This window comes from Protomyctophum bolini (assembly GCF_963924005.1).
Source record: "Protomyctophum bolini genome assembly, chromosome: 3".
NCBI lineage: Eukaryota > Metazoa > Chordata > Actinopteri > Myctophiformes > Myctophidae > Protomyctophum > Protomyctophum bolini.
The window spans coordinates 2,103,701-2,175,789 of NC_137864.1; the positions used below are offsets into that span (position 1 = coordinate 2,103,701).

The 72,089-nt window shown below is 41.8% G+C and overlaps 1 protein-coding gene across 4 annotated transcripts; it reads right to left on the reverse strand.

The window, feature by feature from the left end:
• Nucleotides 1-10,295: 10,295 nt before the first annotated feature.
• arfip1 (ADP-ribosylation factor interacting protein 1 (arfaptin 1)) lies at nucleotides 10,296-40,138 on the reverse strand. 4 transcript variants are annotated; one of them, XM_080759206.1, is made up of 9 exons: nucleotides 39,932-40,138; nucleotides 28,350-28,451; nucleotides 26,949-27,039; nucleotides 24,086-24,187; nucleotides 20,469-20,581; nucleotides 18,548-18,769; nucleotides 16,942-17,099; nucleotides 14,755-14,929; nucleotides 10,296-14,095 (listed from the first exon to the last, which is right to left on the reverse strand). In XM_080759206.1, exons 2-9 carry the CDS (start codon nucleotides 28,440-28,442, stop codon nucleotides 13,940-13,942), a joined length of 1,110 nt encoding a protein of 369 aa, XP_080615332.1. In that variant the 5' UTR covers nucleotides 28,443-28,451; nucleotides 39,932-40,138; the 3' UTR covers nucleotides 10,296-13,939. The 4 variants fall into 4 exon arrangements, with proteins under 4 accessions (XP_080615332.1, XP_080615330.1, XP_080615331.1 ...); XM_080759204.1 differs by having other exon boundaries at nucleotides 24,077-24,187; XM_080759205.1 differs by lacking the exon at nucleotides 39,932-40,138 and adding an exon at nucleotides 38,193-38,364 and having other exon boundaries at nucleotides 24,077-24,187.
• Nucleotides 40,139-72,089: the final 31,951 nt, after the last annotated feature.

Consider the following 72,089-nt stretch of genomic DNA (forward strand, 5'->3'; position numbering starts at 1 on the left):
ACGGTAGCCACGCCCCTCAGAACATACGCGACTTTATGGTATTTTTTTTAATTAATGGGAGCATAATTTTCCAAAAAGAATATTATGACATTAGAAATTAGACTTTAAACTAGTGACTGGAAGAAGAAAGTATTCATGACCATGTTTATTACGGTAATACAGTCTAGGTGAAGTTGGGCCCAAATACATTTCTTCTACTTCTATGGGGCTATGGGTTTTTCTGGGTCCAATGACAGCGCCACAACAGGCCATTATATGAACTTTCATTTCCTCAGTGGCTTCACAAAATATCTGTCTGGCTGCCCCCCTGCTGTGTACGCAAATGTAGACAGGAGGCTACAGGAGATCAAGGTATATATATAGTAACACACCTACCACAATATTTCAAGTAGTAATCACCAATGGTTACAAATTACAATGTAGGCATTCATTTAGCAGACGCTCTTATTACAGAGCAACTTACAGTGAGCAAGGTAAATGTAAGTACATACATCAAATGCATAGAGACAGTGCATAATGATTTAGTCCAGAAACTCCCTGTTAGTACAGGTGAATATGGAGAAACCCAAGTAGCCTAAATCATTATTATGAGGCCAAAGGTATAGGGAAAGAGCAGTTCTCTTTCTCACAAATACCAAAGGAAACAGTTGCAAAGATTTTAAGAGGATTAGATGCTGCCAAAGCAACAGGCCTAGTCGCCTAGATGCCATCCCTGCCACTTTTTTGCGGTATGTATAGCTGAGGCGATATAGCTCCATTATGTAACACACATTATAATGTATAAATCTTTCAATCTCCCAAGCAAAGGTGCCTCATGAATTAAAAAAGGCCAGAGTTACTGCCCTACATAAAAAAGGCAGGAGGGATGATGTAAGTAACTACCGGCCAGTATCTATTTCAAGCATTCTCAGCAAAATATTTGAAAGAGTTATGACAAGTTATCCCTGCATTTGGGTAAATGTGAATGTATAGTTTTTGCTTCAAGACACAACTTAAGAGAGATATCCAACTTTTCAGTTGAATGTAACAGAGTTAAACTCCAGGTGAAAACATCTGTTACATAGCTACTGTAGGTTGCACACTAGACCAGAACATGACCAGTGAATCGGTGGCTCACTCAGTTATTGGCAAGATCCACGCAAGGACAGAACCACTATGAGGCCTCAGCATTTGTCCAATGTCACTTTGATTACGCCTGCCTAACCTGGCAGGCATCAGACATCACAAAATAAAATAATGCGGGTAGTTCTATGTCTCTCCCCAAGAACCCACATTGGTGCTAATCACTTTAGAGAATTAAATTGGCTTCCAGTCGAAGGCAGAATACAACAACTGAGACTCATCATGGTCTATAAAATCTTAAAGGAAAAATGCCCAACATATTTTAACCCATTCTGACCGGGCACCCATTTTGGTGTTAGCATCATGTTATGCTTTACCTATTGAAAAATAGCAGATCTACAAGCTCATATCGCGCCACCGAGTGGCGCGATACGAGCTTGTAGGTCTGCTATTTTTGAAAAATTCGAAGAACGACTGACATTTTTAGAATCTGATCTCAGGTCAGAATGGGTTCATCAGACCAGTGTGTGTCCAGTGGAAACCTCGTATGAATCTGATCTCAGGTCAGAATGGGTTAAAGGTTACTTCCCGTATGTCAACGAGTCCCATAGCTTGAATACAAGGGCGATCGGTGTAGCTGATCTTAAACTACCAAACCTAAAAAAAAATAAGGTAGGCAGAAGCTCATTTAAATATACAGGGGTGGAGGATTGGAACAAAATCCCAAGGGAAATTAAATTTGCCCAGTCCTTATTTTTTTTTAAAAATATGTTGAAAAACTGGCTGATGGGCAAGCTAGAATAGTGCCGTATTTATCTATTTATTGTGCATTTATGGTTTTGTTTATTGATCTATGATGGTGTCATTATTGTGATTTTAGTCAACGCCATATACCATGCTGTATTTATTTATTTATTTGGACCACAATGGAATTAAGTCTTTGACTTTTTGTGCAATCCGCATGCTTACGCATGTTTCATGATGAATGCTTTTATGTGATGTATTCCCTGCATGCTTTTGTTCTTGCTTAATGTAAGTCGCTCTGGATTAAGAGCGTCTGCTAAATGCCTAAATTGTAAATTGTAAATTGTAATTCTGTACTGCTCTTTTTGAACTGTATCTCGACTATATCAAATAAATAAGTCTGATGCTGCTGTCCTCTGTGTTCTAGCTGCAGGACTGAGAACCACAGACATGGCCCTGCGATGTGAGGTCAAATGTCAAGTTTGTGCGCTTACAACAGAACACTGAGACCAACGATATTGAGGGGGCAGAAACCGAGCGCTCGAGCGCTGTTCGTGCAGCCATGGAGAGGGACAAGCTGGAGTTTGAAATACATTGTTTTCAACGAGGGCGGCGCAAATAAGAGCAATTTTATGGGTGTGTGCAACATGTTTTAAAGTTTTGTACAGTAACAACTGAAGTCTCTGTAATGTTTATGTTGTATACGATTACTTCAAGGTCCAATGCAAATCTGCCTACATCCGGTCCAGGCCTTGTCCCTATTTGTTGTCTCCATTCACAATAGAAGTCTAGGAGAGCCACCATTGGACTAGCCTGGAACTCACCTATGCTTTTTATGGCATAGGCAGCTCCCGGCAGGATCCGCCGGGAGAATATATGTGCAGCTGCGCGACATGAGACTAATTACTTAGAGCGACAGAGAGAGAGAGGAGCGTGTGTGTGTACATGTGCGCGTGTGTATGTCAATTTTACAAAGGTGCAGACAATCAGAAATCAGCCGAGAGTGAGCAATGTTTGCGCTACTCTATGCCGAATTGAAGTGGACTCAGACCCAGACTTTTTTTTCCTCCCTGGAAATAAAAACGTCTGGGTTTCCGAGGCTACCATTGGACTGGCCCCATGAAGTGAACAGAGTTTTCGTAACTCTGTCTTACTCTATGGCTCTGAATGAGACATAGCCTAATGAGATGTAAAAACTAAACCTGTTCAGAGACACTGAGTTTTCTTCTTCTTAAAGCTCCTTTTTCCACACAGATGCACGACCTCGTTCGTTATGAACATAGTGGTTATCGTAATGTTGCTCCTTTGAAGATAATTCAGGCCTTGAGCAACTACAGACCAACTACGACAACCTGATCCTGGAGAAAGAACAGCTAGTAAACCAGCTGAAGAGAAAGACAGCAGGTGAGAGAGTTACCTTTTTGAATGTATATACAATCTGTGTATTATTATGGATATTTGTCAAATTTCAATTCTTATTATTTTTATTTAATTTTATTTATTTATAGCTTCACCATTTGTGTTATCGGTGTTTCAGAAAGAGAAAATGGAAAGAAAGGCTGGTGGGGGGGGGGAGCAAGGAGACTGGAGAGAAAGGAAATTCTAAACAAAATACATCTATACTGTATTGTATTGTATTCACATTCCACACATCCAGCATGTATCACATATGGTTAGACATAAGGTGATGAACACATAGCAGAATAGACTACGTAGTCTACTCTAGACTGTGTCTTTTCTAGCAGTTTCAGTGCTGCCTGGAAATGCAATGTTCTTGGATTTTTCTTTTGTTACTCCTGCTATGTCGTATTGAGAAACAAGGGGGCAGTGTTTAACCTTTCTGTCAGAAATCTCAGCAAAGTTCTGGGTGCAAAATATATGTCAGATCACATGTGCAAGAGGACTGTCTGAGTGTCATTTAGAGTTGATGGAATAATAGGCCTACTTCCATACACAGATCTTCTAAAAGAGGTACAGGAACATATGTCAGGATTAAGATGTTGATATTGATTTTGTATTCATCCTTAGAGCCCCACCTTAGAAAGCGCAAGTGTCTATTTCAAACACGTGGTTTTTGATGGCAGTAACTGCCTGTCATATTTTCACCCCCTCCCTATCGAAGTAGGCCTACTGGACAGTATTAAGATGTTGATATTGATTTTGTATTCATCTTTAGGGCCCCAAATTACACTTTTTAAAGCACAAGTGTCTATTTCAAATGCAAAGTGTTTTTTACCTGGGAGTCATATTTTGACGGCAGTATAGCCTGTCATAATTTCATCCCCTCCATATCGAAGTATTGGACAGTATTAAGATGTTGATATTGATTTTGTATTCATCTTTAGGGCCCCAAAAGTGTTTTTTCATAATTTCACCCCCCTCTGTTTTTAAGTATTAAATAAATATGGTTATTCTCCACTACATATGCTTTTAGAATGATCAGTGCATTTAAAATCCATATTAATTTATTATTTTTGTGTGTGTTTAGCTAGTCTAGTGGATGGCAGCCGTTTGAATGCAGCTGTTATATCAAATCTACTGAAAAGAAAACCTGGCAGGACAGTAGACATTGGGGAAACTTTGACAGGACAGTATAGACAGGTCAGGAATGTCTGAAGATGGCGGCAGATCTGGTCATGATAAACAGTGAGGAAGAACAGGTTAGTGTGTGTGTGTGTGTGTGTGTGTGTGTGTGTGTGTGTGTGTGTGTGTGTGTGTGTGTGTGTGTGTGTGTGTGTGTGTGTGTGTGTGTGTGTGTGTGTGTGTCCATCATATCCACATACTGTATAGATGCGCTTGTGATGTGATTCCACGGTTATTGGAGACTTAAATGTATTAAAGAAAATGAACGAAGCATTATGGGAATCATGGATTGGTCTGAGCAGGACTGGTGGTCAATGGACCTGGGTGGATGGAACACCACTGACAACACAGTGAGACATTTTACATGTTTTAGTGGTGGGGAAAAGTACTTTTTTACTTAAGTTAAAAGTATCAATAGTGCAATATAGAAAAGGTAAATGTGCAAAATTAAAAATGTACTTGAGTAAAACTACAGAAGTGCTGCCATTAATATACTTGAAGTAGGCCTACCGAAAGGCTACTTACCGAAAGGCTATACTTACCTAGGCTATACTCATTGGGCAGAATGTCCCATTTCACAACTTTTCAAATGTATGAAAATCATTTGAAATAGCAGATCTACAAGCTCACAATGTGAGCGCATCCCAACGCATTGTGAGCTTGTCGATCGGCAAATTCAAATGACCAAATGTATATATATAGGGCTGACGTGGTTAGGTTTTGTGATAAAACTAAAGTTTTCAAATAAACGTAGTGGAGTAAAGTATACAATATTTGGATTCAAGATCCAAGTGGAGTAGAAGTAAAACCATAGGGAAATTTGAAATACTCAAGTAAAGTAGAAATACCTCAAAACTTCTATCAAAGTCCCAGAGTGGATGTGGTTGAAATGCATGATGTTGTTTATTGTGCAGGGACTGGAACAGTGCCAGTGGACATCCTCCTAACATTTTAGGCTGGGGCTGCGCAGGAGAGCTGGCAGGCGCTATAGAGGATAATAATAATAATAATAATATAATACGATTTATATAGCGCTTTTCTGGGTACCCAAAGTCGCTTTACAGTACAGACATATTTATTAGAAAACAAATTAAAAGGATGGAGAAATGCAGACTGTTCATCCTACACATTATCCTGGATCTGTGAGAAGTGATGTTTCTTCTCTGTTCTCTGCTATTTTAAAACAGCAGCAGTTCTGCTTTGTCAAGTTAAATACAGTAGTAAATTAGCAGCTAAACTGATAAAACCTCAACAATGTTACATTAGTACTAACTGTATATCCATAAATGGATCTGCATCCTGCTAGAGGGACCTATATACTGTATGAACCCTCCTATACATGTACCCCTGACTGCAGCCCGCATATCGGGGCGGGGCTTCTCCTAGGAGCAGTGGGCGGGTTACCCCCTATGGTTACACCCAACCCCTTGAGTGAAGGGTACAATACTTCAATGTTTATAAGTTAAATACCGAAATTAAACTAAAAGTAATTATGTATAAATTAGCCTATATTTTATTTAAGACAATTCTTAGTAATAATGAATGTTTATAGTTTAATATAATATAATAATACCGAAATTCTTTATAGGCCTAAATGGTAAATGGTGCATTTATATAGCGCCTTTATCTAAATAAATCTAAATATATCTAATCTAAATCCTGGTATAAAAAGCTTGTTTCATGGTAGGCCTACAATGTCTTATAACAATGGAATCAGCATGATATAACGTAATAATGGAAAATACCATACAGATTATGACATCAATAGTCCAATAATAATAATACTAATACTACTACTAATAATAATAATAATAATAATAAAGTTGTGCAATTACTATAGTCTGGCAACCAGATTATTGCCCACTTAAGCACTCACAATATGTTGCGTATTGAGATAAACACGCACGCACGCACGCACGCACGCACGCACGCACGCACGCACGCACGCACGCACGCACGCACACACACACACACACACACACACACACACACACACACACACACACACACACACACACACACACACACACACACACACACAAGCTGTGCCTATTGTAGAGCAGCTGTAATCAAGGTGAGTTACTGTATACCAGTGCCAGTGTCTGTTTACTATGACAAATGAAACACTAGTCTGTCTGTATACACTATGTACACTAATGTTTTTAATGCGACTGTTTTATTGTGTTGTGTTATGAATACAAGGGACCTCAGACATCTTGGCACCTTTTTTGGGATGACTGGATCCTTGATGAGTACCTTCTAATTCTAATCTTCAATATGATTTAATTTATAGCACTCTGAGAGTCCCTGTGAGTGACAATATAATGCAATACAAATAAAATATGAACAACAAATTACCTCTTAGTGACTTATGTACTCACTGTATAATGGATTTTAATGCATTTTAAGAGTGACTATGAAGCATTATAAAATGATTGCAATGTCTTACAACTATGATATTTAACATAGATAGAAACTGTCATTATACAATGGTTTGTGTTATGAGATGCGTAGAACTGTGTTATATGCATTTCATGATGCATTTATACTTGGCCTTATAATGATTTATAACACATTGGCTGGATGGCAACCACAAGGTTCCCAGTTCAAACCCGGGCTAGAGTTAGTGTCGAAGTGTCCTTGAGCAAGACACTGAAACGTTGGTGCCTTGCAGTTTAATTCCTCATGTGTAAATGGGTGAATGTAATGCACAATCTATGTAAAGAGCCTTGGATAAAGGCGTTCTATAATTGCACCATTTTACCTCCTCATAGATGATTCAGGACAGTGATTTTTCATATAGAAATCACATGTATTATTGAGGGTTAAATGCCTTGCTCAAGGGAACCTATTTGGTAATTGCTGAGGGAGTGTACGGCATTTCTCATTTACCTTCCTAACCAGGACTTTCCCAGCCAGGACTTTCCCAGCCAGTATGGGTTTTGAACCACAGACCTTCCCCAACTTGGTGTCACTTATGGTATATCATCATGTCACTAGATCTCCAAGCCCACAGCACATTTTTCACATATTCTTAGATTTAACAAATACAGTATAGGCCCTTTATACATTGTAATGAAATGTATCAGGCCCGTCTGCCTGATAAAGTAAAACTCATAATCCATTATATTACATTCCATTGAAGTAATTCAGATCAGTTAACAGTAACACTAGGGTAACATTAGGGTCATTGCAAACGAAGGTTGCTGTTAGGAATCTGTTAGGAACCTGATGTCATAGTAAATGCGACAGGAGGCCACTGATGTCATCCCTTAGATCTCCATATATGGATATATGTCAGAACATGTTCTGACATTTATCCATATGTTGATCCTTCCCCATCCATCCCTTCCTCTTTGATGTCTCCCTTTTGACTTATACCTGTCCATTCAAATTATAAACTCTATAGACGGGCCTGCCCCAAAGTTAGTAGTGCAGCCGCACCCGGCAGCCGGTGAAAACGAAGGTTCTAAACAGGCCCGTAAATGAAGGCCCGGCCCTACCTGGGCCCTCATTAAACCCTGTACACTCAAGAGAATGTCCCCGCTACCGATCTCCATATACTGTATGGAGCTCACTTGTTCTGACATCCCGCATATGTTGATCTGACCACATCAAACCCTTTACACTCAAAGCTATAGACATACAAAGCTATTGGATATACTGTGATATCCCACTAATGGATGCTAACAGAAGTAAGCAAACAGAGAAGTGGACCCTCTTAACTCTCAACAGTGTTTGTTTTCACAAGCTCTTTACACCTGGGTGTACTTTCATAAGCTTTTGTCAAATACATGTACAGTAATTAACAACTGGCAAGCACAGCAGAACAGAAAGTAGGCTGATGTCGACTTAAATGTTATTATTTTCGCGACTGTGGCTCAGGAGGTAGAGCAGGTCGTCCAATGATCCATGGGTCGGCGGTTCGAATCCCGGCTCCTGCTGTCTACATGTCGAAGTGTTCTTGGGCAAGACACTGAACCCCAAATTGCTCCCGATGTGCTGGTTGGTACCTTGCATGGTCCTGGTTAGGAAGGTAAATGAGAAATGCCGTACACTCCCTCAGCAATTACCAAATAGGTTCCCTTGAGCAAGGCATTTAACCCTCAATAATACATGATGAGTAAAATGGTGCAATTATAGAACGCCTTTATCCAAGGCTCTTTACATAGATTGTGCATTACATTCACCCATTTACACATGAGGAATTAAACTGCAAGGCACCAACGTTTCAGTGTCTTGCTCAAGGACACTTCGACACTAACTCTAGCCCGGGTTTGAACTGGGAACCTTGTGGTTGCCATCCAGCCAATGTGTTATCATTATAAGGCCAAGTATAAATGCATCATGAAATGCATATAACACAGTTCTACGCATCTCAAACACAAACCATTGTATAATGACAGTTTCTATCTATGTTAAATATCATAGTTGTAAGACATTGCAATCATTTTATAATGCTTCATAGTCACTCTTAAAATGCATTAAAATCCATTATACAGTGAGTACATAATAAGTAGGCCTGTCAAAAAAAATCGATTCGAGTTAGAATCGCGATTCTAATGCCGTCCGATTCAGAATCGATTCTCATTTTCCAAAAATCATTAGAAAGAAGAAAAGAAATTCAAAAGACAACACTATTTGTTTTGTTTTTCGTCTTATAAATTATTTGATCGGCCCAAAACATTGTGTTCTTTGTCATGATTCGTCACGATACGAGTTGGCTTTGTCCGCGGCGTAACCGTCTTTAAATAAATTATATTAGAAGTGCCGATGTATGAATGCATTGGGGTTTCATTTCCTGGGCCACTCGCTTTTCTGAAAGGGGGCGGGCCTGCGGCGCTCTATACGCAACATATTGTGAGTGCTTAAGTGGGCAATAATCTGGTCGCCAGACTATAGTAATTGCACAACTTTATTAATATTATTATTAGTAGTAGTATTAGTATTATTATTATTGGACTATTGATGTCATAATCTGTATGGTATTTTCCATTATTACGTTATATCATGCTGATTCCATTGTTATAAGACATTGTAGGCCTACCATGAAACAAGCTAGATATATTTAGATTTATTTAGATAAAGGCGCTATATAAATGCACCATTTACCAATTAGGCCGATAAAGAATTTCGGTATTATTATATTATATTAAACTATAAACATTCATTATTACTAAGAATTTTAATCAGTAGTAGCCTATGATTTTTTGATTAGCGATTTTTACTATGTCTTAAATAAAATAAAGGCTAATTTATACATAATTATTTTTAGTTTAATTTCGGTATTTAACTTATAAACATTGATAATTAATAAGTATTGTACCCTTCACTCAAGGGGCTGGGTGTAACCCCACCCACTCCTCAAAACCCCGCCCACTCCTCCTAGGAGAAGCCCCGATCTGCGGGCTGCAGTCAGGGGCTTCTCGATTTATAGGCTACTAAGTTGCTCTGAAAATAGCAGATCTACAAGCAGCAATGCGTTGTGAGCTATTGTCTGAGCTCAACGCGATGCACATCCATGTATAAATCAAGCTGTAAAGGGTGAAAATCATAATTCTGTTCTTCAGTGAACACAACATAAATTGACCCATCGGTCAAATTGGGTATAGGATATCGTTGTCGAGTTGAGCAGACGAAACCATAGCTAGCTTGTAGATCTATTTTTTTTAATTTGAGTCCTGAAAAGTTTCCACCGATATAAAAGTTAAAGATTGCAGCTTTAAGCCCTCTACAGTACAATACTTAAGTCTTAGATATCGAACATATCCACAGGTTTACCACACATCGCAACACAGCACGTTGTGAGCTTATACATATTTGAGTTATCTTCCCAAATTAAAACTAGAATATAAAAGCAAACAAACATGCAAAGAGAGAGACACATGAAGTAGACCACAAGAGACTTCAGCCGAGGAGAAGGGGTTTATTTTTGTTCAAAAGATGTTCTACAATGTTCAGAGGGACCCTTTTTAAAACTCAACATCCATCTATTAACGTTTCATTATTACAAAAAGGTAGATACAGTTTCCGCCAACACATACATACTGTAGCAAGTCTTCAGGAAGAAAAGAAAAAAACACACGCAAAAAGAAACACCAAGTAGATGCCGAATAACAGCATCCATCTAATGCTGCATAGCCCCAAGGTAAAATAGAATTACAAATATATCATCTATGCGTAATTATGGGGAACATTTTGATGTACATATTACACACACACACACACACTCTCACACTGCTATACTGGGCTATGAACAAAATGGGATGACACACCCAGTTAGAAACAGACAAATATGTAGGCCATCAGCTACTGGGGTCTTACATCAATGTTGCCGCCATAATTAAGAGGGCCAGCTTACACCCACTGCAAGAAATATGCTTTGAGTTGTATATAAAGTATACCTGAGACAAACTATTTTATAACCTATACTGTTATTATCCACATAAGATAAGGGTTGTTTTGGTATGTAAACGCACATTAACCAAGTATCCTATACAGCATATGGAAACAGTGACAGACCAAATCTGCTTGAAAATCAGAGGAGAGACCTCCTGCTTCCATATAGACATACCGGTACATGGATTAGGCTTGCTCTCACCAACATGGCGACCCCATTGATCCTTATTAGCTCCAAGCAGCAGTAGCTAATGCAGTATTTACGTATGTATACAGTATAAATATCTATGGTTAGAAATACCAGCATGGGTTCTTCCTCAGAAAAAAAACCAAAACAAACAAAAAAACATCTCAGCCCAAAAAGTAAAAGGTAAAGGTTAGCAGCTCTGCAGGCAAGGGCATGCAGGTCTCTTCTCTCTTATTTACAAACTAACAAACTCTCGTTTCTCTAAATCCGACCACGTTTTGGTATACATCTTATATATATCATATTATACAGTTCTTACACTTTTTCTTCCTGTAATTATTAGTCTCGAATGCATACACACGTGCATATGTGCAATATGCAAAAAGAAAAAAAAAATACATCTTTGAGAGGACTACAGATACACAAGGTCTTCAAATTGGTTTCAACTTCAGAAGTTGGTGGGAGTGGTTGTGCACGTGTATGCGTGGAGTGCTCCACTGGAGAATAGTGCACAGGGTTTGTACTCACTTTGTTTTGTGGTGTGTGTGTGTGTGTGTGTGTGTGTGTGTGTGTGTGGTCAGTTCTCCCAGTTTGAATAAACAGTCGGGGGGGGTCCTGGAAGCTGGTAGTTGAGTGTGTCTAAATAAAAGCAGGACCCGACTGGGAGAGAGAGAGAGGAGAGATTACACGCAGTTAGAAATCAAGGCACGTACAGTACAGTACAGTGAAGTCACATAATAAATACGGCTGGTCCTTCGATTTCAAAGGAATTACAAGAGCGTCAAATTCAATGTTTTGTTTTTGTGTGTGTGTGTTCAGTCCTACCTCATAACGTAGCCTCTGTGGACAAACTGGACATAAGGTACAGCAGGTTGTCTCGATCTCAGCATAAACCAAGGGGTCTGCAACAGTCAGGGGGTCGGTCCTCTGAGTCACTACAGGGGCCCCCGCCAAATAAGACCGTTGTTAACCCATTCTGACCCGAGATCAGATTCTAAAAATGTCTTCTACATCCTGACAGCTTTCCATTCAGACCTGAGATCAGATTCTTAAAAATGTCTTCTATGTCAGTCGCTCTTCGATAATAAAAAAAAAAAGCAGACCTACAAGCTCGTGGCGCGCTATGAGCTTGTAGATCTGCTATTTTTCAATAGCTAAAGCAAAATGGGTTCCCGTGCAAAATGGGTTAAAAAGAGCATACCAGGTACAGTGGTTAAATGTCTAATTTTATGAAGCGTTGTTGCTTCACCGCTCTCTCAGCTGGGGGGAGGGGGGGGGTCCGTTGGCCGTTGCAGACCCTTGGATGCGACACCACAGACAGGCTGTTGTGAATGCCCAGGAGTAACGTTCCTAACGCAGAGGCAGTTTGTTTTACACGACACACAAGAAAGCGTAGATTACGCATCGATAAAACAACTGACTTTCTATTTTTTTAAAATCTGGAACGGGGTTCATTTTCCACCGAGCAAAAACACATTTCTTTGTCACAGCCCCGGTGTGTATGTAAAGACCTGAAGTCTATAGCACCAGCTTGTTGGTGTATCTTCAGCACTAGTTATGTCTCCGTCTAACTGTCAGTCAAGAGACGTTTAATTGCACTTTTTTTTTAAAGCCCACAAAGAAGAATATGCAAATTGGGAATGTTTTCATCAACTGGCCTAATCTTAGTTAAAATACATAAATAGGATTACTAGTGGCTGAGGTGACGGTAGGAAAGTTGCTGTTCATCACGTCTTTCTGAAGAAGGATCTTCACCACAAGCAGAGTACAGTACAGAGTCTGTGGCGTTAAGGCAGTTTGCCACCATCTAGTACGATACGCGATGACGAGTCACAACTAAACATTGTGCGAAGAAGCGTAGACCTACAGGCAGTTGTGTGGACTCCATATTGTCCTGCGTTTCAGACAGCAATCGGAAAAGGTTTTTTTTTTTTTTAATGTCGGCTGGCAAAGACTTTCCTAAAGCATGTATAGACCTCCGTCTCACAAAAGTTGAGAAAAGGTAACGAAAGCTTAACCCATTCTGACCCGAGATCAGATTCTAAAAAATGTCTTCTACACCCTGACAGTTTTCTGAAAAAGCTATGTTTCTATGTCAGTCGTTCTTCGATAAAATAAAAAAAAAAGCAGACCTACAAGCTCGTAGCGCGCCACTCGGTAGCGTGCTATGAGCTTGTAGATCTGCTATTTGTCCAATAGCTAAAGCATAGCATAATGCCAACACCAAAAGGGTTTAAGTGCCACGTTAGGAACACGCCGGCAGCCATTTTATCCCACGGGACGCACTTTAAAAAAAAACAGCCGTCGGGATACAACATTCATATGCTGGAATAAAAAAAAAGGCCGTTTACAGTTCTCTCTCTCTATATATATATAGTCTCCTGTTCAGCCCCATTTGTCAACTTGTACAAAAGTGCATTTCCCATTCATTGAAGATAAGACAGATTTGCAAATAACGCCATACAATCCTTATACGAGTGAATGAAGAATGAGTAAATGTGATCATCAGAGATAACTAAAAAAATGTAGTTTTTCTATTGTCGTTTTGCCTTTTTTTTCTCCTTTTTTTTTTAACGTAAAACAATCCTGATTTACATGACAAGAACACGAGGAGAGAAAGACGGAGAGAGAGAGAGAGAGAGAGAGAGAGAGAGAGAAACAAGAGCGAGGGGGTTTCCTGTAGTATCGGTGTGGAGGCCGTTTCATTTGGGAAGCAGGCTGCGAGTTGCGCGCGTGTGTGTGTGTGTGTGCGTGTGTGTGCGTGTGTGTGTGTGTGTGTGTATGCGTTTGTGTGGGTGGGTAAATATCAGGTGGGAAAGAGGAATGCTTAATGCCTGATTTATATTTATGTCGCACGACACGGCGCTCAACAGAAAACACCCGAAACACAGGCTTGTAGATCTGTCATTGTCGGTGCGTGACCCTCGGGGGGGGGGGGGGGAGAATAAGCATCAATGGAGCCTTTTAGTGCTCCTCAAGCCAAGACGGAGTGTCGGCGCCCGGCACTTTCAACTTGATGTGGAACTGCTTGAGCGTCTGTTCCAGCTGCTGTTGGTTCCCAGCGTAGTACGCAGCGATGGCGTTGTGGAACAGGATCAGCTGGTTGTGCAGAACCTTCACCTGATTGGATAACAGACAGACGCAGAGAGAGAGAGAGAGAGAGAGAGAGAGAGAGAGACACTTTTCTTTAACCCATTCTGACCTTATAGATCAGATTAAAAAAATGTCTTCTACGTCAGTCGTTCTTCGATTTTTCAAAAATAGCAGACCTACGAGTTCATAGCGCGCCACTCGGTGGCGCGCTATGAGCTTGTAGATCTGCCATTTTTCAATAGCTAAAGCATGACGTAATGCTAACACCAAAAGGGGTGCCCGCCCAGAATGGGTTAACGCTTTCCGTGCCGCGTAGCATGCGCACAACATAGTTGCGTGGTCCAAAAATCGCATAATTGCCGAACCTCCTGGCACAGATGGAGAAAAGATTCAGAGGAAAAAACGTCGCTAAAGATGGTGGTTATAATCGTGGCGTACCAAACCATGCAATTCTCAGCCTTCTACTGCCTTTTTATATCCAGGTCTATTACCGTGTACATGTTTTATGTCCCGTCTTGATATGTTTAAATTGGGGTTAAATGACGCCATTTGTTTTATTGATGTTTATTTCATCCGTTGATTTTTTACAATATTTTACCTAAGGCCGTATTCTTTACTCGCTATAGCAAAGCACTTTGTAACCCGTTTTTCAAAAAGTGCCTCAAGAGCAAGTTCATTATCGTCACCTTGTTCTCTTCCAGAAACTTGAGCTTAATGGAGACGTCGTTGCGCATCCTCTCGTACTTGTCCCGGTGGATCTGGAACTGCTGCTGTGACAGTTCGATCTTGGGCATGGTGGCGGCGTCCCGCGGTCCCAAGTTCAACTCCTCCAGGTCTGTACGGTACGCGTCGTACTCCACTCTGCAATGAGAAAGACAGAGAGATGTCGTTTTAAGACCATATATTGTGATCAATTCAGTCTGGTGGCCAGGCTGTTGGTGCTGATCTGTGTAATCAACACTAGAGGGCGATGCAAGCCAAGGCATCTCATTCTGAGTGATGTCAAACCTGACACGCAACAAAGCACTTTGCACCGGTTCTGCACTTTGCACCGGTTCTGCACTTTGCACCGGTTCTGCACTTTGCACTGGTTCTGCACTTTGCACCGGTTCTGCACTTTGCACTGGTTCTGCACAGCCGGTGCCTTTCGTTTGCTCAAGTCTCTCCTTCATTCGGCATGCCTTCGAAGGCGTCCGATGAAAAGGAAACGCTGGTAGGCCCCCGGCCTAGAGCCCAAGGCTCTACGTCTACGATATCCAGAACTGAGATAGACAGTATGCTTGTCTGTCTTCAACCCATTCTGACCTGAGATCAGATTCTAAAAATGTCTTCTATGTCAGTCGCTCTTTGATTTTTCTAAAATAGCAGACCTACAAGCTCGTAGCGCGCCACTCGGTGGCGAGCTATGAGCTTGTAGATCTGCTATTTTTAAATAGCTAAAGCATAACGTAATGCTAACACCAAAAGGGGTTCCCGGCCAAAATGGGTTAATCTCTATACTGTATAAACCCCCACCAGCAGTCCAGTTTTTTGGGACAAATATTTTTTTTTTTACATAAAATTAACGATTATACCTTTGCCATAGTAGTACTATAAATACTTCCTCACAAAACCAATCAGGTGAAGACTATTATTCTAAACATCGGTGTGTCAAATAAAATCGACATTACCTTCCTACGAGAGAACAACTTTTAAACTATTCATATAATTTGGTCCATGCGAATGTTCATTAGGGCACCATTTCCGTGTGACATCATCGATAGGAAATCCAAGCCAATACAAACTTCAGGCTTTCGATTCCAGGTATAAGTTAGGAATTAGCATGCTATAATATAAGCCATTGTTCCATTTTGGGGCGGGAACCCCTTTTGGTGTTTTAAACATTGTTATAATAAAGATCTACAAGCTCATAGGGCGCCACCAAGTGGCGCGCTACTAGCGTGTAGGTCTGCTATTTTTGAAAAATGGCTCAAATGTGGCGCAAATCATTGTATATATATTTCAGAGCGAACATTTTTAACTAAAATATTTGCTCTGGCTGGGGGGGTCCCTGGAACTACATATTTTGAGATGGCCGTGGCCCAATAGAAATAATTCTGGAGTCCTTGACATGAAAAAGGTTGAGCACCACTGACATAGAAAAAGCTTTGTTTTATTTATTTAGAAGCCTTTTTCAGATTTTTCTTTGGTTTTAGAAGCCTTTTTTTTTTTTTTTTAATCGACCTCAGTTCAAAATGGGTTAATGCTCTATTTTTCCGCGTGTCCACGGGGGTTGTGCAGCCCTTCGCCTCACCTTCAGATGAGAAAACAATAAAAAACAGTAAATACAGAACTCCCCGTGGCTACAGTAGCTGCTTCCGTTTCCGTGCCCATTGTAGCCCGGCCGTACGGGTCCAATTGGAACCCCCTATACTAGGAATCGATAAAGGGAACCGCTACGGAATCAGACCGTTTAGCAGGGAATAATTAACCCATTTTGGACCGAGTTTGATTTTTAAAAAAGGCTTCTAAATCCTAACATCTTTCTGAAAAACCCATGTTTTCTATGTCAGTGGTGCTCAACCTTTTTCATGTCAAGGACCCCCAGAGTTATCTCAATTGGGCCACGGACCCCCCATCTCAAAATGTGTAGTTCCAGGGAGCAAATATTTTAGTTAAAAATTGTTCGCTCTGAACTATATATTCAATGATTTGTGCCACATTTTAACTATTTTTCAATAATCGGTGGCGCGCTATGAGCTTGTAGATCTGCTATTTTCCAATAGCTGAAGTACAACATAATGCTTAAAACACCAACAGGGGTTAAGGAACCGGCATCGTTACAATCGCTAAAGGATCCTAAACCCTAGGACGTGGGATGGTTTCTTTATTACCTGGCCGACTCATACTGCTTGATGTTCAGCATGGTGTCCTCGATGGTCTTGTCCACCAGCGTGGTCACACTGGCGATGAAGAAGGTGATGGCGCTCAGCAGCGTCTCTCCGTTTTTGGACAGCAGCCTTTGGGTCTCAGCGTTGTAGCCAAACTCCTCCTGGAAGGAGATTCAAGGTCAAGGTCAAGGTAAACTTTATTGTCCACAAGGGAAATTTGTCTTGGGCTTGGGATTTGTTTGCATTTGTCTCGTTGCTGTAGCGCAGCAGCGCCACACGTCATCAGGACATTGTTTTGAAATATATCTGTTCGCTCAACAAATACAGGTTATAGATGCTTCTCCAGCCTGACAAAAGGGTTGTGAAAAAAAGTACAAAATATATAACCGTATAGAAGTTTACACTAAATCACTTCGTTATGAACCATTGACCACTTAAATGCTTTATCTCTGCTGTCAGACAGAAACCAGCTGTGTCAAAAAATATACACTTTTCAGGAAATAAAAAAAAACACCACAATATTGTCTCATCAAAGTAGGTACGGTGACTTTCATCGTCACATACTTGAACGTGTCCTTATGTTGTCATGACGTTACCCAAATACAGCTCAAGTGGAGTCTGGAGGTTTTTGACCATTAATGTGGAGAATAGCGTTTTTTCCGCCCCTCGTCTGACTTCGTCATTCTATAAATCAATGATGGACACCTAACTCCAAAAGTTGGAGTTAGATGGTTTGAACGACAGTTTGAGGATCCAATGGAGTCAGGGGGTTTAAACGTATGTTGCTTCGCTATATCAATGGTTCTAAAAGCATTTCATGTCAAGGACCCCCAAAATGACATGTATTTGGCCACAGACCCCAATCTTTTTTTTTTGTTACAGGGACCCCCAATTAAAAAAAATAATTAAAAAAAGAACTGAGGTCTACCAGGGATCTGTGCTTAGTTGGCTGACAGCCCTGTACACCAAATATCTTCACTGAAAATAGACGAAATACAAGCTGAGCTACGAGCTGACAATGTGTCCCATTGCAACACGTTGTGAGCGTGTAGATCTGCTATTTTCTGCGAACAAATCTTTCGCCTATTATGACAAGCCCAGAGTAGGGACGCTACCAACAGATTAGATCTTTACAAGTTTGAATTCAAGTGTTGACTTGTGATATTATCAAACACATCTACATTTGCCAATAGGAAATGCCTGCGTTTAAATCAGTCTGACCAGAAGCAGGGATACAACATTTCCCCTTTTGGTGTTAGCATTATGTTATGCTTTAGATCTACAAGCTCATAGCGCTACGAGCTTGTAGGTCTGCTATTTTAGAAAAATCGAAGAACGACTGGCATAGAAACATAGCTTTTTCAGAAAACTGTCATTTTCAAACAGACATTTTTTAGAATCTGATCTCAGGTCAAAATGAGTTAACCCATTTAGCCCCGGAAAGCCTCTATATGTTCTTCTGAGCATCTGTGTCACCCTCAAATCTTTGGCTGTGGATGGACACACATCTGAGAAGGAAAAGGCGTCGTCGGAACACGAAGGATCAGGGTGTCCCGGGATAACACAAAGCAGAGGGCCTGGTTGTTGAACCCCCGACGATCAGACTCACGTGGAGCTCCGGTGACTTCAGGCTGAGGTCGGCGAAGGCGTCTCCCAGTTGCCTCTGCGTCTGCATGATCTGAGTCAGCTGGTTGGCCAGCGTCTGGGCCAGCTTGATCACGTGCTCGTACTTCCGCTTGTTGTCTCGCAGAACCTCGATCTGAGCCTCCAGCTCCAGGTCCACCGTCCTGGAGCCGCGGCCCATCTTCTCCGACAGGATCTGCCTCGTACACTGAGTGGAACGTTAGATTTAAGCAATAAGCCACGAGAGGTCTCAGGTTACCGGGTAGGGTCTTCTACCCCGCAGCCAGTGTAAAATACCCGGTAAGCTGGGGCCTCGAGTGGCTTATTGCTTTTCTAAAACGGTTACAAACGTATAGCAATATTAACCTAATAAAACGATTTAATTCACAAAAGTAGCTAGGCTTTGCGCCACCAGAGCGAGCCACATCACTTCCTTGTTTTGCTCGGCAAGTAGCCCCAGTGATTGAAGGAGTGGGTTACACCGGTCACGTGACGGTAACCAGCCAATCAGAATCAAGTATTGGGACTACCGGTTTTAGAAACATCATTACATGTCATAGTATTACTACTACTGCTAATATTAATTGTAAGTTATTTTCAAGTCAAGCATCCCCACATTTATAGTATGTACTTGGCCGTGGGAGCTCCATCTGAAAATATGTTGTGCCAGCCGGGACCCCCAGAATGGAAGATTGGGGTTGAGACTTTACAAAAATGTTAAAAAAAAATAAGTACAAGCTTGTTGATCGGCTCATTTTGAATAGCCAACATATAAATGGATAAAGTGGTTAAAATGATTGTGATGCTGTATTAACTACTTTTGTGGGGACCCCCTGGAACCCCCCCCGCCAAGAATGGACCCCACTTTGAAAGCCACTGGGCTAGTACACTTAGATAAAAACTAAGGGAGACTGAATTTATTTCATATTAAAAGGACAGTTAAATATTTGTTTTCAATTCCCACTATGACTATTACCATAAGAACATTTGGTATATCAAACCTAAATATAAAAAAACAAAGTTAGAATAAGACAGTTAACACTCTAACCGCTAGCATTTATTGAAAAATTGGGATATAATTCACGGCAGCATTTTTTCCAGCTGAGCTCTTATTTTGAAAAGCCACATTTCCGGTCCACTGGAAGTCAACATAACCTAGGAAGCTGAACGGAGCCTGGACAGGCCTTGTTTACAAGATTGAATCCAGACCGGGCCACTGGAGAGCTCCACATTGCCGGCGCTGTGCCGTCAAAGAGACCAAAAAGGCCATCTGGGACAAGGAATAGGCGATACAGGCGATTGAAAGATATTATGGCGAGGTCGATCTAAGATGGGCGATCCATTGTCATGACAACAACAGCTAGCTACCCGTAAGTAGCATTATGGCTTGATCCATCGAATGCACTATAAAAGGGCAATTGCCATTGATCTACGCCAATGGCGTTAAGGCAAGCGTAGTATAAAAAAAATAGGCTTCGATTGACGCCAATGGCGCGGACTTCTCAATTTATTTTGTTGACTAGATCGATTAGTCTGATTAACTACTTAAGCCCAACGTTGTCATACAAAAATAGCAAAAATTAGATTGGCTATTTTAGCCATTTTAGAAAATGTTATTAACACATTTTGGGGCGGGAAACCCCTTTGTGTTTTAACCGTTATACTTTAGCTATTGAAAAATAGCAGATGTACAAGCTCATAGCGCGCCACCGAGTGGCGCACTATGAGCTTGTAGGTCTACTATTTTTGAAAAATTGTGAAAATGCGGCACAAATCTTTGAACATTTACTTTTTTATTTTAAATAAGTGTAGTTCCATTAATCCTTTGCACCCCTACCTAATGACACGCACTGAGAGACAGAGAAGGAAAGGACCGGACAGTCAAAAGAGAGGAGGAGGGCATTTACTTTATAAGTGTTGATGCTCCATTTCCTCACTAACTCCAGTTTCTCCATGGCTGGGTTCTTCAGGTCATCAGCCAGGACCACTGCTCCACTAGTTGGCTGTCCTTGCATCTTGCCTGAACAATAAACACACATTTATGAGCGAAGGAAGGGTGATTTATAGTATAGTTCATCGCGTTTCGACGTGTCGATCAACCAATTCCCCCCCCCCGAATTTGTTGATTGACAAAGCATAAATGATACTTTACTTTATTGGTTGATTGGTTGATCAGAGAATAGGGGTATGCATGTATAAACAATGTGTATACACTATATATATATATATATATATATATATATATATATATATATATATATATTAGGGATGCACCGAAAGGGAAATTATTGGCCGAAACCGAATACCGAATTAAGGAACAGTTAGCCGAAAACCAAATACCGAATATGATTATTATATTATTTTTTTCCTACCATTGCTGTCATGGCCGTACCTTAAAGCTACCTGATTTACTTAAATAATAAATCACTATTATGGGTCCATAAAACATTTATTCAGCTCTTTTGAATGCATTCATTGCATAAACTATTCAGTGATACATTTTCTGCCTATTCGGGGCCGAAACCGAATAGGCCGAAAATGCATTTTTAGCCATTTTCTGCCGAATATTCGATGCATCACTAATATATATATATATATAATATAATATACACCTATCAGGAGCACGGGCGGGGGAGCAGTTAGGCCTGGGGTTAAAGGACCACTTCACCACTTTTCAACCTTCATATAATAGATCCTCACTAATAATCTTGAAAAAACGCCTGCCCTCATAGGAGGGCTGTGGGCAGTTCAGAAACCGTCTTCCAGTGACATCATCGATGGGGAATAGAAGCTAATAAAAACAGCAGGCTTTCTAGTCCTGAAAAGCTGCAATGCGACAATGGAAGCCATCGTTCTCACAATAATGAAAATCTAAACATTTTTGTAAAAATAATCTTGTTTAAAAAATATGCCTAATGATGATGTAACTGGAAGACTGTTTCTAAACTGCCCACAGCCCTCCTATGAGACACAGACTGAGTAGCAAAAGATCGTGCCATTTTATCATGATTATTAGTGAGGACCTATTATAATGAAGATGGGTTGAAAAGTGGTGAAGTGGTCCTTTAAGTGTCTTGCTCAGGGACACTTACATTTCAAGGAACCCCCGGTCTGATATTAGGCCACGGACCCACATTCCAAGGGTCCACGGAAAACACATCGACTTAACCATTCCTTATCTTCACGATTACAAAATAACCACCGACATTTATATACATTTTTGTCAATTTTTTAAAAATACCAATCAATCAAGAACAGCCCTGTGAATGTGGAAGCCCCTTTGCTAAGAGTTTCAGCGGAGCAGGAAACCGAAACACTGAAACTACAGGTAAGGTGTCAAGCTGTGGTTTGCGGTGTGTAGCAGCAAGCGGGAATCATAAGAATACTTGGAAGATTTGAGCAAAAGCAGGTCCTTGTTCATTTCCCACAGCGTTCATGGAGTGCTTGTGTGAGTAGCTCCTCGGGAACTAAGGAGCAGGTTAATGCCGTTACAAAGCAGACAATCCTCTCGACCACGAAGTCGTGTCTAACTTTATGTCACCAGTTTAGTTTCTGTATAATACTGGAATTTACCCCATCAGCAATGCTCAAATATTTAAGAGCTTCTTGAAAAAAATATGTTGAATAGCTCTATGTTCCTGTATATCAGTGTTTGTTCAGTAACAGGGGTCTCCATGTCTCTCTAGTCATGTGTAAACGGAAAATCCATATTGAGGTCGGGACACAAATTTGATTCAATCAGGGAAGAGAATTAAGACAAACAACTGATATTGGAAGTGATGAAACAAAAACAATCGGAACTGGAACACTGGAACTGGAACTTCCCACCTGAAAACGTATTTTCTTTACTAAAGCTGCGAATGGTCTGGCTATGCAAGACTGCCTAAAGATCTAGAGGGATGGGGAAGACGGCCGTTACTGGAAAAACTATAGCCAATATTTATATATCAGAATATAGAGCTTTAACTTTCAGCACCGTTAAAATCAACAGTTTGATGTACAAAATGAATCGGTCCGGTTCTCCAAATCAGAATGCAATAGAATATTATGATTCTCTTTAACTGTAAATCAGGCCAGATTAACAGGAGGGAACGTGGTTCTACTTCACCATGAGGAGTAAATCTGGCAGCATTCTTCAAACGAAGTCCAACTTTTTTCAGCGTGCCCAAACTGAACAAGTTCTCCGAGGACCAAATTTGTTTTATACTCAATGCTGAACGTTAAACTTTGTCCACTAGTATACATACGTACACTATACACTGCTGAAATGGTGATTTTTGTCACCTGGATCTCGGCTATTTGTTTTCATCACACTCGGGATGTGCTTTGACATCATTTGTTTAAGAGATTTTGCCATCTCTGGCAATACACTGTGGAAGTGTATGCTGTGTGTGTGTGTGTGTGTGTGTGTGCCAGCTCTCTCCATGAACTGCCATCTCCCAACCTCCTCAGTCAGCTTTTCTTCACAGCTGACCATGTTTCCCGGCAGATTGAGGAAATAAAACAATATCAATCATGCTCGCATCGAGTTTCTGACCAATCAACGCACAATGTTTGCTTTGGCGTCTCTGCAACGATGTTCAGCTAGTTTGAAAATATTAAGGAGGCGCGAGAACTGCCAAAACGAACTTTGGCAAGATAACGTGTTAAGTTTGTTTGCTATAAAATTATACCATTTTTTAAATTATTGCCTTAACGAACTTCATTTGCGCAAGGAGTATGTTGCAGCCTTACAGCGCTGTGCCCACAGAAAGCATTTTTTTGGCTGGCTGCATCTGTCTCTGTCATGCGTTTCTACTTTCTATGGTATAGTAAAGACCTGTTTTTTTTACTTAAATAATTTCTTCTGGGGGTCCCTGTATCAAGATATTTTGAGATAGGCGGTCTGCGGCCAAATACATATCATTTTGGGGTCCTTGACATGAAAAGGATATAGCAAAGCAACATATACGTTTTTTCTGAAAACTGCTGTCTGTGTGAACGCTATAGACATGTCTAACCCATTTTGGGGCGGGAACCCCCTTTTGGTATTAGCATTATGTTATGCTTTAGCTATTGAAAAATAGCAGATCTACAAGCTCATAGTGCGCCGCCGAGTGGCTCGCTACGAGCTTGTAGGTCTGCTATTTTTGAAAAATCAAAGGACAACTGACACGGAAACATAGCTTTTTCAGAAAACTGTCAGGATGTAGAAGACATTTTTTTTTAGAATCTGAACCTCAGGTCAAAATGGGATAGACATGTCGAAAGCAGCACCCTTGCTCATGAAACGCATTCTGTGGACACGGCCCCTAAATAGAGAGGGGAGAGTGAGAGAGTGAGAGGGAGAGTGAGAGAGTGAGAGAGAGAGAGAGAGGTGTGATTGTGATAGCAGCAGCCAGTAGAGAGAGGGACTGAGGCCCGTGGTAAAGAGGTGGTAAAGGGGGGCTGATTGCGGTTAGTCTGTGTGCACGGCGGGTAAATCAAAGTGGAAGGAGGTAAATATCATCTCTGTCTTTAAAAAGGTCCTCGTCACCATGGATACCTGTGCCGGCCTGACTATCGCTGTTAGAGCGCGCCAGGCGGCTGGCCGCCACCGCGCTGGGGGCCACCGGGGCCACGGGCGACGTGGGCAGGCTGACCGACCCTGTGAGATATTCAAGAGCGACCAACATTGTTAGTGTACTACTGTATAGCAACCATTTCTATTTAAACAGCTTTTCAACCTGGTGCTCCTCCCCGTTTCGGAGCTTGTCGTGTCGAGGTTTGGGACGTCACACACTTATACAGGTGGAGTTGGAACATCTATGTCGCATTGCCCCCCCTGGGCCCTTTCATTATGTGGATGGCGCTGACCCATTTGTTTTCGCCCAATGCCATGAGGACACATTGAGGTTAGACGACAACAACACGCTCCATATTTGGGCGTAGCAGCATTGGGAACTCCTTATTTGGTTATGTCCGAGTCATAGTGATATGAGCCTGATGACACATTAGCCCATTTTAATATAATGTTCAGAAGCAGCTAAAATAGCCCATATAAAATCTCAAAACGCATTGCCCTAGAGCTTAGCTTGTAGAAGGGGTATTTTTTTGGTGTGACACCATTGTACAATATACATAGATATGCACTTTATCCGCTAAATGTTTGAACGCCTAGTCCACAGCGTGCTTCTGTTTGCCTGTCGTTTTGGCTTGCGTGTGGCAGTGGCAAAGCATTTCTCAACTTTGCGGTGTGAATTTAGCATACATGATTAAAAGTCTCCTTTCCGCATACAAGGTCTTGCGTGCTCAGGCACATTTGTATACAAGGCATGTGTCTTAGACTCACTGTGAGGTCTGATACCGAACAATGTAGGCCCCCAAATATCCGAAATCTGGACATTTCTAGGGTTAGGCTAAGGGTAGTACACAATGATTCCTCCAGAGGGAGCTCCACAGACCTTGTATAATTTTTTATACTCTGCAGCAGTTATATGGAACGGATTACCTGCAGACCTCCATTATAGAGCTGGCTGACTTAACCATTAGTTGAGTTTGTTCCATTTACAGTACCCATGTTATTCTATTTTACCCATGTAGTGCATTGGAACTTTACCACACCTGGAAATAAGCTCCACAGCTTCTTTGCCATTATATTTTGTACTGTGAAAAGTATAAAATACAATCTGTATGTATTTTTGGCAATAAAAACATCAATTTATCAATCATTGGAACTACAGTGCATTGTTCTAAAGCTACTGCTGCCTGGACGTGGCAACCACAGCAGATGGCTGTCTGTACAACAATACACTCACTTTAAAAAGCTACCAAACCATTTACTGCCTCAAGGACGAGAACGGTAGTTTTTGTTTTTAAACTGCCAATGTCAGCTGACTGCTCAGCGAGACGAGTGCTTTCATTTGCATTTGTAATTGAAAACATGGAAAATTAAAAGGGTAAGAGGGCATGGCAAAATGCAGATCAGAGCTAATTCATTAAATCTTTACTAAATTGAAATCAGTCTGTCACGACGCGATAGTGGCTTGCAGAGTGAATGCAAAATCCATCAAATGCCACAAATTGATTAATAAGCCTATGAAGGATAACACATTACACAACAATGTAACAGAACAATTTGATACTTTCAGGAAAGACCTCTCTCACTTTCTGGACATCAGCTTCACGCATTGTGAAGCGTTGTGAGCGTTGTAGAGCTGCTACTTTTGGTGAGGAGAGTTGGTGTTGTAGACCGAGAGGGAGTGGATGGACTCTCATCAGCTCCAACATGCAGAGTGCTACAAGCCCATTTCATGAAAGTATCAATCGATCCTTCATCAATATGAGAATCCCGTCGGCAAATTACAGGAAAGCAGTGACCCCTGTTTTTTTCCCCGATGGTCTGTCGTGAGAGACTAATCCTTCATTGATTGCTACATCATTAACCCATTTTGGACTGAGGTCGATAAAAAAAAAAGGTTTCTAAAATCCTAATTTTTTTCTGAAAAACCTGTGTCAGTTGTGCTCAACCTTTTTCATGTTAAGGACCCCCAGAATTATCTCTATTGGGCCACAGGGGCCCCCATCTCAAAATATGTAGTTCCAGGGACCCCCCCCAGAAGCAAATATTCTAGTTAAAAATGTTCGCTCTGAAAAATATATTCAAAGATTTGCGGCCACATTTTGAAAATAAATAAATAATAATAGCAGACCTACAAGCTCGTGAGCTATGAGCTTGTAGATCTGCTATTTTTCAATAGCTAAATTATAACATAATGTTTAAAACACCAAAAGGGGTTCCTGCCCAAAATGGGTTAAATCTACATCAATTGCTACCAGTTACATTCACTTCCTTCCTCGTTTAGGTTTCATGGCGACACCGACGGCAAGTTGTCACAGTATGGAAAGCTCAGAACGTTGAGACACGCAGAGCGCTGTCCGACAGCATAAATGGGCCTCAATAATAACAATAATAATACGCTAAAATCTTCCTTAAAACGGTTTAGTAGCCTTTTTTTTTTTTCATCCATATTTTGAAAATTCCTCTAATCTGGTGTACAGGTGATGACATGCACATTACATGCATAATAGAATTACAAATTATCTCTTTCTTTATAATGGGAGAATTGGCACTCAAAGCCTAAACTGGTGACCACCAGGTGGCGCTGAAAGAGTTTTAACAACAGAAGACTGGAGTTTTAAGAGTCGGACCAACCAACCAACATCTCCAGCCAAAAACAAAAAGCCTGATTTATACTGTTGTTGTGTGCCAGTGTCGAGTGTGAAAATCGGATGCATTGTGAGCTTGTAGATCTGCTATTGTCCGTGCAGTCACACCACCAGCTTGCAACAAAGTGAACAAAAATCAGGCCTTTAGAAAAACAAACCAAAAAAAGAACAGTGGTGAAACTTCTTTTTTCTTTTATTACCTTTGTATGGTCCCGATTCAATGATGCCTTCTGTGGCAGACAGGCTGCTGGGTGAGACGGATGCTTCTGAGAGGTCCAGGGCTCCAGGGGACTATGGAGAGAGTACAGTGGATTTATTTCTAAAGTTTATCATTATTATTAGTTAATAATAGTACATTTCATTATAAACCAATTACTGTACATGTTTTCGGTTGAAAAGTGGTAAATAAAATGGTGAATGGTGCATTGCTCCAAAGCGCTTATCAATGTACGCTACAATGAATCGCCCATTCACACACCGATGGCGGAGTCAACCATGCATGGTTGGTCACTGGGACCAATGTCTTGCTCAAGGGCACATCGACACCGCAACTAGGACAGGAGCCAAGGATCGAACCGGGAACTTTCGGTTTCCAAGACGGCCGCTCCACCTCCTGAGCCACAGCCTGGAACGTAGCCTGGAAAGTGGGAACCAGACGGATCTGCCACAGGAAAAAGTAGCCTGGCATATTACATTTCGCTCACCCCAGTTGAGTTGTGGGTGACCAATCAGAGCCCACTATTCAAAAGTCAAGACTTTTTTTGCTGCGACGTTGGAATCTGTTCCGCCTCTTGGAAAGAAATCGTCCCACACCGAAGTTCCAGACTAATTAATATCTATGCAGTGATATTAGTCTGGCCATGACAGGCTACAGCCACTCTTGTTCTTGCTGCAATTCCACAACATAAGAAATAACCACCCAACACTGTTACTAACCATTGCTAACCATTAACTTACAGACAGTATCATGCAAAAATAACAGATTTACATGATTGGTCCATGACTGCATGACTAACCAGCAGGCTCTTTCTACCTTGTTCCACCCTGGTTTCGCCTTGTTTATGTTGAATTTGCTAAAACACCATTTTTGGAAAGAACTCAAAAACACGATATGCCCAGTCACCATGCTGCACCTGTGATGTTCCTCTTTACCGACACCAAGTTATAGAATTGAATGCACAGAATATCAATACGGAGTTATTTCAATGGTAGTGGATGGAGAGAAAGGATTTTTGTCCAACCACGGGCGGAACTTGACAAATGGTTAATTGCACTGCAGTTGCTTTCGTTTTTGTCGCCGGCGGTGGCTCAGGGGTAGAGTGGCCCGGGCTCCTCCAGAGTTAGTGTCCAAAGTGTCCTTGAGCAAGACACTGAACCTCCTGGTGTGCTGGTTGGTGCCTTGCATGGTGCCCGCTGCCATCGGTGTATGAATATAATGCACAATCTATATAAAAGCGCCTTGGATAAGAGGCGCTATATAAATGCACCATTTACCATTTCTCAAAATGCCCCAACCTTTAACAAGTAATGCTCAACAACTCAATGTAAAAATCTATGAAAATAAAACATTTATAGAAACAAAAAGGTGGCCTGCGGGTTACCCTCCCGAAGACATCCTCGGGGTTCTCCTCCAGATCACCATTGCTGGTCACTGAGATCTCAGCCGCTGAGCTTCTGTGGACCTCCTCAGCCATAACGCCACCCTGGAAGACAGGCGGGCAAAACGACATCACACATACGGTAGCGGCAGGTCCTTTCACTGGCAATTACATGAAGCATTCCAAACCAGTTACCTCACAGAAGCATCTGGCATGCCGTTGCTGTCGGGGTATGAACCTTGTGTGTACAGTATATGTACTCAACTGTTCCTTTTATATTTTGTAATTATATGAATTAAAATACAAATTGTGAGGTGCAACATGCAAGGCACTGACCTGCACATCGGGAGCATTTAGGCCTCTTGCTCACTGTCCCCCAATTGCTCCCGCTGTGCAGGTCGGTGCCTTGCATGGTTTGTATGAATGAGTGTGTGAATGGGTGAACGTATACTGTAATGCACAATCTATGTAAAGCGCTTTGGATAAAGCGCTATATAAATGCACCATTTATCATTATAACTTCACAACATTCAATTAGGCAGTTTATACAGAAGATGAACGAGGACAGATGTGACAAAGGAAGTAGACTAGTGTGTCAGGGGAGTGTCATTTACTCTTTGCTCTGCCAAGTCACCGTAGCACTTGCCAGACCAGAGAGGAATAAAATCACTGACCAGCAGCACACTCCCTTATTTAAAGTTACAGGCTCCACAAAATGTTGTGCGGACATATTTCTCAGTGAAGAAAGACTAATCTATGATGTCATGAGGGATTGTTAAATAAAACTGTAGAAAGCCGATGCAGTGTGTGTGTGTGTGTGTGTGTGTGTGTGTGTGTGTTACTGTCACATACTGTGACACGTTGGCTTAACAGCGGGCCACAAACTTTCTGACAAAGCATTGCCAGATTTTGCAAGAGAAACAAGTGGCCAGTCTACGATAACAAGCCCAAAGGTCCCTGGCACGAAATATTTTTGAAATGCAGCCGAACTAAATACATATCATTTTGGGTCCGCCTTGACGCGTTTGAGAAGTTTGAGAACCAATCGGCTTATTCTGACGAGAAGACTTGGCAACACACAGGTCTGAAACGCAGTCAGTGGATTTTAGTAGGCCACAGTTTGGGGGTGACTGTATAACAAATACCAAAAAAGGTTTATTTGTATTATGTCCTCCTGTCTAAACGTTACAGCCACTGCTGGCTGGGTCAGTTTCCTCTACCTCTCCGGGCAAGCAGAAATGCTGTGGTTTAGTTACACTAGACCAGGGAACTTGGGACAATGACATAATCAGTATAGAGCTCTTGACAAGCAAGACCGGTCGGGCCTATATAAGCAAGCACAACTCCAGTCTCAACCTTGAGCTGGCACGGCAGTAAACTTGGCACCACAGTATATTGCTATTGTAAAGGTTATTACGAGTAGGAAATTCCAGCAGGAGACTTTAAACAAAACGTCCTGCTCCTACAGACAGTATATTATAGACCTGGACTAAATAATGCACAACACAGTGACCACAGATGTAAGACGATACAGACGTACTGCTCTAAACTGCTTTAAATGCCACGCGCCAAAGAGTGACTTAAAGGGATAGTTCACCCCCAAAAGGACAATGGATGGATCAGCGCTCACGTCGCGTCCTCCGTCAGTACCCGGGCCCCCGCCCGGGGAAACTAATGATCCTACCAGCAGACTAAATTCTAAGGGACGAGTCGACGCCTGAGAGCCAAGTCAAAGAATCCTAGTCACAGTCCGAAAGCCGACAAACAGCCCCAACAGGTCCCTGGCACCACCTTCCCAAGGAGACAGTGGTCGACGCTCAATAGGTTCAGGACTGGACACGGCCCCTGCTTGGCCAGCCTTCACAAATGGGGCAGTAGCCCAAGCCCACTGTGTGCGTCGCCGTGTGGTGAGGAGCAAACTATGGAGCACATCATTGAGGTTTGCCCTCTCCGAAGACTGGAAGGTGGATTAGGCACCCTCCATACAGCAAACCAGGAAAGGACTTTGTTTGCATTCGCTAAATAAAACCCACCAAAATGAGTTATTTTGCTCTTATTGATTACACAAGTCACACCGCATGGAGACTTGAATTCATGGATATTTTTTTGATTGTTACAAATCCTAAACCAAGAATTTGATGAGCAGCTCCCTGTGAGAGTGAGGCACAAAGGAGACTCTTGCTGCTTGGTTTCGATTTCTCATGTCTTACAGACAAACTAGCACAAATTCCCTCCAGGCCAATATTCTAAAGGGGTGAATCTGATTCCGTTCAAGATGTGCGGTCAGATGTGCATGTTCTCCCCGTGTCCCCTAGGGTAGGTATACCCTCACAAAAAACATGCAGTAATCCTGGTCACTAAACTGCCTCCCCCTGGCTAGCCGGGGCGCCTGATGGAGGGGAAAGGAACTGGTTGGAATAACGTGTTCCGTCCACGCGCTACGTCCAACCAGGGAAACTCCCCGTCTCCCCCTGTCAGGTGTAAAGGAGCAACTTGGACACTCAGGCATGAAGGAAGCATGAGTTCAAGTCCGTTGCTCTCCCCTTGTCCCTCATATATGGGGACTAGGTTGGCGGAGGGTGTGTAGAGCCCAGGATCACATTAGATGATTGACACAGGGGTGAAAAATGAGTTACAAAATCGTGGGATAAAAAAAAAAAAACGAAAAAAAAAAAAGATGTGCGGTCAAGCTTGGTCAATGGTCATACAAGGAATCGCGGAAATACCTGGGCCTCTATTTTTGTCCATGCTAAAAACCCCTTATCCATAAACTACTTTTTATTACTATTTTGAAAAGGATTTCGAATACCGGTAGTTAAAATAGCCAAGCTACAAGCTCACGTGTTGATGTAGATCGACTAGATGAATTATTAACGTGAACATTATTTTCAAAATACGGTAGTAAAAAAGGCAAAGTAGTTTAGGGATAAGGGCGGTTTAGCATGGACGGAAATTGAGCTCCTGATCTACAAGCTCCTGCACAACATGAGCTTACAATATTTTTAATGCTATTGGGGCAATATTCATCCTGTAATCACATGCCCAAAATACGGATGCCAGATGCCAGTATCAAAGTGTACTAAAGAGACGAGACTTGCCTTGCATCAAGCTTCATTGCATCATGCATTGCAAACCACTGCAGTTCTTTTAGTTGGCTACAAGCATGTCTCAATATTGTTGAGAACTTTTTTCCAGACCTCTTCACGCAGCACAGCAGCAGTCTGTGTGAATGAAACTGTGAATCGTGGCTTTTTCCTTCAATGTTGATTACAGCTTTCAAAATTCCTCAGTTATTTTCTCACTCACAACCACCAGTAAAAACGGATTGCATACAACAGCCAGTCAGCCACATTTAGCAAAAGTCAGGTATACATTGCACAAGTATATTTTTTAATTACCTTGTCACAAAACACAACACATGGTTAAATAATTTGATTACGGACACATACGATACAGTACGTCGTACAGTAGCCTTTAGAGCCATTTGATTTTGAGACATTCATGTTAGATTAGGTTTTGGGACATTTATGCGGTATTTTGCTAGAAGAACCGTTTCATTTTGAGAGACATGTCTACAGCATTTTGGGGTGTGAAACTATCCATTGTGCTGTGCCAAGATCGATACATGTCGATACAGAGAACTGCGCAAAGAGTTACGAATAAGTACATTCAGCATTGAGAAATGTGAAGTAAAATATTACAAAAGAAAACTGGACTAGGATATAGCCTATTATTCTCAATTTCAAACATACAGCGTTCTCCAGCTCCTTTGTTCAATTCTGCAGAACATCAGAAGATACATTAGGCGGGCCACTGGCAATATAGTCTGCAAACGGCACACAGCCACATGTACAGAGCTTTGCTTTGTTTGTGTTATGTGTCGTCTGATATGGGGTCTTACTAAAGAGAAGCCAAGACAAGACGACTGTGTGTTTGGGTTACGGATACAACACCACCACCACCACCAGCCCCCTGGAACCGTTATAGGTTCATGATTTCAACCCATGTTGTTGTGTGATGTCAGTCATCAAATCATGCTACGGTACATTCAGTGGTCTCAAACTGCGTTTTTTGAGTGGTGCAACCACTCCTACAACCAGCAATGTCCATGTACCTGTGTACGTGTGTACGTCAATGAGCACGAGTATGTTACTTATTTATACCAGTAGGGGGCGCCAGAAACAGAGAGAGGGGTAGTGCTGTGTCTCTAATGAGAGAGAGAGAGAGAGAGAGAGGGGGGGGGGGGGGGGGAATTGCACCACTCAGTTCACACGTGTGTGATTTTTTTTTTTTTAAAGACCACTTATCTTTATATAATTGGTCCTGTCCTCACTAATGTTCATTGTAAAATACCGCCATTTTTTCTACTTGGTCTGTGTCTCGCAGTTGGTCTGTGGGCAGTTCAGTAACCCGTCCACAAGTGACATAATCATTAGGCAGATTTTTTTTCAAACAAGATTACGAAAAAAAGGTTTTTGATTTTTATTATTATCGAATTGCAACTTTTCAGGAATAGAAAGTCTGCAGTTTCTATTAGCTTGGATTCCCTGTTGACGATGTCACTGGTGGACAGGGTTTTCAACTGCCCACAGGCCTCCTGAGTAGAAAGACATTGTGGCATTTTACCATGAATATTAATGAGGACCAATTAGACGAAGGTAGGTAAGTTAAGTGGTGAAGTGACTGTCTGACCCATAACTCTGAGAGTGTACAAATGGAACCACATGGACCTTGGTTCCATTTGTACACTCTCAGAGTCACAGACCTGTACGGGAGGATTTGGACGGACCACCCCAAGGAACCCAAGATGGTCCCCTGGACCCCACTTTTGAGAACCGAATGGGCTACAGTCATCTGACCGATGCAGAGCTTTCTCTGTGAAATGTTTTCACCGTAAACGTTAACGTCTCAAACCTGCAGATAAGACCGGTTGTGGGTACATTTGGTGTCACGTAACACACAGCATAAATACTTCAAAGGTTATGTGACGCTCCAGCCTGCAGACAGGCTGACAGCGGGCATTCTCAGGAGGGCGTGTCTAACTGTCGGGTAGATAAAGCCTGCCTGCCTGCCTGTCGTCTGGGAAATTACGTCTAAACAAACAATCGACAAGGAGGAGGGACATCTCTCTCCACATATTGATGTTTTGTTACAAATGTATTATTTCAACTTGTTCCCCATGTTTTTTATATATATATATAATATAAACAAACTTTTCAGTATTTTTCCCGTATTGCCTCTGAGATTATCAGGCTTCCGACACCATCACTTTCTGATATGACCAATGAAGCCATCACACATGTTAACACTCAAAATAACAAATGACACTGATTATTGTCACTTCAGACTCATGCCATCTGGATGAAGATACAGAACATTGAAATGAAAAGTTCATTTCAGTGGGAGTTTGTCCCTCAACAAACTGCCTGAAAAAAATCGCCTCTCGCCCATTGATTCGCACGTTATGACAGATTCTCCCATGTAAATAATCGATCAATTCAGGAGCAAAAGCTTAAAAATCTCTAAATCTAGTCAACAAGGCCTGCAGTAGGCGATGCACTGGAAACATGTGCATAACACTATTTCAATAGACTAAAAACACAGGGGAAATGTTAAGCCATGGTGATGCTGGTTCTTCACGAGCGTCATGGCAGACCTTCCCCCTGTTTGGAGCGCCTTGCTAGCTACATTTACAAAGCTAACATATACAGGCATTAGCACCCCGCGCATCCCGTATTCTTCAATAATCTTTACTGGACTGATATGTAGCATTGAATCATGCGGGAGCTATGCCAGTAGACTAGCTTAGCAACAGTTGCTAAATTGGATTTGGACAATATATTTTGGGGTGGGATTTACCGAAAGGTCTATTCAAGCTGTTGCATCCCGTTCACCGTGGTATAGTATTCCCAGTATCACATTACACAAACTTAACCTTTAAAAACTCATTCTGAAAATGGCTATAATAAGAGACAACTTGTGATTTTGCCACTAACTGGACTGAATTGAATGCAGTCGGAGAGGAGAGGATGTTACATTTCACTTGGGAATCGAGTCCCAAGACAGACACTACAGTTTGTGGTCAACTGCCTGGTAATCTAAACTGGCAAGAAGAGCGGTTCTTTAACCACTTTCAACCTGGCTTCCCTATGTTGTGCAAGTCATTAAAGGACAACTTTAGTTTTTTTCAACCAAGGTTCATGTTTTAGGTTAGTAAGGAAGTAAAAGATGAGTGTTATTTTTAAGTGGTGCAACCACTTCTACATCCAGCAATGTCCGTGTACCTGTTTGTGTCGTACGTCAATGAGCACGAGTGGTGTGCGCATGCGTGCGCGTGCACCACTGGTGTGCGCACACACCCGCACCCGTGTGTGTAGTGCCGTGCATGTGTGCGTGCACCACTGGTGTGCGCACGCACCCGCACCCGTGTGTGGATGTTGTTGCTACATAAATAGCGTCAATGCTAGCGAGCTAAAATATAGCCATCCTTGCTCTAGAAAGCACCAATGTTTCCATCTAGACCACCGGATTATCAGCAAAAACCTCAGAAAATCGCGCTAATTGACCAAACCATGGAGAGCTCCGTAGATTAGGAGTTATTCAGCTTTTAGTCTGCCTGTATAATGGGAGGTGGACGGCAGCGCGATCCATAATAAAGCTAATCTAACGGAGCAGAGAGAGAGAGAGAGAGAGAGAGAGAGAGAGAGAGAGAGAGAGGGGAGTTGCACCACTTGGTTCACACAGGTGTGATTTTTTTTTAATTTGTTGCTTCCTTTCGTTATAGGGATTTTAGCTCTTTTTGGCAGGGGGGCGGGGGCATTCGAGCATGGGGCTAAATATGTATTTTTTTACAACATTTTATGGTGATTTATTTTTGTATTATTTACTATAGTCCTAATAAACCCCAGGAAATTACATCTGACCACAGAAGATCACAGGATCTATTGAATGTGAAGGTAGCCTACTGGAGGAAGGCTTATACTGTGTGTATAGGCTCAATATGTCAGTTTGTCACATTCAATAGATCCTGTGATCTTTTGTGGTCAGATGTAATTTCCTGGGGTTTATTAGGACTATAGTAAATAAAATAAAATAAACGGCATATTTTGTAAAAATAATACATATTTAGCCCCATGCTCGAATGCCCCTGCCCCCCTGTCAAAAACTGCTAAAATCCCCAAAAGAAAGCAGCAAATGAAAGAAAAGTAACATTCACCTTTTAGTTTCTCTAATAACAACCTAAAACATGAACCTTAGTTGAAAAAAGCTAAAGTTGTCCTTTAAAGTCGAATTAATATTATTCAAATAAATCCATATTTCTTTTTTTTCCCCCAAAATGGCAGAGAATAGTGGAAAAAGCAGATCTACAAGAACTCATATTTTGTGATGCGATGTTTCATTTCAAAAGGTCTAAAGCATTATGTGGGAAAAAAGTATTAACCCATTTTGGGAGGGAACCCCTTTTGGTGTTAGCATTATGCTATGCTTTAGCTATTGAAAAATCGAAGAACCTGACATAAAAACATAGCTTTTTCAGGAAACCTGTCGGGATTTAGAAGACATTTATAGAATCGTTCCCAGGTCAAAAAGTATTAAGTTACTCCTGATGGGAAAGAGTTGTCTCTGGTGTGTCAGCAGGGTGGTGTCCTCTCCCACTAGAGCTCAGTAGCCTAGAAACTGGCTTGTGTGGGACTAGGGGAGGAAAAGGATAAATAACAGCCACGTAATCATCCAATCAGCAACCTCAGCAAAAGAGGAGGCCGTTGGTTTGGCCTCTCAAAACAGTCCACTGTGTGAGGACGACGCGAGAGGAGACAACCACGTTGCCGTTAGTGACGACAACCGTCACTTCAACACGTGCCATGAACAAGAAAAAATCTAATCCTGATCATTTGAATGATGACATTGTAAGACTTAAGCTATAGTTGGGGTCCAGTTAATAAATGGTGCCTCAAAACCATGTAGAACTGACTTTGTCATTCCTTTTTTTGGCATAAACATCCACAAATTCGCAAAATTTGCGCTGTGCACAGTAAATCAGGGATCCAATGTAACTTTTGTACCTGGTAGCTACAACAGTTCCAACACGCAAACGCACACACACACACACACACACACACAGGTACACACACACAAGCCGTGTCACGGACCCATATTGCGCGTGCTCACACAAGACGTCTTTGTGCTAATAAACACAACCTGGACACAACGTTCTCCCCATAATAGGGATGCTGGGGGTTCAAGTGGTTAACACCGTTAAGCATATATTGAATACAACCATCGCAACATGTCATTTTCACATTGTCCCATCCTTAGTGTGAGAAACTGTGAGAATCCTCCCAACGTGAACGTGACTCAACAGCTTGAGTCGTGAGTCATTCCAACAGACCTCAGCAGATCTCAGCGTGCCTGGCTGGAACGCGAAGGCAAGAGCCCAAATCCCTTCTGCCTGCCAGCCACGTGACTGACTGCTGCTCTATTGACCTCCACACGCTCTCTACACTCACACACATATATCCACACAGCAAAAAACGGTGTGAGGGATTGTTATCATTGCAGCAACACACACGTGCACAGTTGCACACACGTTTGAATTACCAGAGATTAGAATAGGGTGCATTTTGCATCCCACAACGCAGTTTATAGTTAAGGGACGCGATAAAACAACGGCCTCTGCATACACGGGATGCACTACTGTACTGTTTTTTTTATTCTAGTTTATTTTGCTAGTATTAGTTATAACGTTTTCAACATGAATATAACTACATTATTATAACCATATAAAATGAAATGGGAGTTAAATGCTGCAAATTGTAAAAATATGACTCCTAACGTCGTTGAAGTGGGACTCATAAAATGTCCCTGGGATTCATCTAAAAGACGATCCCTGCATTCCAGGACTCATTACATTGAAAACCTATTTACATACTATACTTGTGATTTTAGGATGGCAATTTTATGAATGCCATTTTTGACATGGTGTTTAAATTTCTAATCCAAACCCCAACAATAATAAACCATAAACAACTTCAATACTTAAGGAGGCATTTGTAATACACGTGCGCGTGCACACACACACACACACACACACACACACACACACACACAGAAGGGACAATGGCTGTTTCTGAGTCAACAGCAGGAATTGTGACCGCTGCTGCCTGCTAATTGATAATCAACAAAATTGGCAAGCGATTCTTTTTTCCTCCCATTACGTAGTACTTCACAGTAAAAAAAAAGATAATATTAGTTTGTTACATTTTCATTTAAGTCACATTTGACACAGAACAACTTTAACCACATCATGGTTTGAGATCATCAGTACACATCTGGGTAAATCTAAATTCTATCTAGGGGCTAGAACAGCAGCTAAAAAAACTATGGCCAATGCTTTGAAAACAAATCATATCAATCACCGTGCCAAATCTGCCAATATGAAGGAACCGAACGCCATGAAATATTTTGTTTCCACAGTTATAGCCCCTACATTGAATAAATTACACCTGATGTATTAGTAGGCATTTCCTCAAAGGAAAAGAAAAACTCAACCAAAAAGCGACAACCTTTGAAGCATCAAATCTAAAAAGAAAGAGGTGCTAAACCAACAACAATCACATTCATTAATTCAATTCAAATGTAGGCTATTTCGATGGCTATTCAAAAGCAGAAAAAAGCACCAACTTCCTCAAAAAGAGAAAAGCAGCCTCCACCAACACCAGCAGCACCACCGCAAAAATCAAAATCCAACATTTAAGATAAAGCAACAGGGAGACAAGGAGAGCGCTCCAGAAGGACAGAAAGGAGTTTGATTGAATCTCCCAAATAAAAAACAACAATGAATATCACCTCTGTTTGAGCGCGAGAACCTCCGTTTTCCTCAGGCGCCTCATCATCATCATCTGTCTCAGTATGTGGGTCTTTCCTGTGCTCCTCCTCATCTTCTACACTGTCAGACGTGTGCTGAGCCAGACCATTCACTCCACTGAGCTCAGGGTTTTCAACTCCGTCTGCAACCACCTCACCTGTCCTCCCGACGCCCCCCTCCCCTTCCCCCTCCTCCTCCTCCTCCGCCTCCTCCTCCTCCTCCCCCCCTCCTTTAAGCTCCCCATCCTCACTCTTTCCTACGGTCTCCGCCTCAACAACATCGCTGTCGGAAAGCACCGTGTCTCCGACACGTCCTCCTCCTGCACTCTCATGATCCTGCACATCGTCACTCAGAGACGCCTCCGCTTTTGGAGCCTCCTGCTCGCAATCCACTTGTTGCGGCCGGTGCTGCTCGGGTGAGGTCCTCCCCGACTCGGCCTCAAGACTAACTTCAGACATACCTGAAAACAGAACAAGATATACACACACAACGGCATGAACAGGTCCATGGGTCCAACTTGACGTCGTGAGCTGAATTGATCGCACCGCAGCTATTCTGATGTTCTTGTGTGTGGGGAGTACAGATGCTTTTTTTACATGATTTGTTTTTGGATTTTGTTTGTGCCTCTATTGATAGTTACAGTGAAGACAGACAGGAAAGAGGGAGAGAGAGAGAAGGGGAGAGACATGCAGCAAAGGTCGTCATGAACGGGACTTGAACAGGTCAGAGCCTATTATGTGGCATGCGTCTGGACCACCACTAGTACAGGAGTACAGTTGCTTTAACGTGAAAACAATAGTAGCCAGGGTCCAGGCCAGGGACCTTCAGTGTTCCTTGAAGGAGTCACACTTCCAAATGGACCCCTTACCTTACAGCCAGGTCCGTAACTCTGAGAGTGCACAAATGTAACCAAAACGACCCATACGGTTACGGTGTCCATTAGTTCAATCTCAGTTTGAGAGGCAATGCTATATAAAAAGGCCCTAAAAGATGCAGCTATTTCACAAATATAAATGCAGTTAATGTGTACATGTAGTGTACACTGGCCATGTTGTGGTTTTACCAGGGAGTCTGCAAGGTTCTGGAAACTGCAGAAACCCTTATTACACATTTGATGCCCAACAACCATCACCACTACTAAGACAAGTTCAGAGGACTTCCTGTCTGAGCTGTGTATGAGCAGTACATTTATGGTATGCTGGTTTTATGTCCTGTTGTACGACTATTTTGACATTACGGAGTCTACATCTTCCTGTTGCATACACACTTCCATCTCACGCACGCGCGCGCGCGCGCGCGCACACACACACACACACACACACACACACGGTTGGTGAAGGAACAATAACTGCGGTTAACTATTAGATAATTGCCTGTTATTAATGTATTGTGTAGGTTGGACTTGGAAACTAGTAGACTGTGACAACTGGCAGACAGTGTCAATTAATTCATGGAAACGAATTGACATTAACCAGCCAGGTACGGAACTGAACTATAGTGGAAACTAATCTGACTACTGGAAACTATAGTTAACTGTAAAGTTAGCTAGCTGACAGTTAACCAGTTGAAACTATTGAGTTGGCTGTCACATTAACTAGCAGCCAGTGAACAACTATATTGTAAACTAAAGTAAACTGACTGACTGTAACGTTAGCAGGCTAACTAGCTGGCTAGCTATAGCATCAAGTGGTTGAGTTGGTGATGGAAACTTTAACTTTACCTGTGCGCGCGGCCCGTGGCTAACTAGTCAGTGTTTGGAATCCGTGCACGTCGGGGGTTTGTTTGTTCACGAGACTGTAAAACAGTAAACACTGGCGTTGATCTAGCTAGCTAAATAGCAATCAACTCCGCTTCCTTCCAACAACACAGCAGCATCCACAGAGAGACTTGACGTTTAATAGACAGAGGTGTTGCAACGAAATCGGTGTCCTACGTGATTCCGGGTACTGGTCTGGTTTCTTTTTACAGCTCGTTGGCTATGGTTGGCATCCATCGTCATGGTGCATTGGCGCCGCCTGCTGTTACGGAGTGTGGCTCAGAAATGATTGTGTTCCCTTTTCCTTGTCTCGGCGGATGGCAACCAACGTAAAGAAGGTGCTGTTTATGTAAATCTAATGCTATGCTGTACTGTATTCAGGGCTGCCAACACTCCTGGATCCTGCAGGACTCCTGCATTGTCATTTATCCTGGATTCTTTGGTATCAAACTACCCAAATGTAGCCGGCTGGAATTGAGCCTTTGGGGCCACCGTCGCAGCAGCCTCACACGCTGCGTCAATCGTCATCACGTATTTAAATGCCCAGCCGGCAACCAAACGTTAGCTTGTTGTGGTGGTGTCGGCTGCGGGTTTTGCGACCCAGGTTGTTTGGTTGTTTTTCTCTTCCCTGACCGGCTGACATGATGCATTGTGTGCTCATGTGTGTGTGTGTGTATATATATATAGCATTTTAATTATTTTTGTTACTACCCAGGTTTAGGTCACGGTTGACGTGTCCATGTACTGTACAAAGAAGGATAACATGACAGAACACAGACACTTGAAGGTACATATGTAAACAATTTGGTGCTCTGACTGGATGCTGTGTTTTGTGATATTATACTAAATGGTTGTTTGTCTCCATTTCCCAAGTAATCGCCACTGCTGTTTTGTTTTAGTTTCTTTTGTTTAGTTTGGTTTAAGTTTATTTTGAGCCATTTCTGTTTTTCTGTTCATTGAGCTGTTTTCTTTTGTTAATTTGTTTCCCCCCCCCCCACGGTGTCGCTCTTGTTTTTCCTGCATGCTGTGCTGTGTGTTGTGTTTATTAATTAATAGTTTCTTATATTATTCTTTATTGGTTATTGTGCTTTCTAGCTGTTTAGCTCCCCCTAGCTGGTTAACTATTTTGCCTATTGGCCCCACTGGCTCCACATGTGACATCGTTGTCCCTTTTAGCAGTTTTAGCAGAGTGTTGAACCTGTGTATTGGTTTTAATAATTAATAGTCTACCTGGTTTTTAACGATATTGATCACATGATATATTATGATAAATGTTTTGTACTCTTATCCTTAAATGTTTAATAAATTTCCTGTTTGTGAACACCGTCTCAAGTCCTTATAAACAAGCTTGCATTTTGTGTGGAACCCTGCAGTTTACTGGTCTGTTTAATTCCTTGAACTATCTCAAGGTGGCGTAGTCATACAAAAGTAAATCCTTTGGTACACTTGGTTACACAAAGATCTCCTGGATGCACAGTCCAATGTTTGCAGCCCTGTCTGTATTGTGTACATAGTATACAGCAGTGGTTCTCAAACTTTTTCATGTCAAGGACCCCCAAGTTAATATGAGATTAACCGTGGACCACCATATGCATACATTCTGTGCCATGGACCCCCCCCCCCCCTATTCCCACCCCATGCAAGATCTGTGTTGTTGAAATGTTTCACACTTATTCCAAATGTTTCACATGCTTTTGTCCAAGAGTTTTTGAAAATAACCAATGCACATAGAGTTAAAGTGGTGAAACAGATTTTGATGCTATATTTTGCTGCAGGGTCCCCCTGGAACTTGCTTAAGGACCCCTGAAGGGTTTGAGTGCTTTCTTTATCTGTGTGTGTGTGTGTGTGTGTGTGTGTGTGTGTGTTGTTTTGTGAGGTGTTGCGTGGGGCAGAGATAATTCAAGTATTTAATTGTATTATAACACACATGACAGACAATAACTTTGAACTTGAATCTCTTTTAATAGCAAATGCAAGCCTATACAAACTAAAGACTGCCGAATGTGGAGGTTGAATGCAATGCATGTTTGATCAAAATATACAAATTGATGAAAATAATTAGTGCAGACAGTGAAATCCTCCGTGTTCATTTATTCATTTGTAACCGCCATACCAAAATGAGGAGAAGTCCCCCGTATTTCAGGAGAGGTCCCCGGTTTGCTTCCCGGCCCAAGCTCACAATGCAACCATGTGGTCATTTTGTAGACTAACTAAAGACTAAACGACTAAGATGTTGATATTTAGTCGACTAACAGAATTAAGACTTAAACAATTTCACATGACTATATAGGACTAAAACTAAATTGTCTTCTATTCAAAAGACTAAGACAAAATCAGAATGTGCTGTAAAAAGTTCTAGTTGACTAAGTAAGCTTGACTAAACAAATTCAGGTGACTAAATGGGACTAAAACTAATTAAGTTAAAAAAAAAAAAAAGGTTTCCACCCGACAGCAACAATTTGCTGGTTTGTATTCATGATATGATTTATGGAAGGAGGTATAGGCCCGCAAACAATTATTTTGGTAAATAATTACTTTATTGATTAAATAGACAACGTTTCGATCTTGACAGATCTCCGTCAGGTCACTATATACAGATGCACACATGTCATCACTTTTATCCAGTTACCTCAGATTGAGCCCCTCTCCCCGTTATGTGCCACCCCCACAAAACCCAGGTGAGTCCCATTACTTCTGAGGAGCCAGAATTGTGACAGAGTATACGAAATATACCATTTTCATATACATCATAATATTAAAAGCATTACTTAAAAACATTTGTTCACTCTAGTAGAGACTCCAGTACCACATTATCGCATGAGTGTGGACATAGAACAATTGAGCATAAGTAGTACAGAATAATTACTAGTAAGGGTCCATTTGGATATAGGAGTGTTCATATATAGGTCCCTCTAGTGGTGATTCAGGATGCAGATCCATTTATGGATATACAACAGTATTAGTACTAATGTAACATTGAGGTTTTATCAGTTTAGCTGCTAATTTACTACTGTATTTAACTTGACAAAGCAGAACTGCTGCTGTTTTAAAATAGCAGAGAACAGAGAAGAAACATCACTTCTCACAGATCCAGGATAATGTGTAGGATGAACAGTCTGCATTTCTCCATCCTTTTACGTCGTTTTCTAATATATCTGTCTGTACTTCTTTCTGTAAAGCGACTTTGGGTACCCAAAAAAGCGCTATATAAATCGTATATATTATTATTATCCTTTATAGCGCCTGCCAGCTCTCCTGCGCAGTCCCAGCCTAAAATGTTAGGAGGATGTCCACTGGCACTGTTCCAGTCCCTGCACAATAAACAACATCATGCATTTCAACCACATCCACTCTGGGACTTTGATAGAAGTTTTGAGGTATTTCTACTTTACTTGAGTATTTCAAATTTCCCTATGGTTTTACTTCTACTCCACTTGGATCTTGGATCCAAATATTGTATACTTTACTCCACTACGTTTATTTGAAAACTTTAGTTTTATCACAAAACCTAACCACGTCAGCCCTATATATACATTTGGTCATTTGAATTTGCCGATCGACAAGCTCACAATGCGTTGGGATGCGCTCACATGTGAGCTTGTAGATCTGCTATTTCAAATGATTTTCATACATTTGAAAAGTTGTGAAATGGGACATTCTGCCCAATGAGTATAGCCTAAGTAAGTATAGCCTTTCGGTAAGTAGCCTTTCGGTAGGCCTACTTCAAGTACTTTGATGGCAGCACTTTTGTAGTTTTACTTTTAAAAAAAGTACTTTTCCCCACCACTAAAACATGTAAAATGTCTCACTGTGTTGTCAGTGGTGTTCCATCCACCCAGGACCACCAGTCCTGCTCAGACCAATCCATGATTCCCATAATGCTTCGTTCATTTTCTTTACTACATTTAAGTCTCCAATAACCGTGGAATCACATCACAAGCATATACAGTATGTGGATATGATGGACACACACACACACACACACAGGCTACTGTACACAAACAAAAGATCTGACATGTTTTCGGTAGATTGTTTCTCTATTGTAATAATTTAACGCTTTACACCCACCCCCCCCCTCCAAAAAAGGACATATATATATTTAAAATAAACAAATAAATAGATAAATTGATTCATTAATTAATGTTGCTACTGTATATGTCCGCTACTACAATAAATATCGTTTATTAAAAATTGTACATCTAGTCTACAAGCTCACAAGTGATGGTTCTTAATTGTGGAGCCAGGCATATAGTCTTTTAAAGAACCATTTAATAACCATTCCTTTTTCTTTTTAATATATTTTTTATCCCACGATTTTGTAACCCATTTTTCACCCCTGTGTCAATCATCTACTGTGATCCTGGGCTCTACAAACCCTCCGCCAACCTGGGGAGAGCGACGGACTTAACTCATGCTTCCTTCTTGCTTGATGTCCAAGTTGCTCCTTTACACCTGACAGGGGGGAGTTTCCCTGGTTGGACGTAGCGCGTGAAAGGAACACGTTATTCCAACCAGTTCCTTTCCCCTCCATCAGGCGGAAATGGAGGGGAGGCAGTTTAGAGACCAGGATTACTGCATGTTTTTGTGAGGGTACCTACCCTAGGGGACACGGGGAGAACATGCAAACTCCACACAGAAAGGCCCTTTCGCCAACCCCGCCTTCGGGTATGGGCACTGATGACGCGGAGGAGGAAACACGCCGCCAGCACCCACAGTGCCCCGAGCGGGAATCGAACCCAGGACCTTCTAGCTGTGAGGCGACAGCACTACCAACTGTGCCACCGTGCCCCCGGAACCATTCCTTTTTGTGTGTGTAGATCTATTGAAACAGCTGCAGCACATGAGTAGACATGTCCAGGAAGTGCTTACAAACTTGGCACCATAAAAAAACAACAACAACACTGTGTTGGAAGTTACATAAATTACATTGATGAATGTGTGACGATTCAACGTAATGTTGTGAGCTTGTAGATCGGCTACTTTCAAATAGCCTAATAGGGCTTAAGTGCAGGTTAATGTATGTTTTGTACTAATAATCAAAGAAAAACATATATATATTGGAGCCAAAAGTGCAATATTTCACTCAGAGATGCAGCAGCCTGTTATAGGGCCACCATGAGGCCAATTTAAAATAATAAACGTTATCCAGACCCTTAAAGGGTAAGACCACTTTTTGTGAGGTTTGGGTTGTGTAGTTACTTTGCCATGATGCAACTCCAAATGTGGACAAGAAATAAAGTGCTCCAGTGATTAGAAATTGATAATTCAAAATATGCTCCTCATTGACTTACAATTGTAGCTCTCAAAGTCACTCTTTTAGTACGTAAACAAACACAAACAAAGTTGTCAAATGTTAGATTCCTGTTGATTTTACTATTTGAAGATCTGGATCCGGATCCACGGATCCAGTCCGGGTTTTCTTCCCAATAAAATTGACAAATCAACAGGAATCTAACATTTTTATGAAAAAATAAAACCACATGAGTTTTGGTGATGCTCTATATTGTCTGAATCAACATTGTTTGTGTTTGTTCACGTACTAAAAGAGTGACTTTGAGAGCTATTTTTTATTTCTTGACTGTCCACATTTGGAGTTGCATCATGGCAAAGTAACTACACAACCCAAACCTCAAAAAAGTAGTCTTACCCTTTAAGCCTGAACAGTAGCCTATACAATTACACACAGGAAAAAAACAAATAATTCAAGCAAAATAAAACAATAAAGTAAATGTTGTTCCAGTCATTTACCTGCTTGTGAACACCTTGGAAATAATAAGGACGGACACTGAGGCCTCTCTCATTTGCTCTTAGTTTTATACTCAAGCTATTTTCAAATCATCAGGAACAATGCCAAACTCCAATGATGAATTTATAATATGATTGATATTAAGATCTACAAGCTCAAAACGTGTCACAGTGTGACGCGTTTTGATTAGCTAATTCTAGCTATTTTGCTCTATTTGAAATCTTGAACTATTGTTTTGCTATTTCTTTATTGGAATCCTGAAAAGTGACCTTTGTATTTAATTTGAAAATGCATTTAGTTACTGTTAAGTTAACTTTATGAACTAAATACAAATAGGCCTACATTGGACATGAAAAGACAATAACATTTTAATACTATAGTCATTAAGCTATATAGACTGAAGCAATTTAAGCGGGTCATGTTTGCATGTTTGGGAATTTTAGAAAGCAATAATATATCAGTATTCTGATATTAACCTGAGGGCCACATTACGTGATTGTGGGGGGCCGCAGTGTGGCCCCCGGGCCGCCAGTTGCCCACATTATGAACTAGACCAGCTGTGTCAAACGGTGCGTGCACTTCTTCACAGACACCACGCCCCCTTCACAGGCATAATAAAAGCTGTAACTCTGTCCAGGGTGTCATTTGGAACTCTCTGTCCAACACTAAGAGTATATATGAATAGAGACGGCACCCGGAGGAAAACCCTGAGGCGACATGGCCATAGTGGCCGAATTCGGCATTGCAGCTCGAGCCAGCGCTGGTCCGTTGACTATCATTGCGCACGTTCATGTTATTGGGGGCCATGACACGTGAACGAATGTTTCATATACGTGAACGCGCACAAACGGCACAATGATAGTCAACGGCCAGCGCGTTCATGTTATTGGGGCAATGCATCCCAGAATGCACTTGTTCCTATAGGAGTGAAATCGCCTCATGCGCTTTTGAGCAACTTAATGCAAGTGGATGGGAGGAGGAATCCGGTGCCGTCTCTATTCATATATACTCTAAGGTCCAACACAATGCCTCTTATTATCATATTCATCCTTGGGCTTTCACGCTTTCACCACAAGGTAATACTTTTTCACATTTTGTTTTTAGGGTCTAATGGTTTTTTCCCCCCCTGTTTATTCCACCAAGATGTTGTAACTTTAATCTAAATAACAACAACCACAACAATACTACTATTTTGCAGGTTATTTAAGCAACTATTTTGTATCGCATTATTTCAAGTCACATGGATATGAAATTATTTAAAGTATTTATATAGAAACTGAGAAGAACAGAACAGAATGTCAACACATGTATATGTTGTAATGAATCTGAACGTAAACATTGTATTGTGGTGAGTATATAGCCTCCTACTGCTGGGGCTTACCAGAAAGGAAGAGGATGAATACTCTGGATCCAGCAGCTGGGAGAACTCAAGGTTCTTGGCCAGAGATTTCCTGGACAAAGCACTCATCCAGTTGAGCTTCATGGCAATGGAGCAACAAAGGTCACATCCTGTTCTACCCCAGATTTGAACCCCGGTCTACTGCGCGCATATATATATATATATATATATATATATATATATATATATATATATATATATATATATACACACACACACACACACACACACACACAGACACACACTTTTAAGGATATACCACCAAAGAAATGTCCTTGCAGTCTTGTTGCCATTCAAGCATGACATAACAATAACAACAAATTTCAAAATCATCACAAAATAAAAGTGGAAGAAAAAAGAAGAGTGGTGTAAAGAGGGCAGTGGTGACTATACTGAAAGGTGGATTTTCAGGCCTGTTTTAAAGGAAACTTTGACAGAAAAAGACTCACTCACCGTATAAAAAATAGAAGTAAAACTCCTTAGACTGAGACTTAAGAAAGTGCTCTGTGCTCAAAGTGCAATTAAAATCCAACGTTTCCGTCCTAAGACCTTCGTCAGTGCTATATCAGGTCTTAGGACCGAAACGTTTGCGTTTTAATTGCACTTTGAGCACAGCTATAGCCCTTTATGAGCATGATCAAATAAAATAAAAAATATTTTCTTAAGTCTCAGTCTAAGGAGTTTTACTTCTATTTTGTATACGGTGAGCGAGTCTTTTTCTGTCAAAGTTTCCCTTTTTGAGACCACCGCTACCGTAGTCAAGTTTGGGGAAAAAAGGACGAAGAAAGGCGCAACAGTTTTCTCAGTGCTTCACTGTTTTAAAGGAAGCCAGTTTTGTTGAGGGAAGCTTGGGGTCCAGTGCTGTAGAAGGAGAATTCACCCATGTTTGTTTTATAAGTGAATGGTACCAGATGCTTGTTGTCCCTCTAGTATTGTGACAATGGGTCAGATACTTATTATCATCATACTTATTATCATATTATCATCATGACATCACATTCCGGCCAATCGCAAATGTTTTCTGTCCTCACATTTTGAGGGGCGCTAGTTTGTTTTTAGTTCAATGTTGGTTTTAAAAACACCATTGACAATGAAGGGAAAATGTACTTCATTTTGTCCCTCCACACAGACATTAAATGCCATTAACAATAAAGAGAATTTAATGTTTGTTTTGACACCGTTTGTTTTACATCACCATTACATCACCTATTCAAAGCAACAGGAGTTAGACTTTAATATATATAGTGCCCCTCACTTCACACGGCCCGGGTGTGATTTGTGAGGGGTCCCCTCAACATCACCATTACATCACCTGGGGGGGGAATATACATAATGTGCCCTCATTGGCTAGTGATGATATCTTGGGTGAGTAAAATGTACTGTGATGGGTGCAATGTGATCGAGTGATGGGAATGTATTTCTGTTTCTGTCACCGTTTGATGATATTGAACATGAGTTAGACTTATATTAGTGCCCCTCACTTCACACGGGGGTGATTTTTATGGGCAATTCCATGGCTCAGCCAATCAAATCATCACTATAAGGCATATGGGGTACTACACACACACACACACACACACACACACACACACACACACTGTTATTTATGTCCACGTAAGAGATACAATACAAGGACACAAATATTTACAAGATGCTGTACAGAGTGCAATCATTAGTATAATATTATCGAAAAGGAGGCAGCAAATATCGTATCGTTTGACTTTGTATCGTATCGTTTTGCAATGGAAATAATCGGTATCGAATCGTTTTGCAATGTGTATAATACAATTGTGTCAATACTAAGTATTTGTGCATTGTATTTAGCAATTTTAAGAAGAAAAAGGAAAAAGATGGGTTTCCATATCGCTACTTGGTCTATCGATAAATGTGTGTATTCTCTGTGTTCATGTCAAGGCGTGGGTTTGTCCACGTGTTCAAATACAACGTACAGTTTTTTGCCAGAGAATCATTGTTTACTTATTTATATCCAGAATAATAAATCTTTCCCCTAAGAAACATGCGTATTTGCTAATTAGTTACTGTATCGATTTTAAATCATTGAATCGTATCGTCTCGCCATAATGAACCAATATCGTCCATGTATCGTATCGTCAACCATGTATCGTGATGCGTATCGTATCGCTGTGAAAATGTATCGTTACAGCCCTAATTAGTGTGAGACATGATACAACTAGCATATATATGGGGAAAGACAACTCTACAGGCCAAGGTCAATCAGATAGTATGGCTGATAATGAAGCATTTGGGTTACTTGCAGATTAAGATGGTACTTAATAAAGCTTTGATTGTATCCTTTTGCTATAGTCATTGCCTACAGTAGGGCCTACGCATACTGTAGAAACTACAAGCTGAAATGGAACACAACATTTGGCATTCAAAAGCAAAGATTCAAAGGCAAATTGAATGACGTCATATACTGTACATAACAGGCACTGGAGACAGTAATGGCTCATGGTTTAATAAATATTTATAATTATTACAAATAGCTGATTCTCCAACAGAGCATCGCGACTACAATGCAATGTACACTATTATGTAAAGGTATGCTGGGATAATGATAATAATTAAGGCAAGAGATCAACATACTATAGAATATAGAAGCCACAATGGGTGTCAAGTCAGCTGCAGAGACAATGGTATATTGTCTCGCTGTCAAATGTAGTTTCATCAAGATCAGTCGTCCCCCAAAAAATGTTTAGCTTGAGACCGAAGAGAGAAATTTGATGTCTCGCTGGATGGGGCTCAAACTAGTGAAAATAGCAGATGTACAAGCTCGCAATGCGTTGTCAGCACTGCAGTGTTGATTTCATCGACTAAAACTATGACGATAAATGATCATCGACTACCTTTTTTCACTGACGGAAACTAAATGGAAACTAAGCTACGACGACTAAAACTAAGACTAAGTAATACAAATAAAAACTAGACTAAAATGTTAGGAAGTGACTAGTGGACAAGAGATCCAGTATAAGTCATTTTACACTTGGTTGCATGCTGAAAAAAGCAGATCGGCTATTTCCAGTGTAAAATCAGCCATTACGACGACATACATTTTAGTCGAATCAACTGTAGATTTAGTGGACTAAAATCTTATGATATTTAGTCGACTAAAACTACAACATTCCGGGTGACTAAAACTAAATGTGGTGTCTGCAGACGAGCACACACACATTATCCACTTGAACCCTCTCCACAGCAGGGGTTCCCAAACTTTGTCATGACAAGGACCCCCAAATTGACACTAATTAGCCCGCGGACCCCCATTTGAAAAGATATGCCAGGGACCCCCATAAGAGAAGACTTTTACAGCTCTAGCAAAACCAGTTTAATTTTAATGACCCCCAGTTTGACATGCATATTAGTCTACGGACCCCCATTTAATGGCATTTCTATCCCCAATTTATACCTTAAAATCTATGTTAATTTAACTCTGAGAGTGTTTAATGGAACCAAATAGACCCGTTAGGGTCCATCATTTAGCTGGGGACCCCTGGAACTCCCTCAAGGACCCCTGGGGGTCCCCGGTCCCCACTTTGAGAACCACTGCTCCACTGCAGTGGTTGTCTGTCTGACAGTCCATTATGCCATTATACTGCATGTCATGCTGTTTACAAGTTTGTCCACCAGGGGATGCTCATGTAACACACTTCTAGGTTTGCTCATGATCAGTTTTAGCTGTCATGTTAGCAGCAGACTGTTGACTGGCAAAGAGGGCGCTGTTTTTCCTTTGTTTTTTGACGATGGGTTCTCAGATTGTGTTTGCAGTGACAGTGGTATGACCCTGCTGATCTACATAAAAGAGAACCAGAAAACCACAAGGTGATCGAGTCTTACTTGTAGGACTGTACATGCCCGCACATAGGCTACTAACATACATTAGTAGCCTATGTAGTAGCTATTTATCATGTGTAGGCCTATGTTACATACACGTACATACACGTACATAAATACTAATAGCCCATATATATAGTATGAGATATAGTCCAGAAGACTATATATCTGGTTTGGCCAGGGGGACTGAGAACAAAATGCATTCAGTTAGAATGAACACATGTTTTGCATATATTTTCCAGTGGCCCCGGCCTCATGCAGTGCCTGCAGGAACCCCCCTGAAGATGATGGAGAGGTGAGTATTATGATTATTTCTGATTCTTCATCGTTCTTTGCTCTGGTGTAACGTGTGCGCTATTGTGATGTCTTCACTCTGCATTCATTGTTTCCGTGTTGCTTTGAATGAAAATGTGTTTGACGAGGCTCTTTCATGGCCAAATCCCTCTTGAAAAGGGTTAGTGTGTGTTTTAATCCACGTTGGCACTCTTGAAGGTTTTCTTTTTTTTTAATAAAGTAGGCCTATTTAACCTATGTTAAAATGTCAGTTTAGTTACCGTAGCAGCTTGTCTTCTGCTGCTGCTGTTGGATGCATTTGTGTTCATGGTAACCGATGGGAGCTTCCTCTACTACACACAACACATTGTGGAGAGAACATTCTTCATTTTTAGGACTTTTGTCTTTATTTCAAAAGGCACAAAGAAACAAACATTACATTATCTCATCAATTCAACTGTTTAAAACTGTATGAATAGTTAAGTGACAACCGTCGACTTTACAGTAATGAAGGTGCATTCAGTTCCAATGCGCTTTGAATGGGTTTCATGCCTTCATAATGGACTATATGTACAGTATACCAACTTCAATGAGGTGTTCATCCAACAATAGAGATAAGTAACACAAAGAAAAGGATACAATACAAAGTAAAGTTGCTTAACTGTGATTTAAAAAAAAATCTTTAAATCTTAAAAAATAAATCAAAGTACAAAAACATGGTAATATATCACATACATAAAAATTGTTATCATGAATCATACGTAAGCAAACAACCTAACAGTGGAGTATCTATATAATGACGCTATGCGCATACACTATAGAGTGCTACTGTATGTTGTCTACATAAAATGCTATCTAAGTTACATAAGTTGAGCCTATGCAAAGGAACAATAACCTCCTATTTACACTATGGCTTACTGCTCATAACAAACACTGTTCTGTAAAAAAAATATATAAACAAAACACATATCATAAAATGGAGGGATTACACAATAGCTTGAATGACAATGCAAGATTATTCATATTAATACCCTAATCGCATAAAATATGTAAAAGTAACAATTGTATAGCAACCACTGACTATAGCCCTTCAGTCCATCAAGTTGACTATTTTAATTATCCTACAAAACTATTTACGTGTTGCTGTTGCCTGCTTGGGATATGAATTCTCGGGGCATGGTTCCATAATCTTCTACAGAGGAACCACAGAGAGCATCCTGACTGGATAGGCGGCGGTTGAGCCTGACGTTTGGGACGGCTAATATTTGTAGTAATATACAGCACCAGCATGGATGACTGACCGTGACATTAAATAAATTGATTTACCATAACCAGGCCCCCATAACAAGCTAAATAAAAACGCAATAAGGCTTCCATTTCAAAATCACATCTTCTGTCTGTCCTCGTTTAGCTTTGGTCTGTGTGGACTGGGAGGAATTATTTCTATTTACAACCACAAACACCAGGTAAAGTACAGTACTTGTTCTTCTGTCTGTCTGTTCCTGTCAATCTTTTTTTTCTTTTTCTTTTTTCTTTTTTTTGCACCTTTTTATCCCCAATTGCTATTTACAACCACAAACACCAGGTAAAGTACAGTACTTGTTCTTCTGTCTGTCTGTTCCTAGCTGTCAATCTTTTTTTTTCTTTTTTTTTTATTATTTATTTTGCACCTTTTTATCCCCAATTTATATTTACAACCACAAACACCAGGTAAAGTACAGTATTTGTTCTTCTGTCTGTCTGTTCCTGTCAATCTTTTTTTCTTTTTCTTTTTTTTTGCCCCTTTTTCTCCCCAATTTCTATTTACAACCACAAACACCAGGTAAAGTACAGTACTTGTTGTTCTGTCTGTCTGTTCCTGTCAATCTTTTTTTTTCTTTTCTTTTGTTCCCCTTTTTTTGCCCCTTTTTCTCCCCAATTTACTCATTATGCCAATGTATTGCTCCCCACACACATTTCTGTACATTGTCACAAGCTCACCTGGAGATCATACCGGGAGGATGTAGAGCCTTCATCTTGAGGCCTATTCATATAGTCTGGATCTTCGGTGGTGAGCTGACCACCGGAGCTGAAATAACGTTGAGCGGTGGTGAGTAAAAACAGAGAGAAGGGCTGGAGCGGTGGCGGTGGTTTGTAGTTCGGTGGTCACCTAACCACCGAAAATCCAGACTATGTATGAGCCTTTTACTCGTCTCACCCAACACTCCCAGCTGACAGGAAGGAATACTCTGTAGGATTATGTGCAGTGACTATATATATATATATATATATATATATATATCACCCTCCCCGCCCGGCTTCTCTACCCCGAACATGGGCCAAATGTGTTCGTGTAGATGCTCGACAAAGCCAGATGAGGTGGATTCGAACCCCCTAGACTCCACAATGGTGGGCACAGCTACTTTACTGTGCCACCTGAGCGTCTCAAGTGTCTATGGGGCCTGGACTCCTGTCTCAGCACTGGGTCCAGCTTCAACAACTCCTTGTTGATCTATCTCTTCATACTGGTGGTATTCTGTCTCCTCACTGGGTCCAGCAGCTTCAACAACTACTTGTTGATCTATCTCTTCATAGTCTGAGTCATCTGCCTCTTCAATGGAGCCAGATTCAACAACTACTTGTTCATCTATCACTTCATACTCGATGCCAGCTTCAGAATCAGAACCAACAACATTATAATACTCGATATCAATGTTCTCATTTCCGACATTATAATGAACCGTCGCAGTGTCCCACACTCCTGCATTATGTCTTCTGCTGGCCTGGAGAAACACAGAAACACCCAACGTTAAGTCACTGAATCACATCTGGCTGAAAACCCTCCTATCTCTCTCCTAACTCTGGTTTAACTGTCATTTATACACATTCCAGTCTTGTGTTGTGTAAAGATGTATTACCTTCCAGAGACAATAGAGGGCGATGGGTACCAGCATCAACAGCAGCACCAACAGCAGCACCACCACCACAGTGACTGTAACTCTGCTGCTTTCATCCTCAGGTGTCAGAGGGACTGTAGGAGGGACTGTAGGAGGGACTGTGAAAAATAAAACATCAAATCATGTAAGAACATTTGATAAACCTTCATGTTTGATTGAATGATGCCTGACAGAGATTCATATTGTGAGTTTAACCCATTTAGACCTGAGGCCGATTCTTAAAAAAGGGCTTCTAAATTTTTCTAAACAGTTTTCTGAAAAACCTGTGTTTCTATGTCAGTGGTGCTCAGCCTTTTTCATGTCAAGGACCCCCAGAATTATCTGTATTTGGCCCAAAATATGTTGTTCCCCCCCCCCCCCGCCACCAGAAGCAAAGATTTGAGTTAAAAACATTCACTCTGAAAGAATATAATATATTCAAAGAATTGAGCCACATTTTCAAGATTCATCAAAAATAGCAAACCTGCAAGCTCGTAGCGTGGCACTCTGTGACGCGCTACAAGCTTGTAGGTCTGCTATTTTTCAACAGCTAAAGGATAACATTAACGCTTAAAACACCAAAAGGGGTTCCCGCCCAGAATGGTTTAAAGGTAATTTCATTCAGGTTACCTGTGACGACGGTGAGAGAGAGGATGTCGCTCTCAGAGGAGACATTGTGAGAAAACACGTTGGTGTGATTTATAACAACGTCGACGTGATAAGCACAGCTGTAATTCCCTTGGTGGCCGGGGCCTGCTTCGAAGAACAGGAAGTTGGCAGAGTGATTGACAGCTGGCTGGGTGTGGTTGTGTGTGCTGTTGGCTCCAGTGAAGGTGAGGTGGAATGAGCCGTCTGGGTACTGTGGCAGGATGGAGCAGCTGATGCTGAAGTTGGAACCTTCCAACACCTGCTGCCCCTGCTGCTGGCCCTCAGAAACCCCGTTTAGAGACACCTGATGCCCCTGCAGCTGGCCCTCAGAAACCCCGTTTAGAGAGGGGAAGACGCTGATGTTTGGCTTAAACAGAAGATCTGTAACAAGACACGAGTGATTGAATTATAGTACAGCAGATATTTACATAAACAGTATAGAGTAGCCAATGAGATGGAACCAAGATTAGAGATCCAACATATTGTATGGCTTTTGCTGAAATTAGACGATGCAATTTTTTTTATTTTAAATTCATTCAGAAAAAGAAACATCCTGTTTCTATGCTGTAGATAGGTATAGGTTAAGTGAGTAGGCAAGTAGACGGACGTCACTGTTTGTGTTACCTGAACAGATCACCTCCAATGTGACAGTGGAATTCTCAGACAGTGTCATTCCACACTCCCTCAGTGAAGCCTCGGTTCCAACACAGTCAGCTGTGATCCACCACACAGGTTGAACCGTTGAAGCAGGACTCCTTTGTGTTGAAACGTCAGAGCCACAGTCCATCTGCCTACACACGACAGAGGATGACTTCAGGTTCCAGTCGGACTGACCATCCACGGCTCTCCAGTCTCCCTGGTGTTGCATCTCCAGTACACCACTACAGTTACTGCTTCCTCCCACCAGCCTGACGTCATCAGGCTCTGTACAGAGACAAGACCGTTACAAACCATTTAGAGCAGACATGCCTTGTGAGCCGAAAGTGTTCAGTTTTCTCACTCCATGTTAATGGATGGTGGTGTTCTGTTGGGACGCATACTTTGGTTAGACATAGCATTGGTTAAGGTTGGTGAGGGGTGTTTTAAGACGACCGGATTAAAGTTGGTAAGGGGGGCGTTAAGGGTTGGGAGAGGGTTAAGGTTAGGTTTAGGTGTGCTGCACCAGCTCAGTGGCCTTGTGGTTAGAGTGTCCGCCCTGAAACTGGGAGGTCGGGGTTCAATCCCCGGCCAGGTCATACCAAAGACTGTAAAAATGGGACCCAATGCCTCCCTGCTTGACACTCAGCATCAAGGGTTGGATTAGGGGGTAAGTCCCTGCGACATACTAGCGTCATGTCCAGGGGGTGTACATCAAGCTGCCTCACGCTACAGAAACAGGAGTTAAGCTCCTGCCCTATGGGCCTCATGGCTCGGCAAGGCTACTTACTAGGTGTGCTGCCCCGTGGGAGGTTAGGGTGAGGGTGAGGGTTTGAGATATCAGACCAATGGTATGTCTAACCAAAAGCATGCACCCGTTCTGTTAACAGATGGTGGGGATCTATTCAGATTTCAGATTTCAGATTTTTATTGAAGGGACAGCCTCTTGAGATGCAGCATCTCATTTTCAAGAGGGACCCATAAAACCAAATACAGAAAAGCATACTTTCCTAACACTGTCTTAACACTAACACATGGTGAGCTGTCACTCCCAAGACGGCAAACGGGTGAACTTCTTGTAACGGAAATGACCAAACGTCAAACTCAAAACTCAAAGTTTGAGCACGGAATATCACACCCGTTATGCCATGCTCAGCCAATCACAGCACATAATGGGAATAACGGCACAGCTTCCAGCCAATCACAACGGCCAACCACATCGCCAATGTCGGCGCCATATGGTTAATTTTGCTGCAATTCCGTCCTCAAATTTTGGCGGCATAGATGGTAATTTTCCCTCCTCATATTTTGAGGACATTACTAAAATTATTAGATCATACCTGAGCAGGCGAGTCCAACAGTCTTGTCAGGTGAGCAGGTGGTGTTTCTAGTTGAGTCCGAGGTTCTACAGTCCAGGAGAGCAGACTCGTTGCCTTCACACTGGAACTCTTTGGTCCACATCGAAGTGTTCAGGCCTCCATAGAGCGCCCCCTGGAGGACTAAAGGAGCCCCGCAGCCAAGATCCCTACAGACCACCTCTGCATCCTGCTGGTCAAAGTCATCTTCACACACTGAGACCCACGACTGGTTAGATTTCACCTCAACTCTGCCTGAACACACACTGGTCCCGTTCACCAACCTCACATAATCTGGAAAGAGAGAGAGAGAGAGAGAGAGAGAGAGAGAGAGAGAGAGGGGGGGAGGAGGGAGAGAAGGGGGGTGTCAATGTACATGTATCTTATTAAACACGCATGCATGTGCATGCACGCACACACGCAGGAGGTGAAGTGGAGGTCACTGTTTATGTGTTTTACCCGAACAGAACACCTCCAGTCTCTCAGTGGAATTACGAGACTCCTTTGCTCCACACTCCCTCAGTGAAGATTGAGATCCAACACATGGAATCTTCCACACAGGTTCAACGGTTGCACCAGAACTCCTTTGTGTTGAAACAGCAGAGCCGCAGTTCAGTTGTCTACACACTACAGATGATGACTTCAGGTTCCAGTCATAAATAGAACCCGCTGGTCTCCACTCTTCCTGGTGTTTCACCTTCAGGATACCAGAACAGTTACTGGTTCCTCCCTCCAACATGACGTCACCAGGCTCTGTACAGTGGAGAAAAATAAAATAAACTACTATTACTTTCATTGTTAAATAGGAATGCGAATTACAAGTATAGTTGGTATTTTACTGTTTTATCTCAGGCTAGCAATGTCATTTTCATGTTTTAAACTAGAAATATGTGCTCCTCTGAGCACAGGACAATATAGTAGAGGGCAATCTTATCCAATCAGGATGACATGTGAAATATTGGACAAGTCTCCCTTGATGACATTACTATAGAGGTAATCAGGGCCGCTGCTGGCCATTTGGGTGCCCTAAGCATAACATATTTGTGGTGCCTTGTGCTTTGTGGTGCGGTGCTGGATTACTTCTTCAATTCGACCAATTCCACAATTCAATTGGACTACGGTGGCAGCAGGAAGTACAAAGTAATAGCCTAAATAGCTCCAGTTTTACCACCTTGGTGATTCACAACCATGTGCTTATATTGGATGTGATTTCTCATCCCATCAGAATCAAAGTAATCACAGACATGACAGTGTCTGCAGCTAGAGTACATTCCACTCACTGCACAGGGAAGTGAATGATGCCAGGCTGCAGGTGACCACAAACCAGTCACATGATGTGAAATGTTCTTTTCTAGTTATGATTATTATTACCTGAGCAGGCGAGTCCAACAGTCTTGTCAGGTGAGCAAGTGGTGTTTCTAGTTGAGTCTGAGGTTCTACAGTCCAGGAGAGCAGATTCGTTGCCTTCACACTGGAACTCTTTGGTCCACATCGAAGCGTTCACCTCTCCATAGAGCGCCCCCTGGAGGACTGAAGGAGCCCCGCAGCCAAGATCCCTACAGACCACCTCTGCATCCTGCTGGTCAAAGTCATCTTCACACACTGAGACCCACGACTGGTTAGATTTCACCTCAACTCTGCCTGAACACACACTGGTCCCATTCACCAACCTCACAGACTCTGGAGAGAGAGAGAGAGAGAGAGAGGGAGAGATCATTTTAATCATAGAACATTACACTTTTCCAGGACTGCTCCACTCATCTCTGAAATGCCATTTTTTTAAGAGTGGGGATCTTAGTTGAAATCATTCAAGAATACATTTTCCAACATCACTGTGCACAAATAAGGAGTTGTCTAAATGTAATAACTAACTTTTGTGTATTCATAATTCCTAACATGTCGCTGTAATGGACGGTCAGGACTCGGTAACCTATTAATATGTGAGCATTTTGTTGGTGCATGGTACTTTATTTCATACTTTAGGTTAATACAAGTAAAGAACGTGTAGCCCTCAGTGGCAAGGGAGGTGTGTGTTCTGTGTGTCAGACAGACAGACAGACAGACAGACACCTGAACAGGTGTTACCTGAACAGATCACCTCCAGTCTGTGGGCTGAAGTATAAGACGCATTTGTTCCACAGTCCTTCAGTGAAGACTCAGAGCCAACACAGGGAGATGTTATCCACCATACAGGTTGATTTGTAGAACCAACCAGTCTTAGTGATGAAACAGCAGAACCACAGCCTAGTTGTCTACAAACTACAGATGATGACTGCAGGGTCCAGTCAGAATCATCCACTGGTCTCAACCCATCATGGAGTTTCATCTCCAGTTTTCCAGCACATTTACTGGTTCCTTCCACCAACCTGACATCTGTACAGAGATGAAAGTAAGCAGTAAAAACAAAAGCTAAATTAGAAAATGCATTACTTTCATTTTAAGTAATCGACACAAAAGATTTCACACATACTCGGAGTCGGATCAATAGGATACCGGAGAAGTTTGTGAAAACTGTGGCCGAGTCTTACACACAGTCTGTCCTGCAGGGGACACAGAAAGCACCACCGGTACGTTCCAAAAATATCTATCAACCTAAATCAGAGTAAGTAAAGGGGCAGTGGATCAGGGGTAGAGTGGCCGGTAGAGTAGCCGGTTCGATGCCGGGTTCCCCCAGAGTTAGTGTAGGTTCTAAGTAGGTTAGACTTAAAAATTTGCACACCGGCCGCGTTTTTCGGAAAGTAGATAGAAACGCAGCTAAAAATCAGAGAAATGCGCTCGGTGTGTGGGGACCTTAACTCTGCCATCGGTACGGTGTGTGAATGTGTGTGTGAATGGGTGAATGTTATGCACAATCTATGTAAAGCACTCTGGATAAAAGCACCATTTACCATTTAAAGCAAATCACACACATGTTGAAAAGAATGCTAATTAAAGTTATTGAAATGATACGCTGCTGTCATAGGAGGAGGAGGCAGAGGAGATGGGTCAGGTGGGTGTTTTAACACCTACTCAACCCGCGGCCCGCGGGCCGCAAGCGGCCCCTGCTTCATGTCTCTGCGGCCCATCGTGGTCATGCCAATGAAATGAAATTTACGTTGTTTGTTTCATTAATGTATTTAACTATTATTTTTGTTTGAGTATATTGGCTTTACTGCATCATTGCACTGGTTACAATTTGTTCTAGATTCCTAGTGTTCATTTAAAATGAGATATTCCTCTAAATCTGGGTAGTAAAAAAGAAATTACTCAGGCCACAGCCCTGGCTCTCCTGGTCCCTCTGCATGTCCCTGATTACCTGAGCAGGTGAGTCCAACAGTCTTGTCGGGTGAGCAGGTGGTGTTTCTAGTTGAGTCTGAGGTTCTACAGTTCAGGAGAGCAGACTCGTTGCCTTCACACTGCAACTCTTTGGGCCACATCGAAGTGTTCACTTCCCCATAGAGCGCCCCCTGGAGGACTGAAGGAGGCCCACAGTCAAGCTCCCTACAGACCACCTCTGCATCCTGCTGGTCAAAGTCATCTTCACACACTGAGACCCACGACTGGTTAGACTTCACCTCAACTCTGCCTGAACACACACTGGTCCCATTCACCAACCTCACTGACTCTGGAGAGAGAGAGACAAAGTGTGTTCAACATTTTCATTCATTAAAGGTAGGCTACAACAGATGAAAACATGAGGACACACACACAATTTATAATGTAGGCATTTAGCAGACGCTCTTAACCCATTCAGGACGGGAACCCTTTTGGTGTTTTAAGCATTGTGTTATACTTTAGTTATTGAAAAGTGCAGCATTAGCTCTTTTTTTTCTTCGTGAAAACGTGTGCAAATATTTGGATTTAAATTATTTCAGAGCAAACGTTTTTATTTCATATGTTCGCTTCTGGGGGGTCCCTGGAACAACATATTTTCAGATATGCCAGCCACATACTGTACATATATAATTCTGGGGCTCCTTGATATGAAATAGTGTGAGAACCACTGACATAGAAACGTAGGTTTTTTATAAAATAGTCCTCAGGTCTAATTGGGTTAAATTAATCCAGAGCGATTTACAGTAAGCAAGAACAACACGGTAATACAGCAAATACATAACACACACGCACGCACGCACACAGATAGACAGGAATCAACGGATGGACAGACGTATGGGGACAGACAGACAAGCCAGATCAATTAAATAGCAGACTGTAGCCTACAGATTACTGTTATTGTTGAAGTAATGTTTGTGTTACCTGAACAGATCACCTCCAGACTGTCATAGGAGCTGTCAGAGCTCATTGCTCCACACTCCCTCAGTGAAGACTCAGTACCATCACAGGAAGATATAATCGACCATACATCAGTATAACCAGCAGATCTCCTTTGTGTCGACAGAGCAGGGCCACAGTCTATCTGCCGACACACTACAGATGCTGCCTTCAGGTTCCAGACAGTCGACTGAACAACCCCTCGTCTCCATTCTCTCTGGTGTTTCATCTGCAGTTCACCAGTACAGTTACTGCTTCCTCCCACCAACCTAACATCATCAGGCCCTGTACAGAGACAAGACAATACCGTAAGTACAGTAAAACAAAGTAATATTACTTTTCCTTACAAAAACATCCTAACAAAGAGTGTAGATTGTTATGTCAGGCTATCGAAACCACATCCTTGTGTTTGCTTTCTGTTTTAACTGATTCTAGCCCCTCCCACGGCCAGAGTCTGTGTCCATAGTTGTGTCATAGTGTCTGAGCAAATAGACAATGTGTCTAATTTTACGTCATGCTGATGTGCCCCTCACTTCACATGGGTGTGATTTTTCAAATAAGATTTTGGTTTGTAAAGCATGTAACCTTTGTCCTATTTTGTCCAGCTATGTCCAGCTTTCAGTGTTTACACAAACATTGAAGACAAAAGTGTGTAAAGACAAAATTGAGGACGCAAATTGTAATTGGCCGGATTGTGATGATGTATGATGATAAGAGCGCCCCTCACTTACACACGGGTGTGATTTTTATTATTACCTGAGCAGGTGAGTCCAACAGTCTTGTCAGGTGAGCAGGTGGTGTTTCTAGTTGAGTCTGACCTTCTACAGTCCAGGAGAACAGACTCGTTGCCTTGACACAGGAACTCTGTGGTCCACATTGAAGCGTTCACTTCTCCATAGAGCGCCCCCTGGAGGACTGAAGGAGGCCCACAGTCAAGCTCCCTACAGACCACCTCTGCATCCTGCTGGTCAAAGTCATCTTCACACACTGAGACCCACGACTGGTTAGACTTCACCTCCACTCGGCCTGAACACACACTGGTCCCATTCACCAACCTCACAGACTCTGGAGAGAGAGAGAGAGAGAGAGAGAGAGATGGATAATTTTAATCAAGAACATTAATGAGAATCATTTGAATAGAATGAAGGCGTGAACGAAGTATGCCATTGTTACAGGAGGCTATTGATATGTTATCAGCTAGGCAAAGCAGTAGCCATGCAGTGGGAAATCAGCTTTCGATGGGCACAGTCTAAGATTAAATAAATATCACTTTTGTGAGGCAGGTTGTCGCAGACCCCCAGTGAATGGGCTCCAATTTTGACAACCAGTGCCCTGCACGGTCCATAGACCGTCCAGTCACCAGCGATTATATCAAAATACAAACCAGACCCGCCCCACCCGTCAAATTAGGGACCCGTTGTAAGCCCAGCTGTTACCCGTGATTACATACAGTAAATAGCCTACAGCCAGTCACTCAATTTAAAAGACAGCAGCCGTCAACCATAGCGGTACATTCAGTGGTCAAGTTCGTTCATAAATCTATACGTCAAGTGAAGAACGGAGGAGTGAGCTTTCCATATAGCCACGCGCCAGAACGTGCATACATGCAGTACGCACGTGTCGTTGTTTGCATTGTCAGATGATTTTTATTTGAAGGTTAAACAGGATGATAAATGTGTTTTTGTGAGTTAAGTCAACTGACCGGCGTGCTGTGTTAAGTTACGTGCTAGTGCTATGAGGATGATATCCCAAAGCGCCCTCCCGCTCATAAAACATATGTTGGACTCGGGCCGTAAATTAAAGCCCTTTATAAGTTTGCAGCATGTGTGTGTGTGTGTGTGTGTGTGTGTGTGTGTGTGTGTATGTGTGTGTGTTGTGGCGTTCACTCTGTGGCAGTGTCTGGCCAGCAGCTACGATCCGAATCTCTGGTGTTTACAAAGAAACGCTAATAAACAACTTAAATGTTAAAAACAGGCGTTGTGGTTGTGTGTATATGCTAATGGTCAATGCCCGTGTGCAGAGCAATTGCTCAAGCCACTGAGGAGAACCATCCAGAACAGACAGGAGTGACTGACTCACTGACCGGTTTCCTTATTATAGTAGGATAGGATAGTGAAGGTAGCAGATCTACAAGCTCACAATGTGTCACATCGCAACATGTTGTGAACTTGTAGATCTGCTATTTTCACTGTATTTGAAAGTGCATTTAAGTGGTTAAACTTTTCCCTTCCTACTGAGATATGTCTTTGAAATGTAGTGGAGTAAAAGTATACAAAAATAGAAGTACTTAAGTAATAGTACTCAATACAAGTAAACATACTTTGCTACTGTCCACCACTGTGCATAATAGACACGGACATGAGTTTCAACAAAGGCACAGACAGACAGACAGACAGACAGACAGACAGACAGACAGACAGACAGACAGACAGACAGACAGACAGACAGACAGACAGACAGGCAGACAGGCAGACAGACAGACAGTTAAATTAAATGAACTGTACATATTACAGTCATTGCTGAATTGATTGTTTGTGTTACCTGAACAGACTACCTCCAGGATCCCAGAGGAAGTATCAGACGTCTTTGTTCCACACTCCCTCAGTGAAGATTCAGATCCATCACAGGACACTGTCATCTTCCATACCGGTTGAAGTTGATATTCTGAATTATAACTCCATCGTGTTGAAACAGCAGAGCCACACTCCATCTGCCTACACACTACAGAGGATGACTGCAGGTTCCAGTCAGAATGACCATCCACAGGTTTCCAGTCTCCCTGGTGTTGCGTCTCAAGTCTACCAGTACACTTACTGCTTCCTCCCACCAGCCTGACAGGCTCTGTACAGAGACAAGGGAGTAAGTAGTAAAACAACGTTTTATTTCATCAAAAACTAAAGGTGTCGTTATCTCAGACAGTCAGTGTCTTTTTGAATATCTTCAATTTGTTTTTATCATGTATCTCGTTTGTGTTATATTAAAGTACAAGTTGTATCTTGTTTTGAAAAATGCTTTAAATACATTTTGGAAAAGCGCTGCACACAGTTCTTGTACATTTTTAGAAGACCAATATTTCATGACATGAAATAAATTGATTTAACTAATAACAGTCACAAAAAGGCCAATATAACTGCATGAGGAATGCTTAAAACTATTTATTTATGTGTGTATAAACCCTTGTTTCTCTTCTGTCTGTGCGTAGGGGACAAATTGTTACGGCTCGCTCCTCCTCCTAACCTTCACATCCATGCGCGTGCAACAGGCTCACTAAACACAACGTGCGCGTGCAACAGGCTCACTAAACACAATGTGCACGTGCACGTACGCTTCATCACACTAAACATATGAAATACTCTCACTTTTGTCAAGCATTATGACAAAGAGAGAGATGCATGTCAATGTAAAGTTACTTTGATGTATTTACTGACATCAACCTGGGAGAGGAGAGAACACAAGTTCCACTTAATTCTCTCATAACTTATAAACATTGACATGAAGTTGTAAACATTGACATTATTTTGTAAACATTAACATGGAATTGTAAACATGGAGTTGTAAACATTGATATGGAGTTGTAAACATTGACATGGAGTTGTAAACATTGACAACTGCTTTGACAGCAGGGGGAGGCGGGTCTGTGTGTTATTTGCAGAGCCCTCCATACCTAGCGTAATGAACAGTGATGACAGTTGCAAACATTTTCTTTTTAACAGCAAATTATGAAGTGGTTATTGTGGCGATTTACGAACTTAACTAAGGTTTATTTCATGCATGGTCCTTTTTCCATTATATATTATGAGAAGGGATGAGGGGAGAATATTAAAGCTGAATATATATATATATATATATATATATATATATATATTTTTTTACCTGAGCAGGTGAGTCCAACAGTCTTGTCAGGTGAGCAGGTGGGGTTTCTAGTTGAGTCTGAGGTTCTACAGTCCAGGAGAACAGACTCAATGCCTTCACACTGGAACTCTTTGGTCCACATTGAAGCGTTAACTTCTCCATAGAGCGCCCCCTGGAGGACTGAAGGAGCTCCGCAGTCAAGCTCCCTACAGAGCACCTCTGCGTCCTGCTGGTCAAAGTCATCTTCACACACTGAGACCCACGAGTGGTTAGACTGCACCTCCACTCTGCCTGAACAGACACTGGTCCCATTCACCAACCTCACAGACTCTGGAGAGAGAGAGAGAGAGAGAGAGAGAGAGAGAGAGAGAGAGAGAGAGAGAGAGAGAGAGAGAGAGAGAGAGAGAGAGAGAGAGAGAGAGAGAGAGAATTAGAAGAAGCTCTTGGTCTATCTATAATCTATGATGATTTATTGATTTGTAATCTTTGTTTACCTGTTGTTGTTGTTACTGTGTTGTGTGTTTGTTCAGCCTGGAGAGCTGAAGGGAAACAAATAACACAATCAATTAGCTTCACAGCAGAGAACGTGGATTGTCTCTATTACTCTAATACATTGTCTCCACCAGGTCGGGCGTTACATTTCGGCCCGTATAACTCTTGAATCAAAGGTCGTACAATCATGACATTCCCTGGATTCCTTGGATCATGACAACTATACCCACACAGTCAATGCCCACCTCAGAATGAGGATCAGAATCAGATGGGAACAGCGATGGGATCCAAGCAAGACGTTAACGTCACCAAAGGCCAGCTAGCTGGCCCTGGCACTTGAAAGAAGACGCCCAGCAGGGAAAACTTGAAATTTGATTGGCTAAGGAACCTGTCAATCTCTATATTGCTCCCATTCATTTCAACAGCAAGGGGATTCAGTGGAGTTTATGACAACAAAAGGAAATAATCCCATTGGTTAAAAAAAAACCAAGCGCTGTTGTACCTGCACAGAATGGAAGCAGAGCATCCAGCCTGTCTGACTGAGAAATAGTGCAGTGGCAGCGAAATAAATACAATATATAATATTATTATTCTATAAAAAGAAAAACTTATTATAAAATATAAATGTCTGCATCAGGAAAGTGCAAGGCCAGCAGAGAAGGCCTTGCTGGCCCTGACGGCCCACCACTAAAATACATGTGTTTCTTTTTTTTTTTTTATATATTTTTTATCCCACGATTTTGTAACCCATTTTTCACCCCTGTGCCAATCATCTACTGTGATCCTGGGCTCTACACACCCTCTGCCAACCTGGGGAGAGCAACGGACTTAACTCATGCTCCCTTCATGCAGAGTGTCCAAGTTGCTCCTTTACACCTGACAGGGGGGAGTTTCCCTGGTTGGACGTAGCGTGTGGAAGGAACACGTTATTCCAACCAGTTCCTTTCCCCTCAGGTTCCCCGGCTGGCCAGGGGGAGGCAGTTTAGAGACCAGGATTACTGAATGTTTTTGTGAGGGTATCTACCCTGGGGGACACGGGGAGAACATGCAAACTCCACACAGAAAGGCCCTTTCGCCAACCCCGCCTTCGGGTATGAGCACTGATGACGCGGAGGAGGAAACACACCGCCAGCACCCACAGTGCCCCGAGCGGGAATCGAACCCAGGACCTTCTAGCTGTGAGGCGACAGCACTACCAACTGTGCCACCACATGCCAAAATACATGTGTTTCAATCAGCTAGAGAGCGACACTACATGTGTTGTGCAGCGACGTCCCACTCCCCAAACTATGTGTATATTTGTATTGGTGGATATCTGCTTTGTGCCTGTTCCTGGAATATAGCTATTTTAACTAAGTTTAAAATGGCATAGTGGACGGACGACACATTTTGTTTCACTACCGTTAACAATCCTCAAATATGAAGTGCGTCAGGAACAAAGTGAGGGGTACATTGTTCCCATGTATCATGTATAGCCTAGTTCAAAACTTCAAACGGCCACCATCAAACAGTATAGGCAACAGTGAGTACGAAAAATCTCTGCTGTGTGTCGTTAAAGGACATTTATTATCACCTGGCTTTCAGACAGAAGTGTCCTACATAAGCTGATGTCTTACCAGATAAACTGTGATGGCATGAGGCCAGCTGCTGTGCAAGGTTACCACTGTTGTTGGACCAATCATCACTAAACTCGCAGGATGACATAAGTACCTAAAAATACCCTGAAAGATGTATTCTAATCGGCCACCAAGGGTTGCTACAAATGGAATACAAATGTGACTATGCAGAGGCAAGGAACCAACACGGTGCTCAGGAGGTGTGCAGGTATACAAAATATAAAAATAGTAAAAAGGTGCTCCTGGATCAATCGGGATAACACATGTATGAAACCGACAAGACCGGTATAGGTCGAAGCATGTCGGTTTAATAAAGTTTTCCGCCTTTTTAACTATCAAGTGTTCACGGATCTACGCTTTTTTCTATCTAGATCTGCTCATTTTGAAAAATCGTGAAAATGTGGCGCAAATCTTTGAATATACAGTATATTCGTTCAGAGCGAACGTTTTTAACTCAAATCTTCCCCTGGTCCCTGGAAAGACATATTTTCAGAAATACAGATAATGCTGGGGGTCCTTGACCTGAAAAATGTTGAGCACCACTGACACAGGTTTTACAGAAAACTTTTAGGATTTAGAAGCCATTTGTTTTTAATTGTTTACATTAGTAGGCTATTTTTTTTTACATTGTTTGTATGGTCTGTTCGATGTTGGTTGTTTTAAAATGGACTCATAGCACGACACAGAGTGCCGCACTATGAGCTTGTAGATCTGCTATTTTTGAAAAATCGTGAAAAAGTGGCGCAAATCTTTGACTATATATTCTTTCAAAGTGTCCCTGGAACAACATATTTTCAGATGGGGGTCCACGGCCAAATGCATAATTATTCTGGGGGTCCTTGACATGAAAAGGTTTGAGCACCACTGACATACAGAAACAGGATTTTAAGAAACTGTCATGAATTAGAAGACATTTGTAGTTATATATTTAATGCAGGTGTCAGAAACAGTTAAAGGACATTGGAGTACAAAGTAATACTGAGTGTAATCAGTGTAAACAAAACACATGTAGTAAGATGTGTTTCAGTCTCTGAGTCTCTACTCACAGCAGTCTGCAGGTTCGTCTGAGCCGTCCCCACAGTCATCTGCCGTGTCACACTTCCACCACAAGGGAATGCACTTGTAGTTCTTACAAGCAAACTGACGGGAGAGACGACACGCATCTTTAGAATGACTATCGACAGCAGACACGAGACCTATTAAGACATAAACGCGTACAACACAAGTGAACTGGAGGTGAATCACCTGGCTGGCAGTGCAGCTGGACATGCACTGCTTGTTGTCCGCTGTCAAGTAGAAGTAGGTCGGACAGGAACACTTGTAGCCTCCTCCAGGTGAGAGGAGACACAGGTTACTGCATCCTCCATTGTTGGTCTGACACGGATGAGCAGACACTGCAGGAAAACATGTACACATGTAATGAATATGAGAGCCCTGAATACTACTACTATACTGATACAATACTACTACTACTATTATGTTACAATACTGTTGAGGGGTGCACAGTTATGAAATTATACTGACCGATATCCGATCTCCCATTATTTGCAGGGTCATAATCTGCCGATACCAAATCTGACCAATTCCGATATTATACAGAGGGCCACAATGGAAACAAGCCTATAGGTCCTCTAGGAGTCTAGGGGCTTGGCCCAAAGCCAATCAATACTCTTTTTCCAAGTGTGAATGAATGAATGAATTCAATGTAGAAATTTTAATTTATTTTGCTGGTGTAAACCGATGAAATAATCTGGATTATTTTGAGACCGATCCGATACCAATATGGCATTTTTATGGCCGATGTGGCCAATTCCGATTATAACTATACTAATACTATTACTACTGCAATATGACTATTATTATTGTTGCTGTTGTTGTTGTTGTTATTATTATAGGGTAATGCTTTTCAAAACAGATCAGATAATAATACAATGATAGACCGTTAATATAAGTCATAAAACATTATGCAGAGTCATAATGAGAGTGTTGTGTACAGTAGGTGGTACAGACCCTCAGGTTGTTGATATGGGTGGTAGATCTTGATGCCCCCCCTATAACTGTTCAGGTTTCTGATGAGTGTGGTGGGGTTGGTTCCCTGAGTCTTGTGAGCTCTGGAGATGGAGCTGAAGTCTCTCCAGTAGATGTACTCCTCAAACAGGGTAATACGAAAGATATAGTCGTCCCGACGCAGAACTACAGACACACAAAACCAAAAGTGTCAGAATATTATGAAATAGCAATAAGACTATTTATAATAAGATATACAATGTTTTGGTGAAGTAGTGTACTGAAGTAAATCCTGTTCTTACTGCTTTAATTACTTTTTCTTCCACTATGGACAAATCTCCAAATTTCCAAATCTGTTCTTGAACACAGTCAAATCTGGAGCATTCTTTTAACACAAAGTGTAAAATGGACCTGGAATTGTGTAATTACAGCGTCTTCAAACTGTTGCCCACAATAAATATGTATCAGTATGTGAGTGTGAGTGTGTGTGTGTGTGTGTGTGTGTGTGTGTGTGTGTGTGTGTGTGTGTGTGTGTGTGTGTGTGTGTGTGTGTGTGTGCATGTGAACGTACAGTATGTGCGTGCTTGTGTGTGTGGCTGCGTGCATGTGTGTGCATGTGTGTACGTGTGTGTGTGTGTGTGTGTGTGTGTGTGTGTGTGTGTGTGTGTGTGTGTGTGTGTGTGTGTGTACGTGTGTGTGTGTGTGTGTGTGTGTGTGTGTGTGTGTGTGTGTGTGTGTGTGTGTGTGTGCGTGTGTGTGTGTGCGTGCGCATGCGTGCATGCGTGAATTATGCCTTACATATTTAACTGCACACCGGTGTCATTCACCAAGAATAACAGATCTACAAGCTCACAACGCGTCGCATTGTGAGCCTGTAGATCAGCTATATTTGGCTCTCTATGATTTGTGTTGACCAAAATATCTGTAAAAATGGCATCCATGAATCCCCATACTAAAATATGTGTGTGTGTGTGTGTGTGTGTGTGTGTGTGTGTGTGTGTGTGTGTGTGTGTGTGTGTGTGTGTGTGTGCGTGCGTGCGTGCGTGCGTGTAACCTGTGTGTCTGTTGGTTCCATCCAGGTTGGCAAACTCAATGCTCCTCCCCGTGCTCCTCCCCGTGCTCCAGTATATGTGATCATTGATGTAGTCTAACGTCAGGCCAAAGGGCCTGGTGATCCCATCCTTCATTATGATGCTCCTGTTGGTGCCGTCCATCCCTATCCTCCCTATGTGGGCGTTGCTGCTGCCCCAGTCTGTCCAGTACAAGTAGCTGTCAGAGGAGACACTGTGTCAGGTCACTATTCACAACAAATCACACATACAGTACTGTCTGTACAGCAGTGGTTCTCAAACATTCTTGTCTCAGTGCACCTCGATCGGCAAAATAACGTTTTCGTCAACCGCACCCCTGAATTGCATTGTTACTTTATAGAACCTTTATGTCATTTTACGGTACGTAAACCATGCAAATAACTTCATACTTGACGTTTACTTTAAATTCTGGGGGGAACATACACCAAAAATAGCTGATCTACAAGCTCACACAACACGTCTCTGTGAGACGCGTTGTGTGAGCTTGTAGATCGGATATATGTACTCATACTCATGTGATACATCCTAGTCTTATACAAAAAAATAACTAATGTGACTTTTATTTAACTAGATCTGCAAGACTGTTAATTATGTTGTGTAGTAAACTAAAATAGGACTCAGATGACTAAAATAGGACTAAAACAAAATGCTGTGTTGTTCAAAAGACTAAGACTAAATCTTTTTAAATGTACACTGCATTAAGACTAAGACTAATAATAAAAGACCACAATATTTTGATATTTAGTCGACTAAGACTAAACAATTTCAGAAGACTAAAATAGGACTAAAACTAAATGGTGTTATTCAAAAGACTAAGACTAAATCAGAATTTGCTGTCAAAATTAACAGTGCTGCAAGAGGTACAACAAATAAATATGATGCAATGTCATCCGTTTATCTTTTAGATGTAAATTCAGTCTTCTTGTATCTGTGGTGTTTCACAGGACGGTTGATAAAGTCAGTGTAAGGTTCATGATCACCACACCACAGTACACTTACCCGTAGCGTACATCCACAGCCATGGAGAATGGCGCCTCCAGGCCGGTGTTGACCAGGACTGTTCGGTACGCCCCGTTTAGTTTGGACACCTCTATGGTGTCCTGCCCACTGTCAACCCAGTAGAGGTTTCCTCCCACCCAATCAACAGCCAGACCCCGTGGTGCACTGAGTGACGTGTGGAGGACCTGTCAATGAGACATACATTCACTCTGGATATACTCCACTGCGCAAAAAGCTTGGAATACGGATGTGTATATTACAGGAAACTCCCGTTAATCTTTCCAACAAACTCCCATAAACTCCTGTATTCTACCATCACACCTGTATAATATACCGTATATTAACTGTATATGCTGCTAAACTTGAGGTTTACGGGCAAAATACAGTTGCCCGTTAACTCCTCTTTTCACGCAGTGCTCACCACGTTTTATTGTTCTATTTGTAAGTCATTTGTTCAACATATTAATATTCACAGGATATTGTAAAAAGAGCATATTGTCTGTGCACTAACTGCCACTACTCAACCTGTCTGCTTGTTTGCACAACTATCAGCACTTAAGCCTTATTTCATAATTTTCATAAACTACGTATAGCAAGTATACATTTCTCTATAAATGTGTACTTGAGCTAAAGTACTGGCGTACTTGTAGCCTATACTGTATAATGTGTACATAAATAATTTGGATCAATGCATTGCTGTATTTAGACCCCCCCCCCCCCCACTCCCCCATCCGGCCCAATCCACCACCACCTTCAAAACAATATCAATGGTAGTGAAAATAGCTGATCTACAAGCATCACAACGTGTCCTGATGCGACGCGGTGTGAGCTTATAGATCGTTAATTCAGAATGTACCTTTTACCTTCCTAGAAATGTAGTGGAGTCAAAAGTACAATATTACGTCTTTGGAATGCAGTGGATTGAAATACTAAAGTAAACCACACATACTCATAAATGTACCTAAGAACACTACTAAAACAAAGTACCTC

Excerpts from the sequence above, each read along its gene's own strand:
- arfip1 (XM_080759204.1), bottom strand. The coding sequence starts at position 28,442 with ATGGCTGAGGAGGTCCACAGAAGCTCAGCGGCTGAGATCTCAGTGACC. Across the intron at positions 20,582-24,076 it reads GGCCGGCACAGGTATCCATG|GCAAGATGCAAGGACAGCCA; the intron begins GTGACGAGGACC and ends TTTATTGTTCAG. Across the intron at positions 18,770-20,468 it reads GGAGCATCAACACTTATAAA|TGTACGAGGCAGATCCTGTC; the intron begins GTAAATGCCCTC and ends CGTTCCACTCAG.